Raw genomic sequence first — 72,089 nt, 5'->3', positions numbered from 1 at the left:
CATTAATCTACAACTTATTTATGTGGAAAAAAGTGCAAAATTATTACTTTTAACAAAATCAAACAATAAATAAAAAACTTAACTTCAATTTTAACCAGCTTCAAATAAACATAATATGATATTGATGAAATTTCATAAAATTAAAAAAAATTTCATTTATTTAGGCGAACGCACATGACCGAGCAATGGGAATGGTGTGAGATACTAAACTTAAATGAGGGTGGAAACATACTTTTATTAAATAAATACCAGAACCTACCAATTCCCATCCAAATTGACAACTGGGTCTAGGTGTTAGCAATAGTTTGAACTTAATGAGCAAAAGTGCAAAGTAACGAATACTCAAATACAATAAATTAAAAACACACTCCAACCATATTCATAATAGCAAAGTCAATAAACCGACTAGATTATTTTACACTCCGAAATGATCAACTCATTTTACAAATAAATATTTAATGGTGACAACATAAATATAAAACATCACCACCAAAAGCGGTGTTAGTGGCCACACAACGACTGGACCAAATTTTTTCGATAAGCTGTTAGCTAGTACTGTACTTTAATTCCCTGTGAGGAGCGTGGAGGTTTTAATAAAAGCTATTTGTTTTGTGGTAGGATAAAAAAGCCAAGAATTTTCATTTGTACTCTATCAAACAAGTACAGGAACATCGTTATATGCTACTTACTCATCTCATGTATGTCGATCTTCAAATATATTCCAAAGTTTAATCCAATTCACAATTTATGTTTGACTTTAAGCAAATTTCCCTATGAAGAAGTAGCTACCTTAGTTTGCATGGTAAGACCTGAAGCCGGGACCAATATACTTCTTCCTTTAATGTCCCTAGAGGCCAAAAACACTATTCGTTAAAATTTGTATACAAGTATATATATAAACGTCTGTGAACGTGAACGCGATAACTTGAGTAATTTTTGTCCGATTTTAATTAAATTTAGTTTGTAGGTGTAAGGGGGGATAAACTTGAATGACTTCACAAACCAGCATGATCGGACCATGGGGTAAAAATTGTTTTTTCAAATTGTTCACCATCAAAACGCAAAGTTTCCCAATTTCTCTCTAGACCATTTTAAAGAGCAAAAACAAATAATTTAGTATACCAAAGTGTTTTTGTACAGTTATTGGTTATGGGAAAAATTCAAATTCAAAATTCCCATGTTATTCTTATAGAGAATTTTGTAAAATGTTGTAGTTTGCTTGTTAGTGGAAATATTTTTGATAAAACTAGGCAAATTTATTTATTTTATACTAGGCCTAAGCTACTAATATTTTACCAAAAACACTTTATATTAGCCTCCCTGTAGCAACAAACCTAGGTACCCAATGGCTTAATGAATTAATGTTTTTTTTTTAATAGATTTAATTAAAGTCAATTCAGGCAAATGGAAATTCGCTTAGTCTGCAGGTTTGCTGCGGCGGGGGTATTTTATTCTCAAACAGCTGCTCATGAGCTATTTACCCCCTCAAAATATATTTTTATTTAAATACCAAAGTGAATGTAAATTAAATACCTATATAGTATACTGTGAGATTTAAAGTATGCTTTATAGTCTTTTTTATTTTTTTACGACTTAGAAAGTCTAGGCTCTAAGGATTCTCCAAAGATTAATCTATTTTAAAAGCGAATTAAAACAATAAAAAATATACAAGCATGGAATCATATTTTATTGATAGTTTAAAATGTAAATCAGGTAATATATTATTGGTCAGTTCAATTAATGATATGATGGACGAAAAAATTAAACACCTTTAGATATTAAATTCAGGCTGTCAGATCAAGGTGCAGGACTGGTTGAAAGAATTGTTTGATATCTCTAAATCGAGGTTTTCTTAAAAGTCTTCTTTTTGTTTGGATCGTGATATGTATTCTGCAATCAGAGTATCTGTTACATTTTCAAATAATAAGTAAATTAGTTCAGTTGAATCAAACTCATACTTTTATGTAAACAGAAAAACTGATACAAACAAAACAAATGCAAAATAACAGGTGATCATTAATTCACATACACATATGGTCTAAAGTCAGTACATCAGTTAAACACATCAATTCTCCCCTCTGAAATGTTTTGGTAACGTTATTTCGCATTTGAGTAGTTGGTCAACATGACGCCGCCAGACAGTTCCATCGTCCATTTGTACTTTATACAGAAGGTTGCTTTCCCTTTGCAATATTCTTCCAAAACTCCACTTGTCTTTTGAGTTTGAATAATTTCTCGCTTGTACTCTGTCTCCTTCCTTAAAATATCGTGTTGCTTGCTTCACATGTTCATTTTCTTGTTTACGTGTAGGATGTAAAAGAGCTATGTGTGTTCGAATCTTCCTGCCAAACATCAAGGAGTATGCATCACAGCCAGATGAATTTGAGGTTTGACGTAACTGCATAAGCATTCTGAAGAGTTTGACATCTAGTCTCCCTCCCTCGTCTTCCATTGCTCTTAGGGACTTCTTCACAGTCTGAACATAACGCTCAGCCTGCCCGTTTGACGAAGGGTGGTAAGGAGCAGTTGTTTTGTGTACCACTCCGTTTTCTAATAGGAACTGTTCAAAGACGCTAGACGTAAATTAACTTCCATTGTCAGAAACCAAAATCATGGGAAGACCAAAGGTAGCAAATAATTTTCTAAGTTCTCTTGTGCAAAATTCTGTAGAAGTATTCTTAGTAGGTATAACTTCAATCCACTTAGTAAAGGCGTCCACAATAATAAAGTACCACTGTCCTTGCATTGGACCAGCAAAGTCTATATGCAACCTTTCCCATGGTCCCTGGGGAGCTAACCATGGATGATTTTGTTCCTTTCTTGGTTCATTTTGTTTCAAACGACATTGTTTGCACGATTTTGCCAATTGTTCTATATCTCGATCAATATTCTTCCATGCACAATAGCTTCTGGCTAGGGATTTCATTTTCTCCATGCCTAAATGTCCAATATGAAGTTCATCAAGAACCTTCCGACGAAGGGATTGTGGTATTAGAACTCGACATCCTTTGAATATACATCCGTCTTGAAGTGTTAATTCATTGTCATGGTACCCAAAAACTTCCACTGATTCACCTTGTTCAAGTGCATGTAGTATTGGTTGAAGGTCTTTGTCGTGGGCTGTTGACTTAGAAATTGTGGAACTACTAATTTGAAAAGAATCGAGTTGACTAAGTTGAAAAAGGTCACAGTTGTCCCTGCCTTTAGTTGAAGCATGCTCAGTTGGGAACCGAGATAAAAAATCTATGTAGCATGATCCGATGTTCTTCTGTATTCAATTTTGTAGTCGAATCCAGATAAAAAGTGTGCATAGTTAAATAATCTAGTAGCAGATATTGATGGTAGTGTTTTTGTGGGGCTGAATATGGATACGAGTGGCTTGTGGTCAGTAATCAGAGTAAATTTTCGTCCATAACAGTACGGGAAAAACTTCTTAAGCCCCCAGTAGATGCCAGTGGCTTCCTTGTCAATTTGGCTGTAGTGCTGTTCACATTTTGTCAAGCTGCGTGAGGCAAAACTTATCGGTCTCTCACTTCCATCACTGTAACAATGTGAAAGAATAGCACCAAGACCAACCGGAGAGGCATCCGTTGCTAGTACCAGAGGCAAATCAGGATTATAATGTACAAGGACGCGATCACTTGCTAGTTCTGATTTGACCCTTTGAAAACTATTCTCGCATTTTGAGGTCCAATTGTAGCGTGCGTCTTTCTTAAGTAGTTGGTTGAGTGGGTGTAGGATTGTTGCTAAATCTTTTATGAATTTGTTGTAGTAGTTTGTTAATCCAAGAAATTTGCGAAGTTCTGTTACGTTTTCTGGTCTTTTGCTGTTTAAGATGGAAGAGACCTTTTCCTTTGTTTTATGAATACCTTGAGCATCAATTATATGTCCCAGATATTGCAGACTAGTTTGAAAAAACTTACACTTTTCTCTGTTCAATTTTAAGTTTTTACTTAATTTTTAACTTTTATTTAATCTTTCTAGAACAACCTTTAATCTTTTCAAGAGTTCTTCAGATGTCTTACCTTGTATAATAATGTCATCAAAAAAGCATTGCACTCCGCAAATACCTTGTAAAGTTTTGTCCATGAACTGTTGCCAAAGTGAAGGAGCAACTTTGACACCAAACATTAAACGGTTAACTTTGTACAGACCTTTATGTGTACTCAATGTCTGCATGTGTGCGCTGTCCTCATCCATTTTCATGTGAAGATATGCGTTACCTAGAAATATCTAGCGTGCAAAATACTTTTCCTCCGTTCATTTGAGAGTGGATTTCTTCAATTCTTGGAATAGGGTGGTTCTCATCTTTTATTACTCTGTTCAGCGTTACTTTATAATCGGCACAAATTCGTACTTGTCCGTTTGGCTTCACCACTGGTACAATGGGAGTTCCCCAGTCAGAATGGTCAACCTTTGTTATAATGTTATAATGTCTTCAAGTCTTTTTAATTCATTTTCAACTTTACTTTTAAGGGAAAAGGGTATTTGTCTTGGTTTTACAAATATAGGTGTTGCATCGTCAATAAGTCTATAGTGTCCCAGATACCCAGGTATCTCTCCAATTTTACCATCAAAAACTTCCTCAAACTGGCTGAGGATGGTATCAAGACTTTCAGGTTGTATTGCGTTCACATTTTTTATTTCAGCCCAATCAATTGTCACTTCTCTGAGCCATTCTCTACCAAATATAGCATCTACATTTTGGTCAATAAGGTAGAGTTTTCCAACAAATTTTTGCATCTTGTATGAGCAATGTACAAATGCCATACCCTTGGGTTTGATAGGTTCACCTGTGTACGTTCTAAGTTCGATGTTGGTTTTAAATACTTTTGTACGTACATTCAGTTTTTTAAAATCATCATAGGACATTGTACTAAGGGCTGCACCTGTATCCAATTCCATTGGTACAGTTTTTCCTTCAATCGTTATGTCAAGAATGAATTTACCTTTTTGTCTGTCACTTAGTACATTAATTTCATGTTCATACTCACTGCCTTTCTCCGAGCCATCTTGAGTCTGGTATTGCTTCAAATTTCTGTTAGTCTGGTTCTTTTCCTGTAAGCATACACTTGCTATGTGTCCTATTTTAGTACATTTTCTGCACTCAGCATCTATAAATTTACATTTGTTAGCTCGATGAGAAGGTGAACCGCATCTGTAACATTTCCCTTTTAGATTGTCAAATTTTGTGTTGGTGTCAAATTTTGTGTTGGGTCTCGTGCCGGTTTCTTGAAATGTTTGTCGATACAACATTTTCTTTGGCTTGTTCCTATCACTACTATTGGAATCCACCCTGTTCAAATCAAGGTGTTCCATTGTTTTGCGACATACAGTTTTGCTCTCAGATTTAGCTAGTTCCATTGCCGATGCTTCGTTAACAATGTCTTTGTACGTGCGTTTCTCTCGTCCTTGAAGAAGTTTGGCTCGAATATCTATGTCATTCAAACCACGAATAAACTGAAGTTTAAGAAACATCTCCGCAACCGACTTTCCACAATCACAATTAAAGTCACAGTTGCTAGTTAATTTCTTAAGTGCTATTGAGAATTCATTTATGGATTCATGTTCTTGTTGAGTACGTGAAATAAACTTGTGTTGTAAAGCCCATTGACTTGGCTGTGGTTCTACAAAATCCTTAAGTATCTGAACCAACTCACTGTAGTCTTTTGTAAGTGGGTTTTCAGGTGCACATAAATCATAAAGTTGTTGGTGTAACTGGGGTGTAAGAGCGTGTAGTAGCATGTAAACTTTAGCATTATCATCTGTACTTAGATTTTTAAGGTGTAGGAATATTTCAAGTCTCTTTATGAAATTTGTAACCGTTTCCTCTGGGTGAAAAGGTGTAAAATTTATACTACCCGACAATGAGGACCCGGAAATTGAACTATGTGTCACCTCAGATGGATTGCTGATTGGGTGAAGTGGTGTAGACCTAGTGTTGGAACATTCATTCTTAATCAACTCTTGAAGTTTTGTTGTAAGATTTAAATACTTATCCTCGACATTACATCTACATTCTATTTCATGGTGCAAGTTTTCTTCATCGGTTAATGTATCAATTTGGTCCTGAATACTTTTGTAACGTTCCCACTGGTCAGCAATTGCTTTGAGTTTAACACTCACCTCAGTCACTGTAAGACTACCTTGAGACTGGAATCTTTCTGCCTTCTTCAACTGTCCTTTTACTACTGCTCGTGCTTTCTTTAGATTATTTAACTCTTGTCCATCCATTCTTCGTTTTTCTCGTCGCCAATGTTACATTTTCAAATAATAAGTAAATTAGTTCAGTTGAATCAAACTCATACTTTTATGTAAACAGAAAAACTGATACAAACAAAACAAATGCAAAATAACAGGTGATCATTAATTCACATACACATATGGTCTAAAGTCAGTACATCAGTTAAACACATCAGTATCTTAGAAAAATATTTTTTGTAAATACAAGTGTTCATATTGCACAGTAAAAATTTATCTTATCTTATCTTATCTGACAGGGGCAGGTCGAGACCTTAAAGCACTTCATCCGAAATCGAATTATTGCGCACCCCAGATACTTAATTGCTTTCTTGTTGACCTACAAGTTGAGGCGCCCAATGAATGCCTGTAACTTCCCAATTAGTTCATCCTCAGAAAGATATCTTCCTCTAGTCATATTTCCAAGAGTTATCGATCTAGCGTCAGAGAGCTCGTTACAATCAAAGAGTAAGTGATCAGCTGTCTCTTCTGACCTATTACAGTACCTACAGATCGGTTCACCATCATATAAGCCCATCCGTTGTAGATGTTTCCTGAATCTTCCATGACCAGTTATCAGTTCGACAACTAATTTAATTCTTCGTCTGTCTAGTCTCAAGAGGTCACAGGCAACCTTTTTGGAAGGCCTAAACAGAGTAAGCTTGCTGACCCTAAGAAGGGGAACATCGACCCAGCGTTTGCGATGCTTTTCCTTGGCCCATGATGCAATCGCAGAACATACACTGTTTCGTGAGATGCCACAGAAGGGTTGTGGGCCTAACAATGATGTCGCAGAGGCAGTATTTGCCAATCTATCTGCAGCTTCATTTCCTTTAATGCCTGAGTGTCCTGGCACCCAGCAAAGCTTAAGGTCATTTCTCCTACCCAACTCAGACACAGAAGCAAGACAATCCCACACGAGCCTGGAGTTGAATTCGTAAGAGTTTAATGCTTTTAAAGTCGCTTGACTATCAGTATATAGATATTGATTGTTTTGTCTCTGATATCTTTGTTAAGATGTTCTTGAGCACAAACTAGAATGGCAGTGACCTCCGCTTGAAAGACAGTTGGGTACACCCCCATTGGAAGACAAATGCCAGTGCCTCCATTCATCCAATGCACACCTGCTCCAGTGCCCCCATTTTTGATCTTAGAACCATCAGTATAGCATTCTAAGTCACCTGTGGGTATGGGTCCTTTTCCGCCAGACCAATCCTTCCTATCTGGTATTAGTACCTTAAAAGGCTTTCCAAAGGAGTATTTTTTGGACATGTGATCTGAAGGTAAGTCCAATTCATCATTATGTACCACCTGAACAATTTTGGAGTGCCCTTTATTGTTTCCTGAGGCTATCCATAAGTTTTCGCATCTAAGGCGTTGGGCTGTTTTACTTGCTACCACCTTAATATAAATGTCAATAGGTAGCATGTCAAGCAGACAGTCAAAAGTGCCGCTCCAGGACAGCTGCTTAATGCCCCATTTATCATAATAAGAGCAAGCCTCTGAACTCCTGCTAAAGCTTTAACAGCTATAGTTGATTCCATCTTTGGCCACCACACAAGCGAACCATATGTAAGGGCGGGTCGAACAACAGATACATACAGCCAGTGCAAAAGTTTAGGCTGTAGCCCCCATGTGCCACTTACCATCCGCCTGCATGCCATAAGGGACCATTTGCCACGCTCAGTGACTTTTTGAAGATGTGGTCCCCAGTGAAGTGATCTGTCCAAAATTACACCAAGATACTTCACCTGATTCTGCAGCTCTATTACAGTACCCTGCAGTCTTAGTGGGCCGATCCCATCTAGTTTCCTCCTTCTTGTGAAGGGTACCATTACAACTTTCCTGGGATTTATAGAGTGCCCAACTTCCTGGCACCAACGGTCCACTACCCTCAAAGCTCTATTCATAAGGTCAGTTATGGTTCCGTGGAACTTTCCAACCACAAGGATTGCAACATCATCAGCATAACCTAAGGCGAAAACCCCACTTTCGTTGAGGGTCCTTATAAGGTCGTCTGCTACCAAATTCCAAAGGAGAGGAGAAAGAACCCCCCCCCCCTGAGGACATCCTCGAGTAGTTCTTGCCTCGATCGTGTCATTATGGAGTGAGAGCCTAACCTTCCTACTGTGAAGCAAGGATTCAATCCATCTGCATATTATACCGTGAAAACCTCTTGCTCTCACCGCATTAAGAATCGCTGGAGTACCAGTATTATCAAAAGCACCTTGAATATCGAGAAAGGCACCCAGGGCCACTTCACTGCTCTCTAGAGCTCTCTCAATCTTTGCTTACAAGTTGGTGCAACGCAGTCTCGCAAGATCTTCCTGAGACGTACGCATGCTGATTAATATGTAAAGGATATGTCCTAAGAGCTGTATCCATCATATATCTTGAGACCAACTTTTCTAGGATCTTAAGGAAGAAAGAAGATAGAGAAATGGGTCTAAATGACTTAGGGTCAGTGTAGCTATCCCTTCCTGGTTTAGGAATAAATGCGATACGCGAATTACACCACCCTAAGGGAATGTGTCCTAGGGCTAAGCTGGCTCTGAAAAGTTTACAGAGTGGGTGTATAATTGTATCAAGACCCTCCTGCAAACAAACAGGTCTTACCTCATCAGGACCCGGCGATTTGAAGGGTCGTAATAAGCCAACAGCCCATCTTACCTTGCTGAAGGTGACTATGCGGCAAGCAGTGCTCCACATAGAATGAGTGGCACGACGGCCCAGATTAGGCCGCTCTGGACTCACCTCCTCCTGCTGCACTTCAGAAACAATACAACCAGGGAAATGAGTTTTTACCATAACCTTTAGTATTTCGGTAGGTTCAAAAGCCATTACACCATCCGGTCCCTCAACGGCACCCAGAGTAACATGCCTGTCTCTAACAAGTACCTTATGTATTCTAGAAGTATCCTTGATACTATCTAAATTTCCACAAAAATTTTTCCATGAAAGCCTTTTGGCTTTACGTACTGCATGGTTATATTCTGTGAGAGTTGTACACAGTAAAAATTTATAAATTGTAAAAACTGAATAGAAGAATGCTTTTTATAACATGTAATTATATCATTTTTGTATTTATTGTCTGTTATATCAAAAATATTAAATCACTTTTATAGACACAGAGTTAAATATTTGAATCAAACATTTTGATATTATTGGACAGTTCAATTATAGACAAATAAAATTGAATATAGACTGTTAGCCGTGCTGCAGTTACCATTGGTTCTGGCGCTCACCGCTGGGAGCGCCATGTATAACACCTATTGATTGGTTAAGATAAGTATTAAGCCTGTGGATAACAGATAGTAATTTGATAATTACCTATGGATATGGCAGGAAATTAAGAAAATTAGGCAGGAAGAGTACGGTATAAGACTGGTAGAAGGAATTGAATACTGTATCTCTAAGTTCAAGGTTTTCTTCAAAGTCTTGGTTTTGTTTCAATTAGGATAGGTAATCTGCAAACAGAATATCTAAGAAAGAATTTTTGTAAATTTAATACAAGTTAGTGTTCATAGTGTTCAATAAAAAAACTATTAAAAATTGTACAAAATTAATAGTTATATATATAAAATGGAGTATGCACAATAGACCTATGTTACCTACTTCAAGCCACTAATTAAATATACAGTAATGAATTGTTTTTCTTTTTGGCTGAGAAATATAGGCATATATCTACAGTTCTTGATTTTGTACACTTCTTAAATAGTAAAAAAATATGCGTTAAGACAACTCAATTGGCTTAAGTATTGTCAAAATAATCAATAGGAATAACATTACAACAATTTTAGAAACTAAACCCATGTTATAAAATAAAATAAAAACATAATATAAAATAATAGAATTTAAGAATAATAGTCATTAAACTTACTTGCTGTAGCTTAGATGATTTCTTAAAAAAAAAATGTTTCAGGTTGTGGATCATCAGTGCACTATTAAATTAGTCTCTTAACTCCATATGATTATAATGTGATTTAATATTTATAAATTAGTTTTTCCATATTTCTGTTATGTCTTCTTCTGTATGCTGTTAATTTGTGAGTAAGTAGAAGCATTTCCTTTCAATTCAAATTCTGTTTGATTTCTTAATAAGAAGTCTATACAAACACGTAAACTTTTTCATTCGAATGACACTCCTCATCAGTAAGAATGGCAAGCTGTTTGTTTTGCCTTAAATTATCTAACTCAACCATTGTAGGATCATTTGGTGGAGGAGGCAGTGGAGCCTTGAATGTGCCAAGTATATATAAACCAGATATTTTAGTGACTCTGCTAAGAGCAACATACAATAGGTGTCTATTTTTTTTATTAAAATCTATGCAGACACTATCGAAAGTCTGTCCTTGACTCTTATGTATTGTTAGTACTTCAGCAGGGGTTAATGGAAACTGTTGCCTAATTATTTGATAATGATTTTGGGTTGCAATGTTTAATGTAAATGTTCTTTTTGATATTGGGACAAGACTAGGATCGATGTCTTCAGTTGCCATGTAATTTAAAAATGGAGTTCGTGTATTGGAGCCCACAGTTGTGTCTGGCATGAAAGAAAACCATAATTTGTCAACATGAGATTTATTTGTGAATGTTTTTTTCTTCAAAATTCCACAAGTACCATTAACAAGACCATCTTCTACATCTATGTTTGTGGTTATCATATATTAAATGCCTGTTTTTAAACGCAATGATGTTGGCAACCCACCAGTTTCCGTAATTTTTTTCTTTTTAATACAGTCTAGGGCTTTTGCTTTAATTATATCGGTAACATTACCAATCACCATATCCGTAGCTTCTGACTTAAGTTTTTTACCTACTGATGTAATAATTTTTAAGTTATTGTATTCTTCTACACTTGAATTTTCATAATAAAGTCTTATTACATCTTTCGGGACATCAATCTCCTTTACTTCTCGACTTTTGAATAGATTTAGGTCATCATTTGTCATTTTTCCAAGAACTAGGTTGTTAAGTGCGATAATGAATGCTTTTTCATTTTTTTGTCTCATGATTTCAGTTAATTCATAAAATTTAAATACCTCCCAAATAGGGTTGATACCACAAAGTAAATTTAAATCATTGTTTTTGGGCGGCAGAAAAACCAAAGAATCCATCACAGGTGGAAGTTGATTCAGGTCACCCACAACTATTACCGATATCCCGCCAAACATTTCATTTCGACCTGTTATTTGTCGCAACCTGGTGTCAACTCGGCTGAGAAGAGTGCTACCTACCATGGAAATTTCGTCGATTATCAAACATTTTAGGTGGTTTAGTTTTTCTCTTATGGTATTTGCAGTGTCGCTAGCCAATTCAGGCATTTGCCCTCCAAATTGTGATACTGGCAAAGCAAATGCTGTATGTAGTGTTACACTTCTTATTACAAATGCCGCCTTTCCAGATGGAGCAGAAAGTAAAACCTTAATTGAATTTGGATTCGAGCCAGGTAAATTGTCAAAATAATGTGTTAAAAGTTGAAATAAGGCATTTATGACTGTGGATTTTCCAACACCAGCAGATCCACTGAGAAATATATAGAAAGGTAAAGTGTTAGATTTGCAGAGTCTATAAATGTGTTTAACAAAAGTTGATTGTTTTGCATTTAAATTTTGTAACATTGCATTAACTTGTGCTAAGGAAACTTTTTGAGGAGTAGAGTAACGGTTGAATTCCACATTTTGTTTTGTTAACCCCCCTTGATCCATAACATTGACCTTGTAATGTTTAGGGAGCTCATCATTCACAAACTCTTCAACTTCCTCTTCTTCAACATGTTTCACTTCATTCTGTACCGTGTTGACAGCTTCTTCTAAAACATGATCAGGCATGGAGCAGTAAGGCTTAGCATTTTCTTTGATGACCTCTTGGTGTTGCATGAACTTCTCTTTACAATCGACGGTTTCAATTTCTTCTAGTTCATTCCGCCAGGGGAAAAAAAGAAGAATCTGTTCTCTGTAGTATTCTTGTGGATCGGCTAAAATTTTAAAATTTCGATACCTTATTATCCTTTTCTTATTTCTTTCAGTAGGCATAGTGCTATTTTCGTCAGCGTCATCATTAACTTCTTCAATTTTATTTCTACTAAATGAGTATTTTGAAGCGAAATCGGTTAGACAAATATTTTCACAAGCTTCAGACCGTTTTGCATATTTTTGAAAGATATTTTCCATGAAAATGTCAGAGGAATTATTATCAATATTTTGTAAAATATCTTTAGGCTTTAGCATCATCATAGTATCATCATCATAAAAAAGATATGTAATGTACACGCAATGACTATTGGATACTGAAGTAGACACTATATGTTCATTTTTTCATTATAAAACATTGTACAAAAGACCCTATATAATCGGCACGGTACCACTCCGGCACTCCAGTAATCCGCGACTTTTGGCGGGAGGTCTTCCACGCGGTCGCGGCAAAATTCTGATCATCTCCCGCGGCCGTGTAGATATCATCATTCTCTCCCGCGGTCATGAAAACGTCATCGTCGTCTTGCGCGATCGCGGCAATATCATGAACATCTCCCGCGGACGTATAGACGTTATCATCGCCTCCCGCGGTTATGGAAACGTCATCGTCGTCTTGCGTGATCGTGGCAAAATCATGAACATCTCCCGCGGTCATGTAGACATTATCGTTGTCTTCCGCGGTCGTGGCAAAATATTGTATCATCTCCCGCAGCCGTGTAAACATCATTGTCTACTCCCGCGGACACGGAAACGCCATCGTCGTCTTATGTGATCGTGGCAAAATCATGAACATCTCTCGCGGTCATGTAGACATTATCGTGGTCTTTCACGGTCGCGGCAAAGATTTTAACATTTCCCGCGGCCATGTAAACATCATTGTCTACTCCCGCAGTCACAGAAACGTCATCGTCTACTCCCGCAGTCACAGAAACGTCATCGTCGACTTGAGCGATCGCGGCAAAATCATAAACATCTCCCACGGTCACGGAAACGTCATCGTCGTCATGCGCGATCGCGTCAAAATCACGAATATCTCCCGCGGACGTGTACACGTTATCATCGTCTCCCGCGGTCACATGTCATCGTCGTCATGAACGATCGTGGCAAAATCATTATCATCTTTCGTGGCCGTACACGCTATCATCGTTTCCCTCGATTACGGAAACGTCATCGTCGTCATGCCCGATCGCGGCAATAGCGGTTTCCGATCGCACGATCTTCGGAGACGTGTTTTAATTGCATTTTTAAGTGTTTTTATTGATACCATTCCAGTAATCCGGCATTTTTATAATAACAACACGTATTGTGTAGTGTGTTTGCACTCATTTGACTGTTACTAGAACGCGTGTTGCAACGCTCCCGTGTGCCGTGTGTACAGGGTAACTAAAAAAAAATTTCGGGGGGGGGCCGGCCCCCTTGGGCCCCCTCCCTGGATACGCCACTGCATCAGATGGGGAGAAGTTACAATTACAAAAGATGTTATTGCAAAATAAAAATTTGCAAATTGCATTTAGAAGTTTAGAGCTGCATGAACTTCCATCATATCCCAATACCACAAGACATACATGGTCAGTAAAGACATCTTCAAATTTGGAGAAGCCTAGGTATATTATATTTGGTTTCCAAACAGCTAGGGATAATAGTGCACGAAAAAGAACTGATGAATTTGATCACTGTAAATTAAAAAATCTCAAAGTATTTCTAAACTCTGAATATTATCCTTATAGTGATTTAAATCTCGACTTTGAAAATGGAGATGTCTCTAAAGCTTATGAGATGTTTATGAGGTTTAGAGAGACTTACTATAATACTATCCCAGATCCTATGATTAGTAGGGCGGAGTTTATGAAGAAATATCCACTAATTGTAATAGACTGTTCTAGACAGAACGAAACAGTGAAGGAAGGAATTGTTGATATTAAATTAGAGATTGAAACTGCAGAAAATGTGCCAGCAAATACATCTGCATATTGTTTGATAATACATGAAAAAGTGTTTGAGTACAATCCTTTGTCAAATGAGATAAATAAAATGTAAATAAAAGATTAAAAACATTCAACAAGAATTGGTTGACTCTGCAAATCAAATACGAGAGAAATATAGAGCTTTAAAACGGGGCAAGTTTCTAGAGGCTGAAGAGAGGTTCCAAACATTCCAACCTTTAATAGAGCCATTACAAGAATTAAAAAAAAATCACATCTATTATTGGTAAAACAGAGAGGCCTCGAATGGAGATTCTCCCAATGACTCCAACTAGAATACCAATAATACCAAGATTACAACCATTACAACCATTACAGCAATCCACTCCACATAAATTAGATTTTGGTCTTTTAGCATCAGACTATTTAGGAAATTACCTCAGTAAAAGTAGTATGACAGACACTACATATGGTATTAGACGAGAAGCAAATACATTTTTTATTGGAAACAAGGAAGTTGATATTGCCAATGATGATGTTACAGTTGCAAATCTATATAAATAAAATTAGAGTTTTGTCTGTACATTGCTTAGAATAATGAACTTTTTGGTTATTTTTACATTTCATAGGTCAGAGAAACCGAATCAAACCTTATCTCAATTTCTGTCTGTCTGTCTGTCTGTCTGTCTATCTGTCATTCTCTTGGTAACGCTAAAATACGCACTTTATTACAACTACTCCTCAATAACTATAGCACTGTCCCGCCTGAAACTTATTTTCCAAATACTATACATATATGAGATGGTTTTAGACGTATTTCATCGAATATGAGACAGTTAGATATTTAACAGTAAACCCTTGAAAATCAAGTTTTTGTCGATTTTTGACGTGGAATTTCTGGAAGCCCATGTTAACCTTATGAGAAATGAAATTATTGAATCTTAACAGCTGTTTCAATTAAACAAGTTGGTTCTGTTCTGTGATGTTCAATAGCATTAAAGTTACAAGGATTACCAACAGGGTGCAGCACTAGCACTATTATTTCTTTTACATTTATGACAACAGCTAATTTGCAACCTGGAGGCGAGTGAGCGTAGCGAACGAGCTAACCTGAAGGCAAGTGAGCGTAGCGAACGAGCTAACCTGAAGGAAAGTGAGCGCAGCGAACGAGCTCCAACATACAGGTGAGTGAGCGTAGCGAACGAACTTCAACCAGGACGTGATTGAGCCATGCAAACGAGATCAGATAGTAAAAATAAAATTAAGCCTACCGTTATAGGATCGACCGGCAGACACAGAGGTAATTTAACCTTTTATTGATTGTCATACCGATCCGGAACAACAAAAAACAACATAAAATGAAGCTATGTATAATAGTTTGGCCAGCATATCTTAAAATATGCAAACCAACTGCTGTTCGTTATATAAGAAGGTTTCAACTGAATATTATAAGATCCCCGTGCGTAGAACGGGTACACAGCTAGTAAAACCTACAAGGGGACAAAAGGTTTGTGGGAATTGTTAACTTTAAAAGAACCTGAGGATTATACTCCGGCTGATTTGCAAAATTATAAAGAAATTTCGGAAGCTACAAATGGACATTTAAAGAGTTACAAAGATATGGTGCACCAATTTCAAGTAATACACATACTAAATATCTTAATATAATGAAACCTCTTTTTAAATCTGTTGGTGAAGGTTTGAGACAAGTGACTGGTAATAAAATAGACTATATTTATTGGGATGATCCTAATGAGCTTGTAGATAGGTTAAGACTTCTTTGGCTAAGTCGCCAAGCCGGTAACTCAGGAGTGGATACTGAAATAGATTCCATTATTGAGGAATTGAGAGAAAGTGGAATTATTTATTAAATAAAAATATGTTTATATATAAATTTAATCGTTTATATCATCCATATAATAAGCCTGCAGAGCCCAGGGCTAGTAGTGAACCTACTTTAAATTTACAAGACGATAGTTGGAATGGTTTAAACCGTAAAATTGGTAATGTTAAAGATGGGGAGTTTGTAGATGATGTATCAACTTTGGGACAGACATTAACTAGAAAAGGTGATGTCTTTTTACAAGGTAAAACTAAATATGAGTTTTTAGAATCTAAGAATAAAAATTGGAATGCTAAAAAACAGAAAATTACTAATGTGGAAAAGGGTGAAAGTTTAGATGATGTGCCCACTTTACAACAGACTTTAATACGAACAGATGGTGGTACATTTGTACAAGACAATAATAATATGAATTTTTAGAATCAGAAAATGGTATTTGGAATGCTAAGAAACGGAAAATTACTAATGTAGAAAAGGGTGAAAGTTTAGATGATGTGCCCACTTTACAACAGACTTTAATACGAAAAGAAGATGGTAAATTTGTACAAGACGATAATAATTATGAATTTTTAGAATCAGAGAATGGTGTTTGGAATGCTAAGAAACAGAAAATTAGTAATTTGATGGAAGGTACAGATAGTAAAGATGCTGTGAGTGTTTCACAAGTTCCAAAAATGGAAGCAGGCTATTGGAGTTTTTATAGTAAAAGGTTAGTACGTGTTAAACCTGCCATTGATGAAACTGACTGTGTTATAAAAGAACAGACTATAACTTTTGATAAAAAAGAAAAATGTTGGGATGCCAAAAAACAATTTATAAGGAATCTACCAGAGGGGGAACATTTGGATGATATTTGTCTAATGTCACAAGCTATAAATTACAATGGATCAAAATTTGTATATGGAGAAAAAATTTTTAATTTGATGGAATATAATCCTGATTTATTAGTTGCTGACCCCACATCTTTGAGTGGATTTAAGTATATAGATAATAGACCATGTATACCAGAAAACTATGTATTTAAAAGAATGGAAGATAATCTATTGATTGGGGCTAATGGTGATGTATTTAGAGTTACAGGAAAGGATGATGTTATAAAAAATGAATGAAATTTCATACGAACTTCATAGGCCTGCAAGAAAGAATTTCATTAGAAGGTCTTTTAAAGTATTGGGTATAAACGAAACCATACAAATAGATTTAATTGATATGCAAAACTATGCTAGAGAAAATTCTGGCAATAAATATATTTTAACTTTAATAGATACATTTTCTAAAAAAGCTTATGCTGCTCCACCAAAGAATAAGACAGGGTTAGTGGTTACAGAAGCTATTAAAACCATTCTACCAAAGGGGGTTAAAAACATTCAATCTGACAATGGAAAATAATTTTTTAATCAATATTTTTAGCAAACTAATGAAAAACTTAAATATTAATCACTATCACACTTTTTCTACAACTAAGGCTGCAATTGTGGAGAGGTTTCAGAGAACTTTAAAGAATTGGTTATATAGGGAATTTAGTGCTCAGGGAAGTTATAAATGGTTGGATTTACTTCCATAGTTAATTCGAAAATATAATAATAAGGTGCATAGATCTATAGGTATGAAGCCTAATCAAGTGAATATTAAGAATAGTAAATATGTGCATGAGAGGTTGACTTCTAAAGTAGTACAAGTTAAAAAGCCAAGATATAAGGTAGGTGATAGTGTAAGGATTTCCAAGTATAAACATGTTTTTAGTAAAGGTTATACTCCGAATTGGACAGGGGAACTATATTTACAATAGCAGAAGTAAAGAATACAAAGCCTGTGACTTATATCTTGAAAGATGAAAATGGTAATATAATCAGGGGAGGCTTCTATACAGAGGAGTTGTTAAAGACCAAGCAGTATAAAGACATGTATTTGATAGAAAAGGTAATGAGGAGGAAGGGTGATTTATTGTATGTCAAATGGCTTGGATTCCCAAGTAGCCAGAACTCATGGATTTCCACTAAGGCCCAGCGCACACGGTGTGACTGTTTTGAGAGCAACCGTTGCAAACCCGTTGCGACTGCAACCAGTTTGCAACTGAAAAGGAGCTTCTGTCCGCACACGGTACAGTTGCGTATATTCTGCAATCAGTGGAGTGTTATATTGTAAGTGCAGTGACGTTGTTTTTAAGGCCTTCCTTGTTTTTAAGTGTTTTTAAGTACAATAACAATGTCAGACTCAGACGAAGAAGACGTCATTAGTTATTATGAATACAGAAAGCACCGTAGGGTACAGAGGGAACATTGGGTTCACCCTTATTTGAGAAATAACGTCAGGCGTAGGCTGTTTGTAGCAGCTAGAGAGTTGTCACAGTCGGATAGGAAATTTAAATCTTTTTACAGAATGACAAAAGACACCTTTTTGGAACGGAACTTACAAGACTGGTTGGACCTTCCTTGGAGAAGATAGACACAACTATGAGGGAATGTGTTCCTGCACAGGAAAGAATAATAAACCCAATTCAACAGACACATCTTGCCATGCTTTATCAGGCTAAATCTTTCCTTGAATATCCTGGCAGTTTGTAGTTGTACAGAACTATGTTTCTCCACTTCTCCAACGAGCTTCAAGTTGAATTCTTGATCATTCATTTTGAGATGAACACTATACGGCCGTCAAAATAACAACAAATTTCCACCAAACACCACAAAAACACCCCGTGGTTTCGTGCAACTGGTTGGTGCAACGTCGGGCCCACCGTTGCATGTGACTTGTTTCAAACTTTTTTAAAAATCGCAAACGACCAGTTGCGTCGTGTGCGGCTCCCCACTGCAATACATTGCCGATGTCGCAAAAGCAGTTGTAAAACAGTCACACCGTGTGCGCTCGGCCTAAAGGTGCATTGTCCCTGAAGCGACTCTTGCGATAGTAGCTAAGCACTGGTTAGCGTTGTTTCAAATGGGACCATTGTCCTTGACGCGACTGCGACTGGAGCGGCTAGCGGCTGAACACAGCGACTGTAGCGGGTCTGCTCTGAGGGGAGTCAGAGTCGCAGTCGCTGAGCGATTTGTAGGTGTGGACGGGTTTTGGTCGTAATGTCTTCAAATAATACAAAACTGCTTTTTACCTCTGAAGAAGATATGAGATATGTACATAATATTAAATCACTACTATTATAAATTATAAATAAAAAAATTTTTTTCAAAATGCAACGTTTTTAAACGCACTATAAAGTACAGAATATGTATTGAATAAATACTTGAAGATTTAAAGAAAAACGTGGGGCGCATACTAATTTTACAATTATCTTCACCTATTAAACTATTATTATCCATTGCATGCGCCCCACGTTTTTCGTTTTAAATCTTACAAGTATTTATTCTTTCCACATATTTTTAAATTATTTCTACTTTTAGTGCGTTTAAAAACGTGGTATTTTTTAAAATTATTTTTATTTATAATTATTTTATACTTTTTAGTCTTTAATGTGTAAATATGTTAAATATATTTTACCTAACCCGCCATAAACTTCCCTATCCCAAGCATGATGTATATAACTTCGTGTTACTTCTCGAGTGATGTAAAGTTGGAAAAAACTCACTCGGTGATGTAATGAAACCCATTTAAATAACATTGAGTGCTTAGCTTAAAAAATATACCTCTATGGAGCCAACGACGTTCAACGCTAGAAATCAGCTGCGCGCTTGAATTTTATTGTTATGTTTTGAAGAATTTTCCTAACCTAGCTTTTGTTTGTAAATGAACGTTACTGTTAGAAGATGAGTGAAATGGATAATGAAAAATATTGTTCGTAACCTCCTGTATATTGTCGGGTCAGGTAAAATCTTGTACGTTACACGTTACGCAAGAGCGTGTTTACATCACTTCGGTAAATTATGCAACTCGCTTCCGCTCGTTGCACAACATTCACCTGCGTGATGTAAAAACTCTCTTACTACACTTGTAAGGTAAATAGCTATTACATGGCCTGTTAATACATAACCTACTAACTTATTATCTGTAATCATATGTTTCATCTTTCCTTTGAGCTGTTTATTTTATATTTAAAATCTCTCAGGAGCAGAACCTGTACCTCTTAACCTCTGCACTTCGAACAGTCAAATTGTAGTATTTACAGCTGACTTCAATTAATTGATATATTTAGTCCTACATTCTTCCAAAATTTAAACATGAAAAATTTGGAAGTCCATGGGGCTTAGCCCAAGGGAAATATGAATATTATATTATAAAATATTGCATTGTCATCCATTTGTGAGCTATTTTTAAAGTTTCAATTCTCTAGCTCGTCGGGAAGTTAGTTATTGATTGCAAAGTTTGTACCGGACAAGAAAGTGAGCTGATAAAACGTTTTAAAATTAGCTGGTGTCATGGCACTTATACAGTAACACCAATTCACTTGAAAGTCAGCAAACTATAATCGCTCTAGAACAATCGCTTCTGGGACAATGACATGGTAAGCTACTATCGCTAAGCTACTATCGCTGAGCTACTGTCGCTCAGCTACTATCGCAAGAGTCACTTCAGGGACAATGCACCTTAAGGATGTCCAAGGGATCGCGCACAAACCTCACACTGTCAAGTTGATGATTTTGAGAATATACATGTGAATGCGTGGATTTGAAATAGTAATGAAGTTATACAATGGTATTGAACATTAATATACGCTTGTATAGGTCGAGAGTAGGATTTTTGGAATTGGTGGCAAAAAAAAGCTCACCATGTTATTCTTATGGGGAAAAACGCCCCAAGTGCTTTTAAACCGGTAGTTCTCCACTACTTGGGAAATTCGCTAAAAATCGGAAGTGTAGGATGGCGAATGAAATAAAATATAGTACAGACCACGATTTCTATAAAAATACCGGTATGAATCATAAACATAAACAAATGACGTTTTTGGCCCGGAAATAAACATTATTTAACATTGCTTAAATGGAACTGCCAAAAAATTATGTCCAATGCTGTTAGTACAGGATTCGTGCCAATAACGTCATTTGTTTATGTTTATGATCCATACCGATATTTTTCTAGTATTCGTGGTACAGACCTAAAAATAAAAGAGCGTAAACAATAATCTATCTCTCTGCCAAGTGCCAACTGTTTATTAATTGTTGGATCACATGTTTACTTATGAGGAAATAATTCTTTTTGCTGATTAGGAATATGACAACATTTGAAGTAGGAAGAATATAGTCAAAAGTCAAAGTTCAAAATTTTAAAATTGACGTTTCAAATTTCAATTGATAATTGATTATAAAACGATCAAATTTTATCGTGTAATGTGGATAGTAACACAATTTCTTCCTTCAGTAGTTTATATGTTGCCACACTGAGCGGGTCGTCTACTCTACAACTTGTAACTTGTGACGTAGTCAAAAAGTTTCTGTTTTTTCTGTTTTCAATCAAAACCCTCGGCGATGGCGATCTGTATGCGAAGTTTACAATCCCAGGTAATTAAATATTTTATTTTAAATCATTAAAATGCTCTTTCCTTCCATAAATGTTGGTTTACTTTTTCTCCATCGAAAAAGTATGGTTATGTTATGGGCTCGATCTAAGCCTAACCTGATAACGCTACTTAGAGGTCACCGCAGTGGTTTTATCAATGAAAACATGTTTCTAGGTATTTTTTTTAATTATCTCTGTGGTTGTGCACTTACAAGTTAACTTGTATTAGTTTCTATACATTTACCAAACCAGAACCTAAAACTTAGTAGGCTAGGCGTAGCATGTTCCAGATAATTATTGACCTAGCCTATGAGATCCTAGGCCTATTCATGGGATTTGTTAGTCAAATATTACTGATTACCGGGGTAACTTACAGTTTCTTAACTGGGCTATGCTAGTATCGATTGAAACTATTGAATTGAAAATAAGAGGCTAATTGATACTCATTTTGGCTGCACTTTACTTGACGTCCTACACTCATTCGAATGAAAATATCGATCGATATATCGATTAATCGATTGCTTCGTTCGATATATCGTTTGGTTAGTTAGGTAAGGTTAACCTAACCTAACTAACCAAACGATATATCGAATGAAAAAATCGAATGAAAATATCGAATCGAAAAAAACAATCGAATGAGTGTAGGACGTCAAGTAAAGTGCAGCCCTCATTTTTAAATAGGCCTATAGCAACTCCAATTCCTACGTCGTGGATCTGTTTCCCTCCCTTCCCATAGTATTTTAATATTACAGATATACATTTTTTAACTGTCACAGAGGGTTTTTACACTCCACACTGCTCACCTTTACCACTTCCTTCACCACTCCTTACGTCGTGGACCTGTTTTCCTCCCTCGCATAGCATTTTAGTATAAAAATAGACTAACATCTTGGACTATTTAATAGTCAATGCCAACATTAAATAGAATAATATAAAAAATTTCTTAGTTCTAAATATATACATAGGTATATATTTGTACTGTAAATGTGAATTTTAACACTGAACATAAACTGTAGGTATATAACTGCCAACTAATGTTGTAAGTTCAATTTATTATTCTAAATGTTGTGAAATTATAATGATATATATTCATAGGACGTCAAACTGTTTACTCCTTGAATGAAAGAGCTTAGAGTAAAAGTCGTTCTCTCTGTCTTAAGTAGGCCTAGACAACAAAATTGTTGGTCGCAAAATGTAAACAAATAAAAAGAAGAAGAAGGTAGCTTCTAATGTTACTCTTATGGAACAGTTTAAAAATTGTCCCATATTATTAGGGTTTTATAATTACTAAGAGCTGAATCGTCTAGAATGTTAATGGTGTCTTTACACTAGTGTCATAATTATCTGTGCAAAATTTAAACGCTAGGTGCGAACACAGGCACACACACCCACAAGCGGGCAACTAATCTCCGACTCCGCTGTACACAATACATAGATTCGTTCACTTCGTTCACTCATCTATTATCGATGATTTTTTCAATTTATCAAAATTTTTGTTTTTACAGTCTATATTCCTTCTGTTTTAGGCTATAATATCTTCAAACATGTTTAAATTTAACAACTGTTTTTGTTTAGGCAAAAACAATGGCTTGCACTTTAACTTAGTTGCCTTTCTGTCTTACACTCATTTAAATGAAAAATATCGATAGGCCTATAAGCCCTAGGCCTATCAATTATTTCATTTGATTAGTTGGATTAGGTTCACATAAGTTAACTAACCAAACTTGATATGTCGAACGAAATAACATCGAAAAACGTAACTTCGTAACTTAACGTAATTAAGATAACTTATTCAACATTTGCCCTACAAATGTCAGGTTACTTTTAACCTAACTCTTGTCACATCCATATATTTTATATCCTCGTGAACTGAGAAGTTGTATGTAATTAACAAAAGCGTATAAAGAGTTTTAATATCCCTGGAAACAGAAAAATAAATTGCTCCAAACCAATGTGTTGTCTAAAATAATTACCTTTGAGATTGGCTAGATGCAAAGAGATGACATGAGAAATAATTTAATGTTAATGCAGTGAATCTATTAAAACCAAAAATATCAAAGTCAATATGTATGTATGTATGGCTAGTAGCCTACATCACCTTAATTTGTGTTTTAAATTTTAATTTTGGAGTCATGGTTTATTTGATTTAATTTGTGTTTTTGAGGAAAGAGGGACCCAAACCCCTAAAATTTGTTTGATGTGTCAAAGATAAAAAATATCCACTAAGTTAGCATTTAGGTTTACTCATTGACTATAGCCTACATCTCTACACCCCCAATCATTTTGATGATGTCCGTTTATATTTAAAGAGGGGAAACCATATTTTTTTTTTTTGATGGTTATCGAATTTTTTGAAAACTGATTATAGTATCAATCCCAACTATTTTAATAAATTAGTTTGTAGAAAAATGTATAGACTAACTTTGATAAAATAGAAATGTTTGGTTTTGAATAACAGGATACTGTAAATTCCTTTTAAATAAAAAAAATGCAGCTTAAAATAAACTTTTTTTTAGAGAGAGGTGGGAAAATGCATTTATGCACACAGGTTGCTAGCCTGTAGTGTGGGACTCCAACGGGCTTAAGGCCCAGAGACTACCCACTAAAAACCTCCTCTACTCTTCGGACACTAGCCTGGGAACACTTGTTGCACTTCATCAGAACTAGGCCGAGTTTGCCTACTCCCGAGGGGCTTACTCCGTGTCTAGCCATTTATTTCTTATCAAATCTAGACTATGTTCCGATCTAGATTGTTCTTTTTAGCTTGAAAGACATTCCGGACAAAGTGCGACCAGCAGTCCCAGTTGTCCTCACCCTTCAGCAAGGTCTCACAGATCAATTCAATCGACAGCACCCCAAGATGTTGAATGGCCTCCTGGCGAAGCATATCCCATTGTGGACAGAGGAAAAAAGTGTGTTCCGCGTCGTTGGGAATGCATGGGCAGTAAATGCAGTCAGGTGAATTCGTTTTGGCCATCAAGTGCAGGTACGACTGAAAATAGCCGTGACCTGACAAGAACTGCGTGAGGTAATAGTCAACCTCACCGTGCCGCCGTTCCACCCACGGTTGGACCTGCCTGATGAGTCTGGCAGTCCAACGTCCTCGAGTCTCCCTTTCCCAGCTTTCTTGCCACATCTGAAAAGTGCGGGAGCGCTCTTCTGTTCTTGCACCGTCCTTTCCGATGTAGCCTTGTCTCTGGTAGATTGCCTTCCTCTCTGCTGCCAAGAGTTTGACTGGGATAACTCCAGCGATCACCAAAACGGCCGGTTCGGACACCGTACGGTATGCAGAAGCGACCCTGAGTGCCGCCTGACGCTGCACTCGTGCGAGCCTCAACCTATACGCCTCCTTGTTAAGCGCATCTGCCCACACCTCAGAGCCATAGAGAAGCACGGACTGGACTGCAGACATCAATAGTCTTCTACGGCTGGACCGGGGACCACCGACATTGGCCATAAGCCTACTAAGAGCAGCGACACTCCTAGCAGCCTTGTCCGCCGTACGGAAGATCTGGTCCCTCCAGCTCAACTTGTTGTCCACCATGACACCAAGGTACTTGGCGGTTCGCGTGGTTTGGACAACTACGTTCCCAACTCGTAGCAGAACGATGGTTTCAATCCGTTTTTTCGTGAGGATGACAATCTCTGTCTTGCTCAGAGCGAGTGTCAGACCATGATCAGTCATCCAGGCGTTTATAACGCGCTTGACTTGGTTCAGTTTCAGTTGGGCTAGCTCAACGTTGCGTGCAGCAATGAGGGCTGCGACGTCATCGGCGTACCCAACTAAAACGGTCTCCTCTGGCATCTCAGATCTCAGAAGGCTGTCGTAGGCAGCGTTCCACAAATCTGGGCCGAGTATCAAACCTTGCGCGGCACCGGAAGTAACATCCATCGTCCGCGAACCATCTTTAGTTTCGTAATTAAGAGTTCTGCAGCGCAGGTAGTCCTCGATCAGCCTCAACAGATATGTTGGTATGCGGAAGCTGTTCCTCAACACGCTCAACATATCGACCCATCTCGCCGAATTAAAAGTGGACGTTACCAATGCCTTGGCGTCAACAGGTGCAGCAGAATTCACCAGCGCTCCCCGTGAGGTTACGTCAGTGAACTTTTCAACATCCAGCTTGTCCGTATTCCATCGGCGTGGTCCAAATCGTGATACAGGCGCCTGATTATGGTGTTCATCCAGTATATCAAAAACGATGTACTGATGATCACTTTCCGTGAGGTCTTCCATGACTCTCCAGTTGGAGATCCGTGCTAGTAGTGATTCCGACGAGAAGGAGATATCGGGGATCGTACCTCTCATGCCAGGGCGCCGGAAAGTAGGCGTGTCGCCCTTGTTTAAGACGACAAGTCCGGCCCTGGCGGCAAAGTCCAGGATGTATTTCCCCCGGGAGTTTGTAGAGGTCATACCCCACTCCACAGCCCTAGCATTAAAATCACCAGCAACAACGACATGCCCAACGGTACCCCGTACACTGTCTTCTAAGCGGTCGATCTTCAGACGGAATTTCCGAATCGGCTCGTTGGGGGTAAGGTAGACACTAAAAAACGTGACGTCCCTACACCTGACCCAAATGAAGCCTCGGCCGCGTCCGTGATCTTGCACTGGTGCTTCCGTGCTGTTTCGAACCCAACAAGCTGCAGTACCGAGAGAATCTGGGAACCAGAAGTGTGGGTCCCTGTCACAGTACTGCTCGCTGATCAGAAGGGTGTCCGCACCGATCTCTTGGGCCAGCTGATCTAAGAGGGAGTCAGCCGTTCTGGACCTCTCAAGGTTACCCTGGAGAATCCTCACTTCCTAGACCTAGCCTTCTCAAGGTCGAGTGCAGCCTTGAAAACACTGCATCGCCCAGCCCCTGGGATGTGACCTAATGAGGCGTCCTTTTGGCCTTTCTCTGCGCAGAGAAAACAACGCTCTGCTGCGGTACAGTTTTTCCTGTTGTGGCCCGAGCCGCCACACCTGAAACAATTCTTGGATCGGTCGGGTCCCTTACAGTTTCGGGAAGAGTGACCAAACCCGAGGCAGCAAAAGCATCGCGGTACAACCACCCTCCGTCTGAGTCTGCAATTGACCCATCCAATTCTCAGGTGTGTGAGATTAAGCAGCTTGCTGTCATCTTGGTTTCGCATTTCAGCGATAGCTATGCGTTGCTCTCTGCGGTTGGGCCGCTTAAGCCATACTTTAAGGGAGTCGGCATTTTGGATATCAGGGATGGCCTTGTTGATAGCCTCCCTGACTTCAGCCTCAGTCGAAAGACCGTCAAGGTCCCGGATCTCCACAGAGGTCCTAGGCTCGAGTTCCCGAACGGTACCCTGGTCCCCCAGAGCCTCTCTGACCTTTGCAGCAAAAGCCATTCGGTCACCAGATTTCCCCAGCTCAAGGAGAACTTTTCCATTCTGGGTACACCTGATTGACTTAACAATCGTATCCGTCTCCTCTAACTTGGCCTTAGACTTGAGTCGACCCAAGACTTCAGCAAAAGATCGCCCCCCTAAGGGGTTGATCAGGATTGCCTCAGCCCTGGGCTTTCTCGGCCTGGGTTTCTTTAAAACAGGGGGGGGGGGCCTTTCCACGAACCTCCCTTGCCGGAGCAGGGTCAGCAACCTTTCGATCTCTTGCTGCAGGTTCGTTGTTAGAGACAGCCTCCATTCGTCTCAATTTCCTCTTTTCTTTGCGGGAGAGTCTCTTCTCCCAGTTACCCACATTTGATGGGTGCCGCAGCCGAGTTCATAGAGCTGCTTCCGTCAACCGTTGGGAGAGAGGCAAGCTCCCTGGTTTGTTGAGGGCGCTTCTTTAGAGCTGGAGTGTGCTCAGTAGGGGGTGTCATCTGGGTGGCCCTGTCCTCGACCTTCTGCTCGACATCTGACAGATGCTGATTGACCAATTCAGGAAGATCGGGGCTATCCGCTGGTGAGCTCCTTGCCTGTTTCCTTTGGTTCCCACCCTTGTCGTTTAGTTTAGGGGCTAAAACTTGGTTCACAAGCTCCCGTTCATTAACTAAAGTCTGTCTCATCAAGCCTTTAATTTCGAGAACTCGGGCAACCCGATCCTTCACCTTTGGGAGACCGTCCTTGATTGACCGGTTTACGTTGGTCTGGACCTTCAAGGTTCCCTCCATATTATTGATGAGGTCCATCATCTCTACCAGGAGGTCAGACTCCTCCTCATCAGCATCGTCGTATTGTTGAAGGTAACGCTGAAGTTCGGGATCCGATCTCTGGGGGCTGATTTTCGGCGCTGTACTTTCCAGGAGGGTTCCCGTCAACGCCGGTTCAAGGTCTACTTCTCCTTCTCCACTTGTCAAAGGAGATCTTAGTGGGGGGAACTCATTTGAGCCCTTAAAGGTTGCAAGCGGTGGAGTTGCCTTAACTTTGTTCGCTGGTGGCGATCTCTTGACCTTGGAGCTACGCCCAAAAGGGCTTCACTCCTTTTCCGACTTCGTTTTTTAGCGAATTTCCCTATAGGGAAGTAGCTATTACCGTAGGTGGCACGGTAAGACCTAGACTCGGGACCAATTTACTTTTTCATTTTGATGTCCCCAGAGGCCAAAAACACTATTCGTTCAAATTTTTATATATGTATATATATATATATACGTCCGTGAACGCGATAACTTGAGTAATTTTTGTCCGATTTTGATGAAATTTGGTTTAAAGGTGTAAAGCGTGATAAACTTGAATAAGTTCGCGAACCAGCACGATCGGACCATGGGAATGGGGCTTTACGGGGGGTTTTATGGGGTAAAAATTGGTTTTTCTCACTTTTGACCCTCAAAACACAAAATTTCCCGATTTTTCTTTAGACCTTTTTAAAGAGCTTAAAAAAACAAATAATTTAGTATTTAAAAGTATTTTTGTTCGATTATTAGTAACGGAGAAAATTGAAAAATTTGTAAATTTAAAATTCCCATGTTATTTTTATGGAGAATATTGTCAAATGTTGTAGTTTGCTTGTTTATGAATATATTTTGATCAAACTTGGCAAATTTATTTATTTTGTACTAAGCTATCAATATTTTACTAAAAAAACTCGCTTAATTAGTTTCCTTGTAGCAGCAAACCTAGGTACTCGTTTAACCTAACGTTATTTAAATAGATTTGATTGAAAATCAGTCCAGACAAATGGAAATTCGCTTAGTCGGCAGGTTTGCTGCGGCGGGGGTATTGCTCATTAGGGCTGCTGTTAAATAATGTGTTGGGTGGGGGGTTTTGACAAGCCATACATGTGTTTACCAGCGCATCGTGTGGCAAGAGACGGCCCGGATGTAGTCAGGAGCGGGTATACCCTCGGGGACAATCCCCTACCCCAGTTCCCCGGGGCCCGACCTCCGTTTGCCCAGCACCGGATACCTGACGTGCCGGGGGTCGCCTGTTGCAATGCAGAGCCCGACCTCTGCATCCATGCCGCACTTCCTGACCAAGGACCGAAGTGGCTGGCTCCTCACGACACACTGGGAATACCCATCGGCAGTGCAGAGCACACATCAACCCCTGCAACACAACAGAGGCAGCACTCCCAGGGACTCCCAGTGAGGACGTCAGTCACCCTTTTAGTCGCCTCTTACGACAAGCCCGGGAGGGCTGCGGTCCTATTCTAACCCCGAAACCGCAGGGGGGCGCTTAAAATAAGTTTAAATTCACTTTAAACGATAATATAGAATTGTTGGTTTCCGTTTGCTACCACAGCACTTTAGCTCTTTCATACACATGGCCTTGGCCTTGGTTGCAAACAAGCTGATGATTAAAACTGTTAAAAACCATTTGCTGTCCTCGTTTTACGTGGCTTCAACTGTAGGCCTACGTTTGATTGATAACGTTCTGTATCTGTACAGTTAAGTTGCAAGTTGCACGAACATGTTCTATTTGAGATGTAATCATTAATTAGTTTGTATTATTAGAGTGTATTCTGTAGACAGTGTTTAAGTTTTTTTTTTTACTGTTGACAAATTTTTACTTTTATTGGTAAATTTCTCCAGTTGTGTCTTAACTCTCTTCTATTCTGAAAATCAGAGTTTGTCCTCTTATAGTTTCTCATGCTTTTTGAAACTATTATAAACTATTATAAGCACTTTTCTGGCCAAATCTCTCAAATAAAAACAAAGAGATTTAGATCCTCCTTTTTTCCTTTCATAAAAAATCTTGTAGCCTAAATGATTGTGAAACCTTTAACAAAGATTGTTAAATACTGTATTCTTTCATCAGTTATTACTGATTTTCAATGTAACATCTAACATAAATAAATACAATTCTTGGAAAGCAATGAATGATGTCAAATGTTAAACAATCTAATGAGGAAGTGAAGTTGCTGAGTTAAATCAAAGACTATATTTCACAACGGAGCGTGTATCAGTTGTTGGCCAATAGATTGATGGCAACCTGCCAGAAATTTTAAGATGTTGCTCTTGCCAAGGTATACTAAACTTAGCCTATCATGCCAAACACACCCACTGCGAATCTAGAACGTTTAAATTGACAACAAAGTCTAGTTAAGTAAATGTTTTGTCAAAAATTAAAAAATAGACCTACAATCATATTGTATTGTTTGTGGAGACAACTAAAAGAACTGCGGTAGATTATTGTTATCTAGTTTGACAGCTTACATTATCTCTCTCGAGTGGCCTAGTTAACAAGTTTGAATCAATGTTTATTTAGTGAAATGTAAAAACAAAGTTGAATTAATGTAGGGTTAGCCTACTTTTTTATGAAGAATTCAAATATGTGTTAGCAAAGAACCTTAAGCTATAATGGGTTTGCTTTGATTTCCTTTTAGAACAACCTTTTTCATTATATACTCCAGTAACACGTTTATTAAAGGTGTGCTATTGGTTGTATGCCTAAATGCTTTTAAAGGTAGTAATTGAAACCTCATGCATGATATTGAAATTATCTATAGCCTACTTTGTCTAACTCAAGTTGGCCGATGGTCCCGGGACTACATGAGCCCACCCTTATAATCCCTCGCTGCGTCCGCCGGGGTTGTCCACTGCCTAGGCGTTAAGTCACCTACTGGCTGTATTTATCCAATGGCATACTTTCTTAACAGAATGATAATTTAACACTTTTTGAATTAGATTTGAAATCTACTAAAAAAGTTATGAAAAATGATACCAAACTCGACCTAGGTATTAGAGCATTAAATACGAATTTTATTAAGAATTGTTAACATTGTCACTGCGAATTTTTATTAAGACAATCTAGAAGGCGAGTTTTATGCTGTAATGAATATCAAAAGCTTTACGTTCTGGACTGTTTGGGTAAAAGTAAATTGGCTGTAGAGTTTGTTAATAAACGTAAATGTTTTTACTAAAATTTGTGTTTGTTAAAAATTACAATAATAATTGAAGACAATTTTATATACATAGCCTACATAGGAGGCATTACAGAAAGATTTAACTAACTATTTACTAACAATTTAATTGGCCTATACTAATAGCATTAATTAGCATATCCACACACTCACGACACGATGTGCACCCCTTGACTCTTTACTATACACCCTTATTTTCAGAAATATTATGAATCACCCAAAACCAGACTTGTGACCAGATTTTCTATTATCAGGTGAAATCTTCAAATATCTAGATCGAGTTTGGTATCATTTTTCATAACTTTTTTAGTATATTTCAAATCTAATTTTAAAAGTGTCAAATTATCATTCTGTGAAGAAAGTATGCCATTGTTAAATACAGCCAGTAGGTGACTTATCGCCTAGGCAGTGGACAACCCCGGTGGGCGCAGCGAGGGATTATAGGGGTGGGCTCAGGTAGTCCCGGGTCCATCGGCCAACTTGAGTTAGACAAAGTATAACACCAAAGTCCTAAGCCTAAGCACAATGCTTACATCAGACCCACATCACTTAGTTAATTTGTCGAGTTTGCTGGAACCAGACTGTTTGAGTTTTGTAGTGGTCATTTTTTCAACTGAAGACCCTATTTAAATGCTTTGTTAAATCAACAGGGTTTTTACTGATATAATTTGCTAAGTCAGTACTTTTTGCCAGAAGCTGTCTGAAATTCTCTCTACTAAGTGGTCTCTAGATGGTTTGGCCTTTTCTTGAACCTGGCCTACTAGTTGCCCCTTAACCAGATTATCAAGAGACTGGGTCAAGAGCCTTGCACCAAATAATCAGATGGATTGAAATTAAAAGGAAATATCACGGAACATGATTTGATTTGTAGCAAATAGGATAACCATGATTTCTAGAGGTAGGTATAAGACTTTAGTGCTGTAGTGGTATACTATTTTCTGCATTAAATTAAATGCTAGTTGAAATTTTAATCTCAAAATGGGGTTTAGAAGATATATAAACCTTCATCCAGTAGACCCCATATTTCTGAAATCTGTGTAACTGACTCCTCGTCTTTAGGCATGTAGTATATATATATATATCAGTGTATGTATGTGCAGGGCCGATGGGGGTTAATGCTGGAGGCTCAGCGGAGATGTTTCCACGTCTCTCCGCTAGTGTCCGCCGCAGCCAAGGTGGCCATGTCCAAGTTCGACACTGACCGCTACATGCCCTACGAGAAACTGAATCAGAACCTTGGCATTATTAAGAAAAGGTATGTCTTAGTGCATGTTTGATTTAATCGCCTGAATAACATGTTGGTTTTTGTTTAAACCTTTTGTGTAATTTTTTTAAAAATAAACTGATTTTGTTTGGGTTTTTCCTAGGCCCATCATTTATCTTTTTAGTTACGGAATAGTTCAAAGCTTAACCTTGTAGCTATGTAGTGTCGACATTTTTTTAGATGGCATTATACGTTGATAGCTCAACGACAAAAAGTCTGGGCGAAGAATCAACGCTTGGGAATTAAATTAGCAGCCTTTAGTTTGAATGTGAGCACTATAACTACTCAACTATGGTATTCAGACTTAAAAATCACACATTCAATCCCTTTTGAACAATTAAATTATATTTTAATACCTATGCAGCACGACAATAGACATAGACATAGACATATTTTATTTGCACATAACATTCTTTACATGTGTTACATACAGAATAGGTGCATTGTCAGAGTTAAAATTATCAGGATATAAAAAATAAAATAGTAATCAAGATGATAATATAAATTAACAAAATTAGTTCTGAATTGAAATAGCAAAATAATTACTGTTATTTGATTTTAAAATATTATAATCCTTCTATCAATAAACCTTCCAAGAGAATTCATATTTTAAATTAGGGATTGAAGAGATTGGATTTTTAGTTTGAGACGAGACGAGACGAGATTTTTTATTTCTCATAAAATTTCGAGACGAGATCGAGACGGGATTTCCCTTCTCATACACAACGGGATATGCACGTTTGGAATTTTTACCTGATTTTGTAACATTGTTAGATGACTGTTTAAATACAAAAATAATGATAATAGGCACAAGAATATTTACAATCTTTTATTAAAAAACATCAGCATATCATTTTTTTATTAATCACGCCTAACTTATTAAAAATGCCTACAATTAGGAAAAATAGTGATATCAGTTAGGATAGAGTTCAACTTATCCTAAAATAAAATAAATCATTCCTCTCACTGCTAACACTTATCAAAACTTCTCAAATGTTATTAAAATAATTATTAAAGTAATATTTACATTTGAAGAATTAATTCAATAAGAACACCTTCGCAAAGGAAACGCAACTACAACACGCTCCTGTATTGCGGGTATTACATTGACTTTCTGCAGGCGTTTTTAATTTTTTTTTTTTTTTTTTTTTTATTCTTGTCTTGATAAAAATCTCGGCCAAAAAAAAATCTTGTCTCGTGTAACGAGATTTAAAATTTCCCGAAAATTTCCCGAAATTTCGAGACTTGACTATTTTAAATAAAAAAGTAATTTATCTGAACACTGCAACTACTTTACTAAGTATAATTTCTTTAATTGATTTTAAACAGGGATCATTTAAATAAATAAACATTTTAATCTGACAGGTTATTTAAATTTTACAATAATTCCAATGAATGAATATAAAATTAACAAGTAAAGATCAATGGCGGTTTTCCCAATAACTTTTTCTAATCCTGTCAGTATTTATAAACGTGATCTGTTGTGTAAGTTGATGCTTTGCACTTTGTAACTTGATTATGTCTTCCTCTCTCTTCCATCTGCGGAGTCAGCTGATATTTTGTAAAAATAGAAATTCTGTCTTAATTTGAAAAATTGTGAAATTAATAGTGAAATTTAACATTGTACCATGACATACCAATTTACAATACCGATACATGTGTGTTGTGTGCCTATTAAGGCATAGGTACACAACCTTGTTGCTTTCTTTTACCAGAGTTCTTAAACAAAATGTTTAATTACACTACTATGCCTACTGACTAAATTAAAAATAAACTTTTTAACAAAATAAGAAAAGAAAAAAAATAACGTTGACCCAATATTTTCCTTTAAATTCACGACACTTTGTATCATATTTGTTTCATAATCCTTTGAAATTAAATGTTAAAAGCAAGCTGTAACAGTGCCCTATTTGAGGAAGTGAATTGCGTTTGGATTATGATAAAAACTAGACTTGGACCAATAGGTTATCTGACTCTGTGAATCAAGCATGTTTGTGTTGTGTGTGTTGAATTCTGCATGTATATTGCAAAACACTAGGAAGCAATTCTTTACTCTGCTGCTAATTAAGTAAAAACAATCAGGCTATATGCCAACATTGCAAAGTAATAATAAGTACATCAACCTTACTGCTTTAAATATTTAAGTCATCAAATACTAATACAGGAAAGTTTGAGATATATATTGGTTTTTATCTTTTTAAATTATAGCCTATTTCAAGAGTAAAGGAAGTCAAATAGGGAATAAGTTATAGCTGTAAATCTCATGGTAAGACCTAAAGAAATAATTTATTTATAAACAAGCCAACTTTACATATTCATATTCAAAATGCATATTCATATAGCAATTTACATATTCCCCATAAGATTAACATGGGAATTTTATATTTATAGTTTTTTTGAATATTCTCTATCACCATTAGATGTTCAACAACTCCTCAATGTACTAAATTATTTGTTTTTTAGCTCTACAAAATGGTTTAGAAAGAAACTGCCAAGTTTTATATTTGGAGGGTGAGAAATGGGAAACCCCAATTTTTATCCCAACCCCTGATCTTATAGTCCAATCATGCAGGTTTGATAACTGTTCAAATAGGTAGGTCTGTACAGCATTTTATCTGAATCGGATGATTTTTCCTCAAGTTTTGGCACTAACAGACACATAATTATATGAATTTGAACGGATGGTATTTTTGGTCTCTGAAGAGAATTAAAAAAAAGCAAATGGGTCCTAGGTCTAGGTTTAACTGCGACGTCTACGGTAATAGCTTCCTCCCTCTAGTGAAATTTGTTTTAAAAAGATAATTGACTGCCACAATTTAAATAATTTTTCCCTGTTATAAGGCCAACCTGTCATTATTTAATCTAATAGATAGATGACTGCTCTACATAAAGTGGTATGTTTGTTTCAGGTTGAACAGGCCTCTTACTTTGTCTGAGAAGGTGCTATACTCTCATCTTGATGACCCTAAGGGACAAGAGATTGGTAAGTGTCAAAACAGAGCTACTGTTACTGGAGTTATGTAATATTGAATGTTCAGATTTATATTTTGGAATCCACAACCTTCTGACACAATTTTATGGTCATAAATGGGAATATGGGATGGAATGTAGTATGTTAATAGTTTTACATTGAAACATTGATTGTCATGAGAGTTGTAATTAACATAATGTATTTCAAAAGTTAGTGATTCAGTCTCTTGACATTCCAAGCATAGTTCATTAGAGTTTTAACGAACATTTTATTTGAATAGCACTGCCGAACAATTTTGTGAATCACAAAAGCAAACATTTTAGAAAATACTAGAACTTTCTGGCCACGTCAATGCCAACACAGCCAGTTTTCCACGCAGTCAATCACTTATATGTGCTGCAAACATACCATCCCACACAGTAGAGAATGTAATTTGCATCTCATTGTTCTTTAAAAAACTCAATTTCACAAAATATGTCGTTTGCAATGTTCGGCGGGTGTATTAATTTATTTAGTAGTTTGGTAATGGTATAATGCGTGAAACTGTTTGTAATATTCAAAGCTTTGGGCCTGAATTAGTTATTTGTGCAACTAGTGAGAAAAGTGAGCAATTGACTCACTCGAGAGAAATCCTTACTCACGAGCCGTAGGCGAGTGAGGAATGGTTTCTCGAGTGAGGCAATTGTACTTTGAACTCGAGTTGCACATTATACTTTTCCTACAGTTACCATAAAACAAATAAATTGGTGAAGAAACATAACCTATTTTTACACAGAAGTGAACTTTTAACATAACATTTAATGTGAAGTGACAAATACAACAGTACAACAGCTGACCAGCTGATTTACAGCCAGTGCTGCCAACGTATTTCGCGCGCATACGACGTTGCCTGCATGTTACACGCTCACTATTCCGTGCCTTCACGTTGCAAATCTGGAGTGAGACAAAGTAATTAGAGTGAGACAATGTTAACATTGTCTCACTGATGAGCGAATTGGCCACTTTGCTTTCTTAAATCAGTGAGAGAACATGTACATTGTTAGGTAACTGTAGGAAAAAATTATATACAGATTCTCAATTAAACCACCTGCAACAAGTCTGTAAAGCATGGAAATAAATAAAAACATATTTCGTGTATTAAGTTTGTCTCTCAATATAACCACTAGGTTGAAAGCTATTTTTAAACCATCATCACAATCACAGAAAAGACAAAGCAATACATTTCTGTTCCTTGTGTAATATGCAGCTTGCTTAAACAATCAGAAACTGAAACTACAGTCTAGCTAGTAGACCTACAGTTGTCTAAATCCTGGTCCTTATCTACCGAAATACAGACGGGTGGAAAAAGAGTTACCAAATAGAAACAATGCATGATTTGATGGTTATGGTACTCGGATCCTCCGCAAGGAGGTAAGATAATCAATATCATTGTCTATACCAAACACTGTAGAGTATTAACATTACCGTGCACTGTACAGAGAGAGGCAAGTCGTACCTGCGACTGCGGCCAGACAGAGTGGCCATGCAGGATGCCACTGCCCAGATGGCCATGTTGCAGTTCATCTCCTCAGGGCTGCCCAAGGTCGCGGTACCATCCACCATCCATTGCGACCATTTGATCCTTGCCCAGGTAACTTACCCAAACCTCTGCTTTAAATATTTTACATTTAAAATCCGCTTAACCTTCGTCGCTTACAAAAAAAAGAGGCGTAACTATATAATAGGCTATGCTTATCATATGTACCTACGCCCCTTTGACTTGCAAGCATCGAATTTGGATAGTTTGATTTTTTTGTCCTGATAATTTCAAAGGTTGGTAGCCTTTGTTTAAATTGTTTGTCATTAGACTTCTAGCAGGCTAATATTTCACCGGTCCACTGCAACCACTTGATCCTGCCCAGGTAACGTACCCTAACCTCTGCTTGTCAAACACTGTTTCCTTTCTCTACACTTGATAAAGTCTCCCCAAGAGACGAAACGGTTTATGTGTCTTCGGTGTGTTCTGTTCTACGGCATACCTTTACTTTTTCTCCTACGATAAGCTAGCTGCTATCCCTCTATATTCTACAATTCAAAATCCTGGTCTAGGGCGTTTCCTTGAACAAACTAGCCTAACCTGTGCCACTCAAATACTGTAGTGAAAATTCTAAATTGGCTATCCAGGATTTAATTTTGAATCACATTTGGTAAATCTGTCACCAATACATTCTGCCCCAAGTGATCTACCCTTCTGGTAGGCTAATAACTGTCTTTAGTTGTTTCTTTAATCTCAGTTTGATTGTGTTATCACTTCGGGTTCAGTCTTTTCATCCACTCTCCTGTTGGAAATATAGTTTTCCACTCAATTCTAGCGTAACCTAACATAACCTCAGGTAGTTTAGTCTGAATTCACAAACATCAGCAATCTAGATTTTGTTATAATTTGGTGTACCTGTTAAGTAAAGTAGTTTTTCCACTTAGTTCCAGCTCAGTAACATATCCTATCTGATAATAATGTAAAGTTACATTGGCTATCGTACATGTTTGTTAAAATCACCCAGATTACTGTAATATTGCTTTTTTTTATTATACTAGCCTTAAGTACTGAAAAGACATTATATCAATGGCAAGTCCAGTTATTGAATTGCAATATTCTTAGGTTGGTGGAGTGGAAGACTTGGCTACAGCTAAGGAAGTGAACAAAGAAGTTTACGACTTTCTGCGGTCTGCTGGAGCCAAGTACGGTCTCGGCTTCTGGCATCCGGGATCTGGTATCATTCATCAGGTAGGTGACAGATGTTATATTTCAATCATCTCTAAACTTTTTTAGTCACTAATTCAAAAGTTAGTATGTATATCTTATTCATGTATTCAGAATTTATAGTAGTTTACGCAACGATTGCGTAAAGATAGTGTTAACAACACAAGCAGAAAATTTAAGGTACGAGCCTTGGCAAGTGCCTTGAAAACTGCTACGAGTGTCTAACACTATTTACGCTAGTTGTGTACACTACTTTACCTACAACATTGTTTTAATCACTAAAAATCACTACTCATAACTTCTAAGAGAGGTTATGTTTTCGTTTACAACCTCTCATTGCAACTGACAGTGATGCAACAAAACAATGTACCAAACACTAATTGCATCACTCAACAATTAAATTGGCCTGAACAGCTGATTAGTTGAAGTTTGAATCATTACAATTTTACTTCTCTCTCAATTATTGTTGAACCTCATTGGTCCATTTGTGTTGTTAGGTAAAACTATGCTGTTATGAAACCAAACAATGCTGTTATTTGAAACTTTTCAATTCTAAGAACTGAACTGAAACGGCTACTTAAAAAGACGGTCGCAGGTAAAAGATTATAAGTGATTAGAATATTAACATAACTATCGCATTTTAAGGTATATTACACTTTTGATTGAGACAAAGGCCAAATAATCCTATACTCAAATATATTTGTACATGTAGATCAACTATTCAATTTTAAATACGTTTTCATGGTGCAATTTGTTTACGTAGTTATGAAGTAGCGGCTTGTGTCTGTTTCCGTCTAGAAGTCAGATGTAAATCACAGTGTAGGGTGGTAGTGTGTTAGCAGTTTGCATTGTGTAGCAGCTGTAGCAGTCAACAGACTTAATCTCAAAGTCTCTGCTACCCTTCATCATTGTTCCTTTGTTTTTTTTTCTTTCTTTGTCTTAGTCACATTTCAGTGTTTTTTTATTTTCTTTAGTTTTTTCTGTTAATTTGTGTTTTAATTGAAAGCTTTTCAGTTTCCGGAGGTTCTACTGTATTTAATTGGTGGGATTTGAGAGCAAGACCAATATCAACCTATGGTTAGTTACTTACAGAGATTAAGTAAAAAAAATTCATGATCATTCTCACATGTTTCAGATCATCCTGGAGAACTACGCTTTCCCCGGTCTGTTGATGATTGGTACAGACTCTCACACTCCCAATGGTGGAGGTCTGGGAGGCCTGTGTATCGGAGTGGGAGGAGCAGACGCTGTGGACGTCATGGCTGACATACCCTGGGAGCTCAAGTGTCCTAAGGTAGGTGATTGTGAATCAGGGCTGGTATTGTAGAGTAGCATTGCAATTCTAAAAAATAAGGGTGGCCACAGACCTAAGAGGTCTAGGAAAATAAATCTAGGAACTATGCTCGAATTTTATTGTATAAAGAAAAATAAACAACTATGCGATAATTTTGAAATTTCACTGCGAAAACCGAATTTAGGCGGTCACAGCGAAATTGACAACATATTCCGTGGTCACGGCAATATGGTAAACTTCACATTCTTTTTTAATATCGTCAAATTTAGTCAGAAATTGTTGTACGCAGAAGGCGATCAAGGTTTCACCTAATTCGCAGAAAATATGCTAATTATCGTAATTTTTGTTGTGTCCAGAGTAAATACGATTGATACAATAATTTATGGTAAATATATTTTGTTATTCAATCAGATTTGAGAATGGTTCAATGACATTCCAAACTAGTTATTTTATCAGTAAATTTACGATTGACGACAAAAAAGGTAGCCTATAGAACATAATTGACTGTTATTATATTCACCACAAGACTCTAAATTAAAACTACTATAAATGAAAATGAACACAAAAAATCCATTATATTGTTGTAACATTAATAAACAAATAGTGTAAAATCAATATTATTTTTACACTTCACTAAACCCATTAACACACATAATTTCATTGGTAAGGATTTGGGTTTTGTACGTCATCCTCTGTATTTATAAAAACATTATTTTTTCCTCTCAGTTAAATGTTAGATTTGGGCATATTATGTTTATCCTTAAGTCTTTGAACTCTTAACCTGTCAGTCATCTCCAAGATGTAGATGAGACACTTGGACTAGGTTGACAAGAGGAAAAGTTTTAAGTGAAAGTAATAAAGTAGATTTTCACAGCCTTGGAGTGATAAGATAAGTTTGTTTAGCTGCTGTCATGTAGATATAAGAGTACAAGTGTTATACTCTGAAGAATGTGTTTGATGATGATAATTGATGGGGATATTATAGCCCAGTCACTTTAGGTAAGAACCTAGACATGAAAGATGTAAAGCTGATTTTTTGCATGGTGATAGTATATAATAGGAAAGGTATTTTCTGAAAGTTCCCCGAATTTCCCCCCCTTGCTTCCCCTTAAAATCCCCCTCCCCCGAAACACCAGGTTGAAAGTGTAGTGTTTTACTAAATCACCTATATCTTTTGATGTAAACGAGCTATCAGCATAATTGTTTTTTCTTTGAACTCCCCGTTAAATTTTCTTTAATAAGATAACCGTACACGTAGCATTATCTCTATTGGGTGGGATTTTATATGTGATACAAAATAAATATTATTTTATTTAAAACGTGAAGTTGTAGATTAGGCCAAACGTCGGTTTTGCAGTAGGTAGTACGTCAATGTAACAACACTTTTTACCTGTTTGATGAGCTTTCCAAAAATGTATAACAATATATATTTTAATTTTAATTGTTACCGAATGAAGCCATTTAAATCCATGCTTCAAACAGCCACAAAGCGCATTTAGCGCACCATTCCAACTTGTCCAGTAAATATCTATTCTATATACAGGGTTAGTAAAAAGTGTGGAGACCCCCTGTAAATTTTTTTAACGGGCCATACTAAAAAAACTAAACTCGGCACACCTTTATGGCATATTATGAAGTACTTTTTGGGAATAACCGCCACTTGGTGATCATCCCCAAAATGGGGAATTTTGGGGGAAACTCTAAAATTTCAAAATTTAAGCCCCATTGAGTGACCCCTCATTTTGAAGGTCCTGGTAAAAGAAAGCCAACAACGCAAATTAGAGGTATCTACCTCAATCCAGTAAAAAATGGCAGCCAATTGAAATTCTCAGAAGTTAAATTTAACTTACAGCTTTTCAAGTCTGGAGACCCCCTGTAAATTTTGTAACGGCTCACACTAGGAAAACTAAACTCTACACACCTTTTTGGCATGTTATGAAGTACTTTTGAAGCCTAATAGCCACTTGGTTACCAAACCCAAAATGGGGGATTTTGGGGGAAACTCAAAAACTTTAAATGATAAACCCCATCGAGTGACCCCTCACTTTGAAGATCATAATAAAAGAAAACTAGCAAACTAGAGGTCTCTATCTTAACACAGTAAAATATGGCAGCCAATTTAATATTAAATTGCAAGTTATTTCTGATTTCTAAAGATTTCAATCAGCTTCCATTTTTTACTGGATTGAGATAGAAACCTCTAGTTTGCGTTGTTAGTTTTCTTTGACCAGGACCTTCAAAATGAGGGGCCACTTAATGGGGCTTAACATTTAAAATGTTGTTTTTAAAGGGTTGTTTGAGTTTCCCCCAAAATCCCCCATTTTGGGGATGTACACCAAGTGGTGGTTATGCCCAAAAAGTACTTCATAACATGCCATAAAGGTGTGCCCAGTTTAGTTTTTCTAGTATGGGCCGTTAAAAAAATAACAGGGGGTCTCCACACTTTTTACTAACCCTGTATAATTCAGTTTTAAAAATATTTGTACAACTAAATCTAGAGTTTTTCTGGACCGATTTTATTAATTATTGTGTCGTTGGAAAGCTTAATTCATGTAAATTTGCAAATAATTATGAAAGTTTGTTTTTGTTACGATTTATAGTGAAAAAAAAAGTTTTCCATAAGAAATACATTGAAAACTGTGTTTTTCACACGTTTTATTTGGGTGCGACTTTTGGCTACTTATTTTGAGTCACCATTTAAAAGTTATTTGCTAAAAGGCTAAGCAACCTCTGAATTTATAGTAATGATAAAATACTGAGTAAGGGATATTTTCGTTAAACTTTGTACAACTAAATCTAGACTTCTACTAGACCGATTTTCTTAATTAATGGGTCATTGGAAAGCCTAATTCATGTAGATTTGCAAATAATTATGAAAGTGTGATTTTATCAAATATTTGTGGTGAAATTTTTTTTTCAAGTTTCTGGTTTCAAGTTTCTATTTGTAGGATCTTCTTTTGCCTGCCTTTATTAAGAATTTTCAAAAAATGCATGGTAGTTATTTGTAGTTAATTGTATTCTCTTTCAGAATATCACATCCACTTTGGTAGATTTTCCCTCCATTTAAAAGTTATTGGTAATAAGCTAAGTGATCTAAAAATTTTAAGTGGTGAGAAAATACTAAATTGTTTTTTTTTAAACTCTGTACAACTAAATTGATTGTATAAATGATTGTATAAAGCATTGATTGTATAAATTCACTCCCACCCTTCATTGACGAAGGAACTGACGATGATGAGGGAAAAGAAAGTTGATATGTACTGTATTGTTTATGCCTTACTTAAGTGTTTTTTAACTGTAGGCTAATTAAACCTGTTGAGCATATATTTGCCTTTTCTTATAACTACCGATTACTTAATTTTTAATCCTTGTGAGTACTTATTTTCTTACTATTTTTGTAATTCAGTGTTCTTATTTTGCTTGTTAAACATTCACACAGGGTGTGTAAACAATAAATAAATAAAAAGTAATCATTTAGTAATATTTACTGAACAATTTGGAATGATGTGCTAAGTGAAGCATGGATTTAAATAGCTTCATTCGGTAACAACTTAAATTAAAATATATATTGTTATACATTTTTGGAAAGCTCATAAAATAGGTAAAAAGTTTTGTTTCAAACACATTGACGTACGACCTACTGCAAAAACCAGGGTTTGACCTAATCTACAATTTTATGTAAAAAAAATAATATTTTTTGTTATATCACAGATATAAACCCACCCAGTAGAGATAATGCTACATGTAAGGTTATTTTATTAAAGTAAATTTAACGGGGAGTTGAAAGAAAAAATAGTTATGCTGATAGCTCGTTTACATCAAAAGATATAGGTGATTTAGTAAAACACTACACTTTCAACCTGGTGTTTTGGGGGAGGGGGGGGGTTTAAGGGGAAGCAAGGGGGGGAAATTCGGGGAACTTTCAGAAAACACCCTTCCTATCATACACTATCACCATGCAAAAAATCAGCTTTACATCTTTCATGTCTTTGTTGGCCTTGATTTTTAACTTAAGTTACTGGGCTATTAAAGATGCTTTAGTTTTTACAATAAATTACATTTTAGTTTGGCAACTTAAAAATTAGGTGTATAAAGGGTTGTTATTAGGGGTCTGCGGGTAATGAAATATTAGGTTTGAGTGGGTTCGGGTCAGAACTGAAAAGATCACTTCGAGTCCGGGTAATTTTCGGGTCGGGCTCAAAATGACTAAAATTTAATTTTCGAGTATTTTTTTGGGTTTTTATTGATATTTGAGCAAACAAATTATTGTTTCATGCCTGCTTATGTGGCTTATGGACACTTGGTACTGCACCAAAGTGAATGTAAAATGGTGTACAACCACAGAGAAGTAAGATACAGAGAATACAAGCTTATGGGACAACCGTGCGCTTGTAGCTCTGGTATGTTGGGGCGGAAATGTACTAGTTTCGAGCAAGGAAGAGTCAGAACGGCAATGGCCATAAGCATATTTTTGTACAGCAGTTGTAGCACACAGGGTCTTCCTACTGCGTGAGCGCTGTAGAATGTGATGGCAAAGGGGGAAAGGAGAGTGGAAGGGGACATTGAATGTATCCTCTGTTTCTTACTTCTCTTTTGGCACAACTGATTCACTTGATTACTGATGATTACGCGTGTTTGTGTACCACAAAACCAACCCGTCTATAGTTAATTTTTCTTCACAGGTGATTGGTGTGAAGCTGACTGGTCAGATGAAGGGATGGACGTCTCCAAAGGACATCATCCTCAAGGTGGCTGGTATCCTGACTGTCAAGGGAGGTACTGGAGCCATCATAGAGTACCACGGTCCTGGTGTAGACAACATCTCCTGTACTGGTGAGTACATAAAATACCTTGGTACATCACTATCGTTTATTTGTTATAACTGGAGCGTGATGGACTTGAGCGTAATTTTGCAGTAAAACCATAAAATTGGCAAATCAAATTTGGGTACAGAACTGCGTTAAATCCACAACTTTGTACCTAATTTTTAAAAATTTTCCTGATGAGGACCCCTGTGCCCCCCTCCCCGTCTACGGGGGGTTACAGAGTACTCTCAGGCCTCTTATGTAAAAAGCTAGACGGAAACCTAAGGGAAATGTGTAAATGTGGTGATTGTCACAAATATTTCTCTGATCACAGGAAGGCAATAACATGTTGCCCAGATTACAAGGAAATTGTCACTATATTTTTGTAATCGTGGGAGACGCTCACAGTGTTAATGTAAGAGCCAATTTCAGTCATAAAAATACATTGTTTTATATTTGTTATAAAAATTTGCAAGCACCTTCCAGCTGATCCAGGTGATCCAAATAGGGTCAGGTCTCAGTTAGTTTGGATTAGCGGGACTCTGGTGCACAGTTTGTGAAGTAAATGTTAACAATGGTTAACACGCCATTAATGGCCGTTAATGGTTAAGTATACTCATTCTTGAAATATTCACAAATTTAAAATAGGATTAACTAGCTTAGAAATTGCAGTAGAACTCACACTATCCGAACCCCAACCATCCGAATCCCCAACCATCCGAACCCCAACCATCCGAATTCCCGACTATCCACACAATTTAAAAATAATTTTAAAAAACTCAAAACCACAGCCATCATCATCATCTCACAAAAAAACTTCTCTCTGGAAACTTCTTTTTCCTTAGTTGCAGCAAAATTTTGAATATCTTCCTGTGTCTTGTAGACATGATCTTTGTCTCTTGTGGTCAATGAAAATCATAAATTATTGTTCCCTACAATCACGGCAAAAGTGTGAATTTTTCAATCACAAAATCTTAGCAGAAAAGTAGGGATGGACGGGATTGAATTTTTAGTTCGGGACGGGACGGGACGGGATTTTTATTTCCTTCCCGATTTTCGGGACGGGACGGGACGGGATTTTTTTCTGTGCATGAAAAGAAAGTACTGTATTGCAGTTACCAAAAAAAGACATACGAAATCAATTTTTACCATTTGTGGCACTGATCTATAAAAACCAAAAAATGGGTAACAATTTACAGGTACCTATAGTAACTTGTGACTCGCGGGTCACGTGGTGATCGTCTGTATGACTCGCGGTCACGGCGCGATCGTCGGTAGGACTCCGCGGTCACGGCGCGATCGTCGGTATGACTCCGCGGTCACGGGGTTATCGTCGATATGACTCGCGGTCACGGCATGATCGTCGGTATGACTCGCGAACACGGCTCGATCGTCAGCATGACTCCGCGGTCACGGCGCGATCGTCGGTATGACTCGCGGTCACAGCGCGATCGTCGGTATGACTCGCGGTCACGGCGCGATCGTCGGTATGACTCCGCGGTCACGGGGTTATCGTCGGTATGACTCGCGGTCACAGCGCGATCGTCGGTATGACTCGCGGTCACGGCGCGATCGTCGGTATGACTCCGCGGTCACGGGGTTATCGTCGGTATGACTCGCGGTCACGGCGCGATCGTCGGTATGACTCGCGATCACGGCTCGATCGTCAGCATGACTCCGCGGTCACGGCGCGATCGTCGTCATGACTCGCGGTCACGGCATGATCGTCGGTATGACTTGCGGTCACGGCGCGATCGTCGGTATGACTCGCGTTCACGGGGTTATCGTCGGTATGACTCGCGGTCACGGCGCGATCGTCGGTAGGACTCCGTGGTCACGGCGCGATCGTCGGTATGACTTCGTCTCCTGCGTTCACGGACCTATCGCTCGCAATAACGGCGTTATCGGCACTCGCGAAGCGGAAAAATCGCCGACGATCGGACCAAATCCTGTCCCGAAAAATTCCCGAGTCAATTGTAATCTCGTCCCGATAATCGGGAATATTTTTTTCCCGAAAAATTCCCGAAATTTTGGGACCCGTCCATCCCTACAGAAAAGTTCTGCAATTGTAATGGTCAAAGCTCGGCTTGACTCAGCCTATTTCTATAAAATACCTCAAATTTCTGTATAAATCCAAACATAGGCTACAATTTATTTTTTTCAAATGAAAAAAAAATTGTTCCCATTGATTTAGATAGTTGGAGTTCTACTGTAGAATAATGTGTAATGTTTATTATTCTATTGACAAATAGTCAAAGAAATAGCAATCCCAGAAAATATCTAAATCAGCGATTCTTCAATTTTATTTTTAAATGAAATCCAACAAACAATTTAGAAAAAAACTCTCTAAACTTACAACATAATTTTTCATCCGCATTACTCTATGTTGCCCAGGTATGGGAACCATTTGCAACATGGGTGCTGAGATCGGTGCGACCACCTCGCTGTTTCCGTTCAACAAGCGGATGGGTGACTACCTGAAGGCGACAGGCCGAGCTGACATTGCTGCTCTGGCTGAGAAGAACAAAGATCTGCTGACACCTGATAACGGGGCGCCTTACGATCAGGTGGGTCTTGTGAATCTGTTGGTGAAATTTGAGTCGTAACTGCCTGAAACCTTTGTAGCACTGTCATGACAATTAGAATATTTTCTGATTGAGTCAACAATGTAGAATTTTGTATGCCGATTTCATATTCTATAGTGTAAATTTTGTTTGAAACATCTCTTAATCGTATGGTGAATTATGAGAAAATGTTTTAAAAAGTCCAAATTTGCATCGAATTTGCTTAGAAAGTGAAATGTGATTCAAATGTTAAGGATATTATTCTATTGGCGTTTTCAACATGTAAATGTTTGTGCAAGAACTTGACAACCGATTGGGTTTCATTGGTATCAAATGTGTTAAACATATCTTGTCTATTATTGATGTCTATGATGTATGTATATGATTATCATCACAAGCAAATGATACGCTAGATTGTCACTTTCTCATTATTTTGATCCAATATTTATGGTGTGAAAATGTATTTTGAATTTTGCCAATTTGTAGTAGTGTAATCAATTTAACAATTTATGACATCACTAACATATTATTTGTAAATGAAATATAACTAATAACAACCAAACTGTGTTTACTGTTCATGGTTGGCTTGTTTCTCCCACTCTAACTATCTTCGTCTGTCCAACAGCTGATTGAGATTGACCTGAGCACACTGGAGCCCCATGTCAATGGACCTTTTACCCCTGACTTGGCTCACCCCATCTCCAAGCTGGGAGACAATGCTAAGAAGGCTGGCTGGCCCCTGGACATCAGAGTCGGTTAGTAGGCTAGTAAGCAAGTGTTAGTAAAAGTGGTTGACTGATTTATGCTTGTGTAAAATATCTGTAAAGAAAGCTTTGGTTGTTGTTGTATACAGAGAATAAAAGTGGTTGACTGATTTATGCTTGTGTAAAATATCTGTAAAGAAAGCTTTGGTTGTTGTTGTATACAGAGAATAATGTGAGGATTAATGTGTTGATTTTGTTCAATTTACAATTTTTACCCCCTTATGTTGGCAGGCCTGATCGGCAGTTGCACCAACTCCAGCTACGAGGACATGGCTCGTTGTGCAGCCATTGCTAAGGAGGCGATGAACCATGGACTTAAGTCTAAGATCCCCTTCAACATCACCCCGGGATCTGAACAAGTCCGAGCTACTATTGAGCGTGACGGAATTGTAAGCACTGTTTTTTTGCACTTTCAATTTTGTTGATTATTTTATGTCGTGAAATTTGACATTGTGCTTAGAAGGTAGCTTAGGAGATCTCTAGTTCTAATATCCACCAATTTATTCGTTTTTGTGTTTTATGTGAGTTGCAATCCAGTTGTTGGGGTAGCTTTCAGATTCTTAGTCTTGCCTCTACGCCTCGGATAATCTTGGTTTAAGGTTTTACATCAACTTTAAGCTTTGAGTGTTTTTGTTTGTTTTGAATTACTGTTACAAAGCTGTGATTGATTAATATTCTAGCTTACTATTGTTCTACTAACATCAAATTTATAACTATTTTTATTTTTATGTATTTGACTATTGTAGTACCTACATGCATTCAATGACAATTCAATAAAAAAGAGTTATCATCTGATATTATTATTTTTATCGAAAGTAGATTAAGATATGTCTAATAAAACTTTAAACATAATTTCACTGTTATTCTGTTGACTCACAAGACGGTAAATACATGTAAAAAATGGTAAGTGGTGTTTTATCTAGTTATTTTTTTAAATAAATCAATTTCTTAATACTGAAAAATCTATCTTAATACATTTTAAATTTTTTTCCCTAGGCTGAGACGTTCCGTCAGTTTGGAGGCACCGTGTTGGCCAACGCCTGTGGCCCGTGCATCGGCCAGTGGGACCGCAAGGACGTGAAGAAGGGAGAGAAGAACACCATTGTCAACAGCTACAACCGCAACTTCACCGGCCGCAATGACGCCAACCCCGCGACACACGCATTTGTCACCTCACCAGAGCTGGTCACCGCGCTGTGTGTGTCCGGCAGTCTGGACTTTGACCCCACCAGCCATTCACTAAAGGGCAAGGACGGTGAGTGGGAGAAACACAAGTAAATCCTTTGGGGAATAGAGGGATAAGACTGTTCTGTGTAGAATGGTACAATATACACAAAAATATTATACTATCGTCTGTACACAAAAGATAGATTAATATGATTACAGTTAATCGGGAGTTGAGTGTAGTAACATAATGATTTCTTGACAGGTAAGGAGTTCAAGCTGTCTGACCCATTTGGACCTGAGCTCCCTCCCAAGGGCTTTGACCCTGGTGTAGACACCTACCAGGTGAGTAAAATATCTTAAAATTGCAAAAAAAAATATGCCACCCACTTTAAAGTTTGTATTGGCTTAGCCATCTGAGTTTGTGTTTTTTGTTGAAAAATCATACTGGTGGGTCAAATTGATCGATTGCATTCAACTCTCTCTAAACACATTTCTGATGAGTGGCGTACGATAGTTTTCACCTTCCTTCTCTAATCTAACGAAACAATGGAAAAAAAAACTGAAGAGTTCTGTTATGTTGTTACCAACTTTAAGAGTGATTATATCTTTATATAAACCTAATTAGAAATATTAACTGTGAAAATTTGTATGAACAATGATTTGTGAGTAACTTTAACGTAAACAAGTACCGTATGTATTTTGTATTTTACAGAATAACTTAATTTTTGTTTTTAGGTCGAGAGTTTAAACACCATTATACAGTAATTTTTATGCACAAAAATTTCATTTAATATTATCTGGTTCGATGTTTTTTTTTAGGTTTATGAAATAGGTACCTGAGGTATTTAATAACAAAAAATAGGCTAATCATAATCAGCTGGTGTCTGGTGAAATTCCGTACAGTAGTACATAATGAAATCCCAATAGATTAAGCTGGTGGCGAACAGCTGTTTTCCGGACTAAAACAATGGATGGAATGTCCTTTAAAACAAAATAGTGTGGTGAACAGTTATTTGTGAAACTAGTGGGCAAAGTGGCACTTTGCTGCACAGTAGAGAAATGTTTACGCACAAGCCATAGGCGAGTGTGGAAAGTTTCTCGAGTGCAGCAAAGGCAGTTTGCACTCGTGTTACGCATTATATTTTCCTACAGTTACTATAAATCAATTAGTCTTTCAATCACTGTACAATGCGTTTCTAGGTTAGGTTAAATCAAAACATTGAACTAAACAGGAAACGCTGCACCAGCTGATCGTAGTAGTAATATCTTTAAGTCTTGTCAACTTATTTTCAAGCGTACACGGATTACGTGCTTAATAAAAACACGCTTTTTTGTGTTGTTTGGTTGGAATACTGGTGTGTGCCAAAGTAATAACTGTGCGCAAAGTAAGGCTTTCTGGACTATAATCTGTATAAGGAAACCCACTTTGTCGGGTGACTGTAGGCAAAGGGTATTTTATGAGTATTTGCTTATGTAGTGTTTGTTGTCAGGCTCCTCCCAAGGAAGGTACCTCTTTGAAGGTGGATGTTGACCCCAAGAGTCAGAGACTGCAGTTGTTGGAGCCGTTTGATGTGTGGAACGGCAAAGACTTGGAGGATATGACCATTCTGATCAAGGTAGGCAAACTCAACTCTTAATCTTTTCTTTAGGGCCTATTGACTAAACCTTTAGAGTTTTATACAGAAACTGAGGAAGCGTGGAAAGTTTCCATAAGCTAGCTGAAAACAAGAGTCGATAAATCAACAATAAATGCTTGGAGGGTTAAACTATTGACTATTGGATACTGAAGTGGACATCCCATCTATATGGACCAGCTGTTGCCATTTTTTTATAAAAAAATATAGTTGAGAGAGCCAGTCACAGAATGTGTTTAAAATTATATTTTCTACCTTATTTTTTGTTGCTGACATAGTTGATGGGTCATAGTTGCTATATATCACAATAAGGTTAGTTTTGTTTAAGGAAAGGCTCTAGGCCAGGATTTTAAATTGTAGAAAAAGGAGGATAGCAGCTAGCTTACCTTGAAAGTGTGGGTAGGCCATAGAACAAGTAGAAAAACAAGTAGAAAAACACTATGCACACAATATTTCGTCCCCTAAGGGACTTTGTCAAGTGTAGAGAAAGAGTTACAAAATGGCTGCTGTCCATTTTGGCCAATGGCATAGTGTTTTTCTACTTGTTCTATGGCCTACCCACACTTTCAAGGTAAGCTAGCTGCTATCCTCCTTTTTCTACAATTTATATATCACAATAAGTCATTCCATCAGTTTTACTTGGTAAACAAGTTTGTGTATCGACAGAAATTACTAATTTACATGACCACAATCTGTTGGTGGCTCACATAAACTACAACGATTTTGATTTTAGAACTGGCGACAACTTTAACATGGTGATGGAAAGTCTAGTTGTATAAATATTAAATAATAGTTAAAGGTTAAACTGAATAAGAATTATAGAAAGGAGTGAGACGACAACCTTCCTTTGCCTCCTTATTAATTCCAACTGTTTCTTTAGCCAAGAGATTTTATTAAATACCAGCTGGAAAAATGTTACAATGTATTTAAGACTTCATCAATGGTTGACCTAACCAATTTAAACCAATACATGTCATTCAATGCATTGTATTAATGACATAATTCAATTCATTCAGAAAAAGAAACATTACATATAATGTTTTACATCAAATACTCTGAAATTAGGTCCCTGCACAGCAAATTATCATTAAAAATCATCAGTAATATTACTGGGAGTCTTTTTACTAAAATATTTAAAGTATTAGTTTTGTGTGATTTGAATTTATCCAAAATAATTGTGACTTTTGACCTCATTCTGTTGAGTAAATTTCTTTCATGGTTGGAAACCAGGATAAATACTTGAGGATAGCATAGCCTCTAGAAATAATACTATTGTATACTTAGGTTGTTTAATACATTGATATATCGTCTGCTCTAGGTCAAAGGCAAATGCACAACTGATCACATCTCGGCGGCTGGTCCATGGCTCAAGTACCGAGGACATCTGGACAACATCTCTAATAACCTCTTCCTCACGTGAGTTAAAGACATTCTATACAAATTTAAAGTGGTTTTTACCAATTATTAGTCATGAAAAAACCAAAAGAATCTCTACAGAGCATTTGTAACTCGTGTAATCTTCTCAGTGATTTGTGCTTCCTGAAATTGAAGGATCTTTCCTAATTATTGATTGTAGTAGGAAAATGGCATTTGAAATAAAGTCAGATAATCAGAAGTTCACTATTAAGTCACAAATTTTCATTTAAGGGATGTTTGAAGACATCGAGTAAAATGATAAAATAAAATGCAAATGTTTTCAAGCTCAGCATGTCTGTCTAGGTTGTTATTATATTAAAAACTTCATACTGTAAATACTACACAAAAGGCTATTAGGTCCATCAAGGAAGTTATAGTAATTGTTTAGAAAAAAATATTTGTTTTAGTGCAACAAACGCAGAAAATGGTGAACTAAACAAGATCAAAAACCGCCTCACAGGAGAATGGGGAGCCGTTTGTGATGTGGCGCGTGCTTACAAGAAGGTAAAGAAATATACACACCAGCGACGTTAATTGCAGCTTGTCGAAGAATAAACTATGATCTAAAAAGGTCTGATCATCAATTACAAATAAACTCATCTCTGCCCAAAGATGTTTTTGGACTAAAAAGAGGTTTTTAAATCCTTAGGTTTACATGCATATCTTGCTGTTTATCATTCTTATATTCATTTCTGGTGCTATACAAAACCTAATTATCTCCTCCAGGGACAGTTTCCCCTTAGTCAATGTTTTATTTTCCTTAAACCTGCAGGGTTCTAGGTGATACTAGACAAAAAACATTAAACAAAAAGAAAAAAAAACGTTCAGTTAACGAATTTGCAAAGTTGCGCAAACTAGGACAATTTGTATAGCGAGGACTATTTTGTACTAGAGGTAAACTTATATAACATAATACGATAAATAATACTGTTACTGAATTGTCACCTATAACTTGGTAATAGATTACTGAGAATCCCCTATTATTTTTTTACTGAACTGTTTGAACAAGGGAGTGAAAGAATGCTGATTGTGTCTTCCTATTAACAGTGAGCATCACAAAATAATATAGCACCTTGGTAATACGATTAGTGAGAATAGAATTCCATATTATTTTTTTACATTGTCTGAATTGGCAAGTGAAATAACACTGATAGGTACTAATCTAACACCTGATTATTACTAAACTAACGGCCAAAACTTGCGAGGAAGTAATAGGTGACAAAAATTATAGAATGACTTTGTTTTACGGCCACTTTTAATCATGCATTTGCCGGTCCACATAGGCTACAGACCTGTGCGTTGTGCGTGGAATGTATCCAACAAAGTAAGGGATGAGCCAATTCAGTAGGGCCTACTAGAGTGAAGTTTACTGTAAAAAGTAGTGGCAGGTACCAAGATCGGAATGCACGACATCGTTGCCTTGGGCCCTAAATCCAGACTTAGCGACTCACCTATTACAAAAATCTGAGAAATGGTCATGACTATTGTTGTAATGGTATTTTTCATCTCTAATATGAACTGCGATTTAATCTTTTGGTATTTTTAATATACCTGCCACTACTAGTTTCACAACTATCCTCTATTATCTTGCTTACACACAATAACAAAATGATCTATCACTTTTTTTATAGGCTGGAGTCAAGTGGGTAGCCGTAGGAGATGAGAACTACGGAGAAGGCAGCTCCAGGGAGCACGCAGCTCTGGAGCCTAGACACCTCGGTGGACGAGCTATCATCGTCAAGAGCTTTGCACGTATACACGAGACCAACCTCAAGAAACAAGGTGAAACATGCTAAAAACAGTGGTTTCAACAGTGAAACAGTTAATTAGTGCAACACAGTTTATAAAGTCGGCAATTGTTGTTACAGTTTATGTTTTGTAGATTCTAGAGACATTTAATTACAGTAGATTAGCCGTTCTTGACTGACTGCAGTAAGGTTAAGTTGGTTAAGACAAAAAAAAATTATATACCTAAAAGCACAAAAAATATTTGATTCATCTATTGGGTCTAATGATGATTGAAGTTTCTAATCGAAATCGATCACCATTTACCATCTTATATATATATTTATGATCTTGTGAGTAAACAGTATAAGTGAAAATATATTATTATAAGTGTTATTTTATTTTTGTTTGTGTTTTTAGGTAATTTAATAACAAGTACTATGCTGATAAAGAAATTACAGTCCACTCTTGGTAATTCAAACACTTGATAATTCAAAACTTTCGATAATTCAAAATGAAGGCTCAGTCCCTAGAGAATCTCTCAATATTTCAAATTTTTACCAAGCATTTTGATACACTCGGTATTTCAAAGTCCAAATAGAGGGCAGGTCAATTTGTACCACGCAGTAATTCGAAGTTTTGTCGGAAAAACACTCTATAATTCGAAGCAACTCAGTTATTCAAAGTTTCGTCGGTTAACACTCTATATTTCGAAGTCATGCTGTAATTCGAAGTTTCATCAAAAAAACACTCTATAAATCAAAGTCACGCAGTAATTCGAAGTTTAGTCAGCAAAACATTCTAAAATTCTAAGTGATCTCTTCCTGTTATAACAGGAAACTATACAGTACAGTACATCCTGTTCCCATGGTAGGCTAGTGTTGGACGTTTTAATGTTTGTTTAGTTAGAGCAGTAGTCTGAGTTAGTTCGCTGACTTGTTTTTTTAAGTTGGCAATCCGATCTCTAGATTGCACGATATCTCCTTGAGCACAAACGTAGTTGTCGACAGCTGATAGTTCAGCTATTGGCGAAATATATAGCGCTAAATAACAGATTTCTTTGCAACTACAGTAACTGAAAAATAAGCCGTTGATTGTTTAAAAGTGTACTTAAATACGGTATGATGTTTTATTGTAACGTGCTGTACCTTTTGTATTAAACAAATGAACTCTCTGTAATTCGAATGGTTTATTTTTTCCCGATAAATCGAACTATTGATAATTCAAAACTCTTGATAGTTCAAATTTATATGCTTGGCCCACCAATTTCGAATTATCAAGAGTCTACTGTATTTAAAAAACTATTGAAAACATGAGGAATAAAGTTTGTCTTTGATAGAGCCACTAACGACTTCTGTTTTGAAGCCATCATCACAAATACAAAAAAAAAAAAAAATAACCGACAAAATAAAACAACACGCCATATCTGTAAAATAAACTAATGTGATATTTGTGATCTCAGCTACAGATATCCTTTCGTACAGCAACAGCAACATTGGGAATAGAGTATGCAGGTATGAGAAGTTGATGAACTGTGTGGTACGCAGTGCAAATAACAATCAAAAAGTACCGTCAAGTGCAGATCATAATGTCTGGCTTGTATTTTCGAAGTACAGACAGGGATTAAAAAATGGGTTTTCTCAACGTGTGTACCCGTACTTTAAAGTTGTCCTCGGTTTCTCGATAATTGATTTTTTACAGAGAAGGTCAAATAACACGGAAGATCAGATAATCAAAGATTAGACAACCAAAACTAATAAATTTACAAAATATTATACCTTACTATTTTTTTGTAAAACGACATTTTGTTAGTTATCAAAATTACCCAAGGAACAGTTTCATTTAGATAATTGTGATTCCAGGAATGCTGCCTCTTACTTTTGCGAACGCTTCAGACTACGACAAGATTCAACCTGGTGACAAGATTTCACTTTTGGGCCTCAAGGACCTCGCCCCCGGCAAGGTAAAGAGAAATTAGTCTTTTGTGAATGTAAGGATCTGTACATTTTAAAATTTGTAATCTGCAGGCTTATAAGAGAGACCTTATTAAGTAAGATTGGTAAAATACTTAGTAAGTTAAATACTCAGTCACTTCATATTTGTAATTATTTTTTTTTAGTTATTTCAATAATATTTGCGGTTAACCATTGAGTATTCGTGTTTAACACGTTGGGTGCGGCTGTTCCCGATCGGGTAGGGTGCTTCCGTACCAGATCGGGAACGCTCGGGAATGCCTTTTGTATATCTTCGTTTTTGCTGTAGTGTCAATCGAAGGCGGACCTATACCACGTTAACGTGTAGTGTGTGACTTACTTTTAGTTGTGGTGTAGGTTAGTAGTTAAAATCCTCGTCCAGCAGGCATAAAAATCAACTTGTTGCCCTGTCTTTCTCCCTCCAATTGGCAATACAATCACAATGGGACCTGCTACGTTCCAAGCAGTTCTGCTATCTGTGGGTGTTTTAGCGAACTACGTTGACTCTCGTCGTAAAGCAGGACATCACCGCACGTTATTTGCTATTCTGACCAAAATTTGAAAGCCAATCACCCGGCAATCGGGTTTGTTCGACACTGCGGGCTGTGCCGCACTGGGGCTACGCCCGCCATTTGATGTGCCGCATCAAACGTGTTAAGTGTAGTTTGAATCTGTCATGTCTAATAAATTGATCTAAGAAGAAAAAAGGCACCTTTTTTTTAGTACACAAACAAAAAAGTACTGATGTGTTAGACAACGTGCTCTTTCACATAGTATATTTTGTTTTACAACATTCTCAACGGCATCCCGTCAGCGATCATTGAAGTCTGCTCTATTTATTCTTTTTCACTAACTTGAACCTGTGTATTTTGGCTGTGTTGTGTTTGTAAACAGTTTCAAAACCATTCCAAGATGATGACATTGGAGAAAGTAGACTCCCTCTTTTTCGGACACCTTTTAACAGTAGACAGCATAACCTGACTAAACTCGGCAGAACTGACATCTATTTAATCGGACAATTGTTATCAAAACATTGATTTAACCGGACTTGATCGGCAGGAAGTGGATTGTTCCTTTGACTATTAATACAGACATAGGCATTCCATCCTCATGTTAAATTTGTAGCCTAAATTACTGATTTCTTCGAATACACCATCTTTTTTACCAATTCAAACTAATGGAAAGACTTATTGTGAGCTATAGCAACTGTTGTGACCCATCATCTTGGCCAGCAACAAAAAAGTTAGAAAATAGAGTTTTAGTCACCATTGCAATTCTATGACTGGCTCAAACAACTACGTTCTTTTTTAACAAAAAATTTGCTACAGCTGGTCCATATAGATGGGACGTCTACTTCAGTATCCAATAGTCAATGGTTGTACTAAAACAAATGTTTTTGTGGGAAAGATTTGAGACCAATGATCACAAGTCTAAATGCAATACTCTCCCAAATTTCAGTTAGTATATTTGGATAAGTTTTCAAGTGACTACATTGGATTCATATGTATCGTTAATTGAGCACTATTTCTATTTAACAATCATTATATAGTATGCATTAGACATTCCTAATTTGACAAGTTTTACGCAACGTCGGTTTAGCCGCAAAATCTGTTATCTGGACTGGCCTTTGTCCCGAGGAGATAAAAGAGGGTGTCTACTGTATTTAAATTATGGCAAATCAAGTTTCCTTTCTGGTTTGGTATAGGAGGAGAAGCTTGACCCCAATTTTTATCTTTTCGTATAAGAGATTAAATTATTAGTTGTTAACAAACGTTTTTGTCTAAAAGGTATAATTGTTACATTTTCTGTCTTGTTAGATTTTTTTTCCTACAGTAGTTTGAAAACTTAACAAAATCACTAGCTCTATAAAATTATTATTCAATCCTGTAGAGAAGCATTTTTTTACTAAACATCACCTGTATTGTATTATGTTTATATGGTGATTTATAATCAACCGATGATTTGTTTCAGCCTGTCGTCTGCCAGTTGAAGCATGAAGACGGAAAGACAGAAAAGATCAACTTGAACCACACCTTGAACGACCAACAGATTGAGTGGTTTAAGGCTGGCAGTGCTCTGAACCGCATGAAGCAGCTGGCGAAGCAGTGAACACTTAGTTGAGATATTAGACTGACTGAAGCCTCTAAATTCGAGTGATTTGTAACCAATGAATTGTGCGCAAACTGTAAGCCGACCTAGACCCCTGGTCGGCTTAGCGTTTGCAAGCCGGAAGTATTACGAATGTGTAAATTACAGGTCTTGCCTTAGTTCTGTGTTTCCCACGTATCCATGTCTTTTGTAAATAATGTTATGTGAAATAAAACTGTAAATTTAGTAGATGTGATGTTTTGTTATTGAATCATTCAATTGTACAATGAAAATATACTTACATAGCCAGATTGAAGGTGTCAAATGTAGATTATTTCATGCTGTTCATGTTTTGAGCTATGGCATCTCATCTTCCAAAGCAGTTTTAGGCTTAGTTGGACTGATTTATGAAACTGTCAACTAATATGACTTGGACCTGTAGAAGAATCAGTTATGTTATGCAGCTATTTACAGAACAAATGTGAATTTTGTATCTACAAAATATTCCCTAGTAACTTCAAAGTTCTTACACTGTCATTGATACTTTTATCTCAAGTGTTTTCTACCTTTGCCTTTGATTCCATTGATAGAATGACTATGACATCCTCTGACTTACCATATATCATGTTGATTATCCTCTAACATAATAACCAAGAGTAAAGTGCTCCATCAAGATTTTTAAATTATACCTCGGAATCAGATAAGAAAATTACAGTAGTCAACATCAACATCATCATACTAGATTTTATCACATATCAAGCTCATGAAAAAAAGGTAGCAGGTTTTAAAAAATTTAACTTTTGATTTAATTACATCCTCCTCTGATTCCTCCGGTAAAAATGCCACCGGTGTAGACAGTAGACAGCAAGAAAAAAGAAAAAAATTCCAGCAGTATCCATAGCTATTTGTCCATAGTCCCAAATAGTTCTGCAAAATCTTTCCGAAAAACATTTGTAATCTCAAACTCCTAACTTGACTTATATTATACCATCACTTAAATTTTGCTCAAAACCTAAACAAACTTTTATAGTATATTTCGTACCTAGGGCCGAAAATGAGGTTTTGCCGGCTCGAGATAGTTTTTAAGTTCGAGACGAAGTCGAGAACTTAAATCGATCGAGAGCTGCAAAACCATTTCGGTCCGTGGTACGAACGCTATTTTTCACCACACTATACCCTATTACCACTATTCACCACTCCCACTATAATAATGCACACTGATAGTCAACACAACTACAACTTTAAGGTTATGTGAAGAAATAATTTGAGGAATCAGCAAAAATAAAAATAAATAGTTGCTAGGCAACGGTGACAATAACACAATTCTATTGCAATGCTATGGATTTTGATTGTGTATTTAAAATGCACGAGAGGTCGTCCAGTGGTCGAAACTCGACCAAAAATATGTAATGTACTCACTTAACTATTTTCACCCCACACTGTAAATAAAACATGTGATTGGAGTTTCCTCCATTTGTTTTGATTTTCTGTTTATATTTCGTTGTTATTTCGTAACCAGCATAGCAACGCATAAGATCCATGTTAATTTTTTACAACTTTTAAACTTATTTTTTGTGCTTATCTTTGAGCCTATTTAAATTTATAAAGGGATTCTGCACACCTACAGGAAAATAGCTTTCCAACGGTATGCGTAGATTTTCCCTACGATGCACACGAGCTGAGAAAAAAGGTTTTAAAGAAACATGCTTGCCTATTAATATATAGATAGATAGATTCATGTTTTAAGTAAGTAAGCGGACAGCTGATTTTGCGGCCCCGGCCTGTAAAAACCTGCTCGGTCCCCAAATTACGATGACAGCTGGCATGGTCAGCAAAACGTAACTTTCAGCCACCAATTAACGTATGTAATACAGCCAAAAACATCATAGTGTGGTGAAAAATTCATTATGTGTATTGGCAGCTTTTTTACTGTCTACTCAGGAGGTATTTTTTTAAATAAAGCAATACATATGCTTTTGGTTTCATTGGCCCAGTTTTAACCAATAGGGACCCACTTGTCTTAAAGCCGCGTTTACAGGAAGCCAGTTGGCAGACAGGCTACCTGCCTAAGGTAACTTGAAATACACCGGAGGCAGGTAACCTGCCCCTTGACCTGCCTGCTCTAATGGCCTTGTGTAAACACAGCTTTAGGCTCAATTAGCATTTTCTATCCACAGGTTTACATTAGACCTGTGCCCTGTGCATACTGTATTAATATGTCAAGGGTCGAACCTTCCTTTTACAACAGTTTAGAAATGCCACACCAGCATGAAAACGCCAAATTTATATAGGCCTAGAGCTATATTGGTATTAGATTTTGAATCGTAGACGTAGTTAGCCTTTTTAATACTGTTCTATGAAATGGCGACCATACAAAGTAGGTATTTTAAGCCACGTATGAATGGAGATGAGTGTAGGATGAGTGGTGTGATCTTATACTGTAGTCTGTTAGTGACTAAGGCTGACATTCCTTAGACACAGCTGCTAATTAACAGCCCATACAGCTAATGGCAACTAAGGGACCTACAGTTTATAGTGGAATCCGAACCACTATAAACATTTTTTGCCTTGGTAATTACTTGTTTGGTAATCTCATCACAAAACTTGATCTCATTGGGTAAATACTCAGTTGAATTGTTGGTAAGCTTCAAAAATATAGTTTATCACAATAATGCAGACTACTTTTTTACTATTAAAGGTGAAACTAAACGTATCTTTTCACAGTTGTGAATTTAATAAGAACAAATCAAATTATAAAACCTAGAGTGTATGGGCTGGAATTTTACCCCATCATAAGATCAGCTCAAAATACATGGCCCAGAGTTTTACCCACTGACCGGCAATAATAGAATTTGGTGACTAATTAATTTGGTACATTATTGACTTTTTAGGTAAAGAACTTTAGACATTTAACTATCATTTGCCATTCCACTGTTGTTTATATTACATTTTGTAAGAAAATTAAATCTATAAACAAAAATTTAAAATAGTTCAGTTCAGTGATGTAGAAATGGTAGTTTTCCTACTGTTTTTATGAAAAATAAAAATATCATTAAAGAAAACGGTTACATGGCGGTGTTGTTATGGTGCTTTTTTCATTATTTAAAAAACTCATTGTCCTATAACCCTTTGAAAATACAGACAGGGGACAAAGCCTATGTTGACTTGACACAGCAAAGTTAAAAGGTTGTGGAAGCTGGAAGCATGGTATATTTACTATGTTTGGATTTCATAATGTCAACAGAATATCTAATAAAAAATGTCGAAAGGTCAGAATAACTATGTGTAATGGTCTTTCTCTAAAATAGGCACATTACACTATTACATACAAAATGATTCTCACAAATTCATATACCTGGGGCCCATTTCATAATAAGCTACAAGTTACAAGTTACAACTTGTAACTTGTAATTTCCATTAGATTTACATTGGGCGATCAGCTGATTTACTAATAATATTAGTTTGTACTTTATTATGAAATGGGCCCCTGGACAGAGGTTAAAATCATAGACAAATAGACCGACAGCAGTGCTGAGGTTAGCATTATGTTCCTGCGCCCACCGCTAGGAGTGTCGAGTAGTTACGGCGCACACCGCTGCAGCGTCTGCTGGTAGCATACTGCTCCTGTGCTCCTTGCCTGCAGTGCACCGCAGCGGTGTGTGCCGTAAAAACATGGCACTTCTAGTGGTGGGTGCCGGAAGCTTTTTTTGACAGTCTATATTTCTACAGTATTTGTCTATGGTAAAATTCAGGCTGCACATTACAGTTCTCTAAAACCGTAGTTATGGGCAAGGGGTAAGATTCCGGCTTTTATTACTACATATAATCTAATTTATCCAGCTCATATGTCATTAGACTGCTAAATCAACGGGGGCGGAGGGGGGGGCTTAAAACCCTCACGCGAAAAAGCGCTCCGGCTACTACGTCATATTACCAGGACTGGAGTTAAAGGTGGTCGTGGTACAGACAGCTTATCTGCTCTAGTAGTGGTAAAATTCCAGGGGGATTAAATTCCTGCAACCCACAGTAGAGCTGCTGTAAATAAAAAAACTGATATCAATCGATTCGAGACGACTAGTAAATTGCTGTATCCATAGTCAATGGTTTCATTGCAGGCTTTCGATACCAACAGTTATAGCATGTAGGCTATGTCACGATTACTAGAAAAATACCGGTATGGATCATAAACATAAACAAATGACGTTTTTGGCCCGAAAATAAACATTATTTAACATTGCTTAAATGGAACTGTCAAAACATATGTTCAATGCTATTAGTATAGGATTCGGGCCAACAACGTCATTATTTTGTTTATGATCCATACCGGTATTTTTCTAGTAGGCCTAATCGTATGGGCTATGTGAAAGAATTAGAATTTACAGGTTGCCTAGTCAGCTGATAGTGATAAGGATGTTTTTTTGCAAAAATTGAATCTGATCGTCACTGAAACTGCAATCTACAAGGCCGTGTTTTTGCGAATGTGTTTGTGTTTTGCAAATTTCTTTTCGTTTTCGTCCTTTTCTCCTTTAATGTGTTGTTAGTTTTGGTTTCTGTGTACGTTTGATTAAATAATCGAAGAATACAAGACATCTCGTAAAGGTAATCTCCTTAAATAACTTTTTTGTAATTTAGCTTATACTAATTATTAATTACAATACTAGTGAAATTGCATTTGTCGAAAATTATTTCAATTGTTTAGTCGGATGGATACGACATAACCTATTCATAGTATCTTCTATTGTTGTAGATTTTGATGGGTCGTCTTTAGGTATAAGCCATCATTGGTATAAGTTCGCCTATTCTAGGCCTATATTTCAAGCAAACTGCGTGTTTAATTAGGCATACAGTAACAACATACGAATCACATATTTTAAACTTTGATAATTATTTCTAGTGTCCATAGCAAATAAGTATCCTAACAATAAGGTTCAAGATAGGCCTAAGTGAAGACTAATCCAATCAAATGTGTCTACTATATTGTTCTTTGTCGTTCATACTTGGAATTGTTTGCCTATTTCTGAGAACATTAAGCCTATAGTGAGGATCTAGACTTTGCTCTAAATTTAAAGAAGAGCAAGAGGCACAGTAATTCAGCCGCTATTTTGTTATAAATTATAATATTGAATAATTTTCAGGAAGGTTAGGTTAGATCCTATCCTATGTTAGGATCCTATGTGCGCAGTTTCCCCGTAGAAAGACAGGCGCCGACGACTCGCAATGTAGCCCTGCTGTGCCAATGCCCCCAGATATGTTTATATATGGAGAGTGCCTTTTGCGTCACAATGCACAATAGCTGGGCCCGCTCTTAATTGACGGTGTTTATATAGTATCTATTGTTTTCCCCTCACTGGCCGTATGGAGGGGTTTGTGCTTATTGGTCCTTGTAGATGAAGAAGGCGAGGATCTTCTCTGTGGGGTAGGGTAGTCTACTTTTGGTTCATGTTAACACTAAGGTTTTTCTTCTAATCTACCTTTATTTAATGTCTCCACTGAACCTTTAAATGTTAGACATTTTAAAGGTACTTTTGGTACAATTTCGTCATGTTGCATCAACGAATAGGTTTCGAACAAGATATGTTGACTGAGGATAAAAATGTGCCCCATGAACATCTGTACATGCAAATAAATGTAACACCGGTTTTAATTTTCGAAATTTAAGCTTCAATTTTGACGGTCCTCTACGTAAGGGAACAAATTAAACTATGAAATAAATTGTCACGCACTTTAGTATGAGTCTATGAGTAACTTGTTAATAATAAGTAGCCTATAATATACAGATCGTATCAGCTATGTAGATTTATCAGCATAAGGTTTTGATATATTTATTTATACGACAGGCATTCGATATGCTCAAAGAAACTCCACAAAGCTATGTTTGGGGCTTGAAAAGGATGTATTTTATACGACAAGGAATCGTTAAGATTAGTTTTACATAAACTAAAAAGTTAGTGTAGAAACTACAATAGACACCTACTATTTTTATGCTGAAACCACATAACGAAAAGTAAATGCGATTTGAACCCCAAAGCGAAACGTTTTAGCTATACAATAAATTTTTAAGGCTATATCGCATGTTTCACTCTTAGGCCTACCTATACTGGAAAACTGTAAAAAAACACACTTAAGATTTATTTCACGCAGTATTAAATGAAAGGCGTCATCTAAAACGCCTAGGCCTAATGAGTTTATTTTCGTTAGTCCTAATGTACAGTATTTAACATTTTTACATCAATTGAATCCATGCTGGGAAATTTAACGTGTTGGACATTATGGTTGGCACACCTGGCGTATCAATTAGCCCCACAAAACGCCACCATTAACATTCTCGGCCGTCATTTGTCACAAATTAGTTTGTATGATGCGAGTAGAAAGGGAAAGGCTGGCACTTTTTGTCCCTCATATACCTCGCTAGGCCGATTAATCTAGCTTTAGAAGCCGATGTAAAAACAGTTTCGGCATTGTGAGCTCCGCTTTCAATTTAAGGTGGTCCTCGTTCTTTATTGGTCCATTGGTCAGACCGGATGGTATTTTTTAAGAGACACGTATAAAAGACATATAATATATATATGTTTATATTACTGTATATATATGTGTGGGTGTGTGTCCGTTAGCACGATAACTCTAGCAAAACTGATCCGATTTTGATGAAATTTGGTATATAAACGTGTAAACTACATCGATGCATTTATTCGAACGATTTCGCGAAACAGCATGCTCGGACTACGGGAACGGGGGGTTTATGGGGGGTTTTATATGGGGTAAAAATTGGTTCTCCCATTTTTGACCCAAAAAACATTAAATTTAGTAATTTCTTTCCGAACCATTTTGTAGAGCTTACAAGCAAATAATTTAGTATAGTGAAGCGTTATTATGCGCCTATAATGGTTACAAAATGGCCATGTTATTCTTATGGAGAATAAGTAAACTGTTTTAGTTTGTTTGTTTATGAACATAGGCCTACTTTGATCAAATTCGGACAATGCATTAATTTCTTACTAAGCTATTACCATTTTACAAAAAAATACACTTTTTACCCTCCCTTTTGCAGCAAACCTAATTACTCGTTAAACTATGCCTAATTCTATTTTAATAGGCAATAAATGCGATATTTTTAAGGAGACATTTTAGTGTAAATCCAATCAGGCAAATGGAAATTTGCTTAGGGTGCAGGTTTGCTGCGGCGGAGGTATTTGTATATAGATTACAACAATTGCTTTACTCCACATAAATATGCTTGTGTTGTCGCATTTAACTCGTAAATGTAGAATCTAGCATGTTGTTAAATAGGCTACAATCATTGATGCATTTATAATTTATGAGTAAAACCAATTATACCAATGATAAGCACCCAAGAGTTTATTATCAGGTTTTATGGAAGGTGACAGTCGATGCTTACCGAGAATGTCTGATGAAACACGATCTCTCCCGATGAAACGCGAACTCTGCCGAACTGTAACCCGAGGATAATTTTTGGTCCTTCGTGTCTGATCGCAAGATTGAATTTCGGGGGCTGTCATGCTAATGAGGCTTGTCTTCTTTTGGAAACTAGTTTTGACTACTTTTTTGCCTCCTGGGTTGAAGTCAACATTATGTGCCTGTATTGTATTTTCTCCCCTTTCAATGTTCTACTAACAGAAGCAAATTCCAAAACTCCTATAGCCTATATAAGAGGATGATGTTATTGGTAAATTTCACGTTTAAGGAGACAGCGAATGACGTAGCCTTCGAACCTAAAAGGGACAATATTTCATCTCAACCGTTGGGATTATTATTACCTTCCATCTATAACGCACGTATTGGAGAGAACACTGGGCCTGTCTCACACATTTTTAAATTGCAAATTCTCAAATACAGTTGGCCTAAAATGTCAAGCTCCATAATTACGACAATTTGAAACAGTCTTTACCAATCAGCGCCTCAGTGGACATTTAAAGTGTAAGTTATGTAAATAATATTTTAGTAATGTTTCCAAATTGTAAGTTTAGGTACATAAACATTGTAAATTACAGTATTTTTGTGATGTACTTTGTCACCCCTCCGCCCTCCCACTTGTGAAATGTTGCAAAATGAGTATTTTCGTTTCTTTTATTATTCTTGATTTGTGTGACAATAATAATCTACATAGAGTAATTCTTATTGATTGTATGTTAAGTGTACATCAATTACAATCTACCTTTAATACATTCTGTGCATAGCACACGAATTGCTTGTTAAAGAATAAAACTTTAAACTCTTTTTTCCCCTGCAGGGTTGTCTACATTTAATATGTTCCTACAACCCCCAAACGTGTTTCCTACCTCAATGTGCATGTTTAAAGCCACGAGACCCGAGTATGGGGGTCACACGCTGGGGTAGCCCCCCCCCCTCAGCTAGTGCACGTGCGTACTGACACACACGAGACATAGGGGTGGTTTGTAGGGGTAGGTTGAACTGTTTCGGGCGAGTCTTACTTCCAAACACCACAGGCTAGTCTTGTGTTCAAAATATTTATTTTAGGGCACTGTGTTTAAAAGTAATTTAGTCTCATAATGACCCAAGTTAGTCCCTCACTATACAGTCCGTACCAGCTAAATTGAGAAACAAAAGTTTACTCTTCCACCCCTGGACGAGGAACAGAGATATAGCTCAAATATTGTAATTACAAAAATCTCTTAAGCAACCTTGACATGGGAACTTGTCCAAATTAATCCAACGACTTCCCACCGACGATTCAAAATTTCGCAACTAAGACAGCTGTTAGGGCAAAAAGGCGTTGCGGATATCCTATATCAAGTCGGTGGGACTCCAAGTCATCTTGGATTCGCACAGCGACTTTCGGTGTTGGGTTGGAGAGGGGGGACAAATTATAACTACCGTACTTGCAGCAGACTCTGACTGGTGGCCATATGTGGGGTTTTTATGTTGGAATATCCCCTCTAGGACCATTCTCAAGCGGTGCCTGGGAATGGGCTTTCAAAAGACAAATAACGTATTTTCGTGTGTTAATAGATCTATCTGTTTGGTGGCTTTTTTGAGGATTTCTTGAAGTAGAGTAAGATACGTTATGAATGCAAGTTTTTCTCTGATCGGAAATAATTTCTAGTTCAAAGAATTGGAATCGTAGCTTAGTGACTGAAGAGTTTAATTTTGGTCAAGCTGAATTCATCTTGTTGACTCTTAAATTGAGGTACTTTATGACAAACCTCAAGATGCTCTGCATTTAGTGTATTTTGTGTCAAGTTCATTTGATGTCTTCGACTCTTCCAGTGAAGAAGTATGGATTAGACCAAAATTTATTGCAAGCGTAATTTCTGGTTTCTTTGACCTGAAGAAACTTCCATTCCAGAATTTAAATTTCATACAATCATCTGTTATTAGTTCAAGTTCACCATCATCTTATGGTCAAGCTCTTTAATTTTGGTTGCTATAAATGCAGCCTTTAATATAGGTACACAGGAGGTATTTTTGTTACACGAACGTCGTTCTTTTTCGGATGTGTTTACTCGGTGTAGGTCTTGTAGATTTGGATACGAATGAGTTTTAATTTTTATCCAATTTCCAAATCCTTTCCCAAATCAAAGCTGGTTCCAATCTCAGATATGTACACAAAGCAACCACACTCCACCTTTGATCCATAAATTGATTTATTCTTTCTCTTGTTCTATTTTTTTTTCTGTTCCAACCCACTACTCAAAGGATGTTAAAGTATAACTGGTTCTCCAACACTCCAGGACATTCACCCTCTTGGCAGATGGCCCGGTTCACCCTTCCTTCTCAATCAATCTGCTTTTTCACTCTCACATTGTACACGGCTCCCCAGCGTGTTGAAAGGTCAACACCCAAGTATCGTTTGTAGGGGTTGGGAGTGTCACATGATTAGTCGCAGCCCTGCCTCTTGTTTTGGGGTCCTTGATCTTGAGAGTGTTGATGAATATTCTTTTCTGGGGTCCTTGAACCTTTTTTACCCATAGGTTTTGTGTTTGTAACAATTCTTTTAGTTAACGGAGTAGTTTAGCATATTACCATAGACTAACACTAGTAGACTTTTTATCCCATTGTAAATTTTGAAGCTCGTTTTTCGTGTCTAGTTCATGTCCGGTTACGCTGATCGCTAGGGCTGACGAAATTTTGTTTCTATTACTTAAGGGTTAATTTAATGATTTGTGCTTTACAGGTTGGTTGTATAACTAGGGAACGAGTTATTGTTTATGATTAAATCGTTTTATTTAGTTTTAAATTACTAAAATAACAAGAAACAAGTTGTAAACAAAACACGACCTCTACAGTACACCGGACGAAACTAACAATAAAATTGTTTTCAGTTGACCCATAAAGATGAGAAATCTACGAAGGGAGTATGCTGTATCATGATATTACTCTTCCTAACAGTAATTTTATCCGCTAAAGTAACTTATAGTGTAATATCTTAACCACGGCTTAACGTTCTTTTGGCTGCAGCTAAGTTTTCAGATATCAGTTGTCTTTTTAGTAAATAATAGAAGGAATATTCCAGCATTAATTTTGAACAGTGCAAGCAGACTTATTATCCCATTGTAAAATCTGCATGTTATGTGTTGGTAGCGTTTGAGTGTGCTGGATGTATACTATATTGTTTTCTCTTGTTTGTCAAGAAGCAAATAATGAATAACAAACCACCTTCTACATATTTCGAACGGAACTTAAGGATGAAAAATCTATTTGGGGTCAGTTTAAATTGATCGCGAAGTCTTGGAATGGAAACGTCGTCCTAAGCCTACAAAATAAATAAGTAAAATCGATTAATAAATAAAATGGATAGATAAAATTCAGAATTACATTATCTGATGAAGACTTTCACATTTCAAAGTCGTTTTTACTGTCCACTTCTCGATCATTTTTAAAAATAAATACTGACGACTTTAGTGGAGTGCGTTGGAAACCTTGCTTTTTATCGACTTTAAACCCTTGTCAATCCATGAATTCAAGTGTATTTGTAAGAGTGCAAATTCCCCGTTGAATTAACATATTCAGTTAAGCATTCAATCAATGCATTTGACATTCTCTTTTTATTTGGTTTATCCGTGGCTGTTTGATCGGGTTGCACACCTCAGTACGGTAGGCTGCGGACCACGTGCCACCCACAGAGGGTCACGGGTTCGAGCCCACACAGGTGTCTAGTTACGCTCCTACGCTACGCCGCAGTATGATGGAGTATTCTACGCCTCTACGCCTCTACTCTCTATGCCTAGTGTTAAACGAACACTCCTGTTCAACAGTGGGCTTAGTTTACTGCCTTGTGGTACTCCTTTGGTTGATTGAGTTTCATTATTTATTGCCATTTGGTTGTTTCGTAATATAAAATTTTATGTGACTGCGTGATGAAGTTTGATTGTGTTGAATGATAAAGTGTTTATCAATTAGGAATTGAAAATACTTATTTTTTATATCAGATCTTTATGCCAAGCCAGGGTAATGAAAACGTAATGTTAATAAAACTTCTGAATGTGCCTATAGTTTAAAATTTAACAATACTATCAATACAATCAATAAGGTCGATTGTTCTAATAGTTATAATATTGTGGGTGCAAACTTTTATAACTACCCTCTCTCTCCCTAAGTACGCACTTGGCCACTGTTCGGCTCCTTTAAAAACCTCAGTACCTGATTTTATAGTCGGTATGATGGAACCTGTCCCCTGACCCTGGTATTAGCCAGGCTTTACACCATTGCCAAAGACAGAGTATGAGGAGACAGGTTCCACCATACAGAGTATAGCTACATAGTGTTATGTTGGGTAAATAAAGAACCCTCTTTTTGTCCCGAGTTAGTAATATTTTCCTCACCTAGCTAGAAAAGTACATGCTCGGGATAATAACCTCTCTTTTAGTACTTCCTGAAAATCAGGGATCTTGTCCGGTTCTTGGCCAGCCATAGACATGGTGTAGGTAGACTTCCAAGTAAATGCAGCAGTTTTTACTTTCAGTCTGCGATCGAGTAGCAGCTAACTTCACTTTTTATAGGCCAAATACATTTTGATTGTGAAGTTTTCACGTTTTTCTTCGACCTGCATGTGAACAAGACATCTTAATTACAACTCAATTTGAGCTTCGGAAGTGACGAGTTGCCAAATAAAAGAGGAAACACGCTAAAAGGTTGGCGAATTAGCGAGGGTCGCGAGTGGGATACGTGGCAAATTGTGTAATGGCTGCAATACAATTGTAATGACTCACGGTGAGTCAGCATCGCAACTAGCGAGTCATACATGTGGACAAAGTGTACTCAGCCAATACTATAGGCGGAGAATACACGACGTATTATTGGCTTAAAAGTAGGCTATCTGTAACAAAATTGTGCCTTAAAATTAGCGTTGAGATTTCGCCAAACCTATTCTAAACTTCAATTCATTGAGTGGGGAAATTGTGAGTAATAACCGTAGATATTATTTCAAAACATTGTGTAGTTGTGTGCTCAACCGATGAATTTGTGTATAGTAAATCGTAATGAATTACGAATTTCCTGAATCAAAAGTGGCAACTGAAACAAAGATGTTGTTTGAAAGGATTGATCACTTGATAATCAGATGGTCGCCGGATCGATCCTGAGAAAAGTTGGTAGCTTTTTTCGAAACTGTGCCCAGCTGTCTTGAGCAATGGGCTTTTCATAAATAAATATCCCTTTCTAAAAGAGCTGAAACAACTGATCATAGTCGGTAACGAAGTTACAAAATAACCCCATTTTATTCTACATTCATATTCTGCTTAAAATTCGTGCCTATATTATTGGGCATCCCTGTTTCAAAAATAACACTTTTCCAAATTATTCATAAAGTGTTTTAATCAGTGGTTTCCAAATAAATTCGTTTATGGTTAAACAGTGGCAATTGATTGTCCGTCTCACTTTTTCTCCCATGTAAATAAATTTCTAAATCTGATGTTTTAGTGTGTCTATTGACTTTGGATACTGATGTTCACATTCTGAATTATGAGCCAACTGTATGCAATTATGTATACTAATAGAACACATTCGAATGTGCCTCTTTAGTAAGGTTGACGTTCTATTTTCTCTTTGTATCCTTGTGATAGTTCATGGGAACAAAGGTATGGTTTAGTCAACGGCTTAGTTTGAAAAAGTAAAAGGATTTTCAAATTGCTGTAACTAGTAGTGTACAGAATGTTATCAAAGAAGGTTTATTTTTTATATCAATGTACACAACCACTTTCTCCCATGTGGTTTTATATGTCATACCATTGACTATACACCGAGTATACTTCCATTAAATGTATGAATTTGAAGCTAAGAAAATAAATCTATCTAATTCAGGACTATCTCATCAGTGGGTACTAGCATTGTACTAGTGTATTGGGTTAAACATTAATTAAAATAACTTGACGCAGAATATTGTAGTTTGTAGACCATCTCAACAGATTGTACCAGGTTTTTTGGCTCCAAATGTTTACATTGGGTGGGAAGTCTACTCTGTGTATAGTCGGGAGTGTTGCACGACGTCCAATGATATAAGTTAGTGTCACTACGTCCAAAATATATTTTGAGCTGTTGCACGACGTCCAAATCTCACCATGCGTAAAAGTACAGTAACTGCAAAACCATAGTCTTTCTACAAGCTTTGGACGTTATGAGATTGGTCGTCGTGCAACAGCGCACTTTATACTCTAGTAGTAGCACCACGTCCAAAGCCGCTGCCATTTGCACGACCTCCAGTAGCTCTTCGCTGTTGCACGATGTCCAGAGCTCCTGCATACGGAGCAAGGTTAGATTAGGTTAAGCTAGGTTAGGTTAGGTTAAAATGCCCTACAGAAGGTAAAACAGTACTTACAGTGTGCTTGCGCTCTGGACGTCGTGCAACAGGCAGCGGCTTTGGACGTGGTGCTACTACTAGAGTATAAAGTGCGCTGTTGCACAACGACCAATCTCATAACGTCCAAAGCTTGTAGAAAGACTATGGTTTTACAGTTACTGTACTTTTGCACATGGTGAGATTTGGACGTCGTGCAACAGTCAAATATTTTACATTGGACGTGGCGGAACAGCTCAAAAATTATATTTTGTACGTTGTGACACTGACTTATATCAATTCAATTCATTTATTTCCACGGTAACACAATTTTACAAAAAGGTTTAGTAAAGAAAAGCTTTCAAACTTTAAATAATTACCTAACAACAAATAAATGCTATGACTGAATAAATAACATTAACAAGAAAACAATTTAACAATTAAGATACAAACAATAATCATACAATATCATTGGACGTCGTGCAATGCATCCGTATGGTCAATGGTTATACAATATGTCAATTGTCACATGCTCTCTCCCTTTCTCCCACGAGTACATCTTCGCTCTCGCTCACATCGACGGTGTACCCCAGGGCTATGTGCTGGGACTGTCATTGTTTTATTTGTTTTTATTGAATGTTCCGCCCGGAAGCCGCGCTTCCCTGGGAAACGAATCTGTTTTAATCTTTTTAATTCACCCCTTCTGTGTTAATCGGTAGGGGAATATAAAACAGGATTGAAATTTATCTGTTTACTAGCGTGGGTGATAACCGGTAATAAAAGCAATAAACTCTCATCAGAGCCATATGTTTTGTTAGTTTATAAGAACTTATCCTATACTGAATGAGTGTTTGAGCTATCAAAAATGTAGAATTATTTAGTTTAAATATGTAATTTGGAAACGAATAAAAGTGGACGATGGAATTGAGAAAGTATTAGCATTGATTATTCTGTGTATAGTCAATGGTATTAGTGATTACTACGCTCAAACTATTTCGAATTGAAATTTCATTGTTGGCAGGAATCATAAAATTATAATATGGGCTTGTGGGACTTAGCAGTTATGATAAACCCCAATTTACAACAGAAGTTCGTGTTACTGACTATTTTAAATGTTCTAAACCCCGCTCTGCAGTTGTTTAAAACTTTTAATCGCTGTACAGTATTAGTATAGATATCTAGTGTGTAAAAATTGGTTC

General features: G+C 37.0%; 1 protein-coding gene across 1 annotated transcript; it reads left to right on the top strand.

Moving 5' to 3' along the window:
• The first annotated feature begins 21,246 nt into the window (after positions 1 to 21,246).
• On the top strand, positions 21,247 to 57,391 carry LOC128999661 (probable aconitate hydratase, mitochondrial). Its single transcript, XM_054426279.1, has 18 exons — positions 21,247 to 21,424; positions 31,836 to 31,990; positions 34,909 to 34,982; positions 36,449 to 36,600; positions 37,609 to 37,734; positions 38,846 to 39,004; positions 43,687 to 43,837; positions 46,204 to 46,376; positions 46,999 to 47,128; positions 47,369 to 47,526; positions 48,134 to 48,392; positions 48,567 to 48,646; positions 49,795 to 49,920; positions 51,257 to 51,354; positions 51,762 to 51,858; positions 52,986 to 53,136; positions 54,942 to 55,042; positions 57,024 to 57,391. The coding sequence occupies exons 1-18, from the start codon at positions 21,392 to 21,394 to the stop codon at positions 57,159 to 57,161; spliced, it is 2,361 nt and encodes a 786-aa protein (XP_054282254.1). The 5' UTR covers positions 21,247 to 21,391; the 3' UTR covers positions 57,162 to 57,391.
• The last annotated feature ends 14,698 nt before the right edge of the window (positions 57,392 to 72,089 follow it).

The sequence above is a fragment of the Macrosteles quadrilineatus genome, unplaced genomic scaffold, assembly GCF_028750875.1.
Source record: "Macrosteles quadrilineatus isolate MER2022 unplaced genomic scaffold, UCM_ALF_1.0 Scaffold_8__2_contigs__length_117827958, whole genome shotgun sequence".
NCBI classification, from domain to species: domain Eukaryota; kingdom Metazoa; phylum Arthropoda; class Insecta; order Hemiptera; family Cicadellidae; genus Macrosteles; species Macrosteles quadrilineatus.
Note: the sequence above shows the minus strand (reverse complement) of the source record. Positions and strands in the feature narration are given on the sequence as shown.

Coding starts and splice junctions, on each gene's coding strand:
- LOC128999661 (XM_054426279.1), top strand. CDS start 21,392: ATGGCGATCTGTATGCGAAGTTTACAATCCCAG. Junction 47,129..47,368: donor GCCCCTGGACATCAGAGTCG/GTTAGTAGGCTA, acceptor TTATGTTGGCAG/GCCTGATCGGCAGTTGCACC. Junction 51,355..51,761: donor TCTAATAACCTCTTCCTCAC/GTGAGTTAAAGA, acceptor TATTTGTTTTAG/TGCAACAAACGCAGAAAATG.